The sequence below is a fragment of the Tasmannia lanceolata genome, unplaced genomic scaffold (genome assembly GCF_043159265.1).
Source record: "Tasmannia lanceolata isolate RefF3 unplaced genomic scaffold, GAP_Taslan_0.1 ptg000036l, whole genome shotgun sequence".
In the NCBI taxonomy this organism is placed as follows: Eukaryota; Viridiplantae; Streptophyta; class Magnoliopsida; order Canellales; family Winteraceae; genus Tasmannia; species Tasmannia lanceolata.
The window spans coordinates 4534578-4606666 of NW_027518713.1; the positions used below are offsets into that span (position 1 = coordinate 4534578).

At 37.7% G+C, this 72089-nt stretch overlaps 2 protein-coding genes across 5 annotated transcripts; one reads left to right on the forward strand and one right to left on the reverse strand.

The window, feature by feature from the left end:
* Nucleotides 1-3112: 3112 nt before the first annotated feature.
* LOC143859729 (transcription factor TGA2.2-like) lies at nucleotides 3113-54178 on the reverse strand. 4 transcript variants are annotated; one of them, XM_077370382.1, is made up of 13 exons: nucleotides 54103-54160; nucleotides 53583-53631; nucleotides 53343-53461; nucleotides 49445-49548; nucleotides 48810-48883; nucleotides 48491-48694; nucleotides 37778-37855; nucleotides 37604-37663; nucleotides 19254-19331; nucleotides 19072-19123; nucleotides 14033-14304; nucleotides 4124-4372; nucleotides 3113-3637 (listed from the first exon to the last, which is right to left on the reverse strand). In XM_077370382.1, exons 3-13 carry the CDS (start codon nucleotides 53438-53440, stop codon nucleotides 3491-3493), a joined length of 1416 nt encoding a protein of 471 aa, XP_077226497.1. In that variant the 5' UTR covers nucleotides 53441-53461; nucleotides 53583-53631; nucleotides 54103-54160; the 3' UTR covers nucleotides 3113-3490. The 4 variants fall into 4 exon arrangements, with proteins under 4 accessions (XP_077226497.1, XP_077226499.1, XP_077226498.1 ...); XM_077370384.1 differs by lacking the exon at nucleotides 49445-49548 and having other exon boundaries at nucleotides 54103-54163; XM_077370383.1 differs by having other exon boundaries at nucleotides 48491-48688; nucleotides 53343-54177.
* Nucleotides 27925-28670, forward strand: LOC143859733 (uncharacterized). Its single transcript, XM_077370389.1, has 2 exons — nucleotides 27925-28248; nucleotides 28334-28670. Exons 1-2 carry the CDS (start codon nucleotides 27992-27994, stop codon nucleotides 28569-28571), a joined length of 495 nt encoding a protein of 164 aa, XP_077226504.1. The 5' UTR covers nucleotides 27925-27991; the 3' UTR covers nucleotides 28572-28670.
* Nucleotides 54179-72089: the final 17911 nt, after the last annotated feature.

Here is a 72089-nt window from a genome sequence, read left to right on the forward strand (position 1 = left end):
TTTTACCCCCAATAGGGACCGAACCACTATAAATCAGGTGTGGAATCTTCTTTCTCTCACTTGGTGATTCACTCTAATCTCTCTCTTGTTTAACATTGACTTACGCTTTCATGACAACTTTATTTACAATTGATCATTTAGAATTTGCTTTACTTTGCGCATTCAAATCTTGCTAAATTGAGAGATTGTCAACTTACTCAAGTTTGGGAATCAATTAGGGTTTCGAGCATATATCATTGCCATTAGCTTTAACTAACTAAACTATCTAGATTAAGAAAACTTAAAACTAGGGTGTTATTGGAATAGTTCAAAAAGGGTAAAATTTTATAAAGACAACCAATTCAGCCCCCTCTTGCTTTCCAAATCGAGATTTCACTTAGTACCCCCATGGCCCGCACTAAGGTACGTTTCAATTCACATGCCTCAGCTCGCAAATGCATTCGCAAATTTGCTTTTGAAAACATCAAATATTTTAGAAACCATTAATCTAAACCACCTGGCCAGGTAATTTAGAAGGCCCTTGCTGTGACTTGAAACTAAAAGTGACTTTCCTCACTAAGGAGGTGGAGGATTCTATGGTGGGCATCCCTATTGATCTTGTAGGTTACCTTATGACCCAGCACTAGCTATAAGTGATCCCAATCGAGAAACACTCTAATGTAGACCAAAGCCACAAGGTGGGCCCACAAACCAATATGACCCATCACGTCTAAGGACATATAAAGGGCCATGTCTATGTAGAATAGCCTTATCTTTATTCCTTGTCCACAAGCTATTCTAGTATGACCTCGTTCAGTGTTGAACCATTCACTGCACCTATTCTGCCACTTAGGGTCCACTAGCCCGGTGGCCAAGATAAGCTACCCCAATTCATGTATGGAAGCAGGGCAGATGCTGGTTGTGTACAGGAAGAGATCTCCAGTCTCAACCCCCAACTAGAAACTTTTATGGTCAACAAAGAGCTGGAATATCATATCTCACCGCCCCTTAAGATCATTGAATCCATGGCCATGATATTCTGTAAGCCCAATGGTTCACACATTGGCAAATTTCCATCTTGTTTTGATGATTCCAAACACAAGTGATTTTATGTTTGTAATGAGTTTACTTGTTTAAGTTGTAGATTTTTTGTTTTGGATCAAACAATCAAGAAGACCTTAGATCTAAGGCAAGGAGCATGCTTTGGATGATCAATCAAGGACTAAAGTACCTTAGAAGATCCAAGATTGAAGGGAACTTGAAGTGTTGAAGTCAATAGAAGATCAAGTATTCAAGTTCAACTTAGATTATAAAAGTCCAATCTTACTTAGGATTGTAAGAGGCACACATGGCACTCAAAACACACCCTACTAGGTCCCAAATAGGTTGCAACGACTTTAGACAAATGCCTAAAGAAAATCAAATTGGAACGAATTTGGACCTCAAAATATAACTCTGTGTGGGACAAACCTTGGAGCAGACGTCTAGGTAGACGTCTACCCCATCATCTATCCCCCAACAGAATATGATTTCTGCTCTGTTGCCTGGAAGACGTCTAGGTAGATGTTTGTGCTGCAAGCTGCAAGCGGCAAATCTAGCAGTTGGAACTTACAATGGCTAGTTGCTCTTGGGCTTGAAAAACGACCAAAATGCCCTTAAATAGCTATATTTTCCTTGGGTCTATAAATACTTGTTTAAATCATCATTTTAACTCATTTCTAACACTCTTAAACATACCCGAACATCATTAGAGAGATTTGAACCCTTTTGTGCCTCCTTTTGATTCAAAAGTGAAGATTGGACATAGGCTTCGTTGTATATCTTTATCTACTCCATTGTAACCCTTTGAGAAGGGATTTATAGTTTTCATTTTTTATTCAAAATTTTTAATTGGGCGAGTGTTAGTGGAGGTGTGGAGCTAGTGTGGACGCAAAGCTTTCTCCGAATTGTAATTGGATTGATTCCCCTCCAGTAAGGGAATCGGATTAGTGAAGCCCAATTAATAAATTAATATGTAAATACGCAATAGATGTTTTAAAATAAAAGTTTTATTAATAAATTAATTTCAATAGAACAAATGTACTGTCTTTTAGGGTATGTACTCTAACAACATCTTGTCCCCCTTCTTAGCTTGGTGTCTACTTTATTGGGAATAATAATGTTACCTTCATAAAGAAAAAACCTCCATCTAATCTTTTCTTCTCTCCATCTCTTGAGATTCCTGCGACATCTAGGCATCCATTGTGTTTTTGGGATACAGAAACATGGATCTAGGGGTTATCGTCCCATTACAGACGGTTACCAATCGGAAATCGAAGCTTTGCAATTATTTTCCATTACAGCCGTTGACGGTGAAAATATACAATTTTATTTAGTGTATACTTCTAGGGCAGTGCTAAATCGACTCCCAAATAACTTTAATCGACTCCCTGTGTCTTTCTCTCTCCTCTGGGTTAGAGAGAGAAAGAGGAGAGAGACACATGGGGGTCGATTTAAGAAATATGGGAGTCGATTTATCACTCCCCTACTTCTACTCTATCCTGTCATATCCTCCAACGATTGCTTCCCAACACATCTCTCGACTTATAAAAATAAAAGTGAAATTATACAGTGTAAGGTGGTTGCTGCGGTGGCATTTTGGTCTAGCGCAGTTGATGGGTGACCAACAGACCCTCTGTCGAAATAAAATTCCACGGAAAATAGTGAGGCAACCTACATTTCGGACTACAAAAATCGAAGTTTAGCTTCTCTTGTCCTAAAGCTAAACAACGCCTAATAGATCAAGCGGTCAGTATCATCCGATCAAGGTGTGGAAACAGCAATGGTTGTACTTGTGTTAACGGATCAATGGACCTGATCACATCCACATGGCAGACATAGCCCCTAAAAGTGTTTGCCAGGAAAGGGCCTAATAGTTGCGACATACATGTCTTTATTGGGGGAAAAAAAAAAACCCCTTCACTCAAGTTTCTCAACCAAAATTCCCTCCAGCACGTTAAAAGTTAAAACTCCAATGACACTGTTAAATTTGTGATGGTTTTCGTTACCAGTCTCGTGTGTTCCAGCCAGTTGCCTGTGTAGTCACATCTGTTTTGAGAGAAAAAGTTTGACAGAAGCAGATCAACCCTGCATAAATTCGAATACATAACCTTTTATCAATGATTATATTTCACATATTCGAGAACCACAATGAACTGGGGTTGGTACAACACAGTAATAAGTTAACCATGCGATACAGATTATTGCCTCTAATTGTTTCATACCCTGTGAGATAAACATACAACAATCCATGTAAGAAGACTATTTGATGATACAAGTCAGATGGTGTCTCTGATGAGAAGATCAATGCCCACTCCTCAGCAAGTCAAACCTCCCCTTAGAACTAACAGCAGTGGCCATCAGCGTCTCAAAATCAAGCTTCCCAATTTGCTAGTGAGAAACCAAAGGTAGTTTGTGTGACTTGGGCTTGACCCACGAGGACCCAGAAGAATACTACGTGTGAATGGATCCCTCAATCCCTTGGACGAGCCAACCAAAGAGAGCTGAGAGCACGAAGACGGGAGAAGTAATCATTTATTGCAAGAAGCGCTCGAGCCGCTTGACGGGTTGTCAATATCCGGTGCATTTGTTGCAGTGTCTGCTGCCGCAGATTGTCCGCCTGATAAGAATGCAAAATAGTGATTACAATAAGCGAATTAAATTATCAGGAACGGGGAATGATCTGATGCGTCGTCCATAACAAAATTACATTACCAATCCAATAAAAAACTGGAAAGTGAGTGAAAATCTGTTGTACTAGCTTTGTTTTGGTATGCCAATGGAATGAATGCAAAATAGTGATGACAATAAGCTAATTAAATTGTCAGAAACGGGGAATGATCTGATGCGTCCATAACAAAATCGCATTACCAATCCAATAAAAAACTGGAAAGTGAGTGAAAATCTGTTGTACTTGCTTTGTTTTGGTATGCCAGTGGAATCATGTGTGGCCCACATTCCATGACATGAATGATGCATCATTCAGTCATGTCAAGCTATGTATACATCTCATGTGCACTTGTATACAAACGAGTTTTAAAAATTCCAGAATAGAATATTCAGACAGTTAAAGAGCGACAATCAAAGAAAAGAGAAGAAAAATTACCTGGCGAAGGAAGCCCTCGAGTGTTCCAAGCTTTCCCATTGCCATAGCCATCTGACCCATATAATTTGCCACATTTCCAGTTGATCCAGAGGGACCCAGAGATCCAGAGGCCAGTGTTTCTGCCAGTGACTGTTGCAATGCTTCCATCCCTTGAGAGAGAGCATCCTCCGCCTGTTGGGACGACTGTTGCAGGTTGCAGATGCCCACTAACTGCTGCTCAGCAAGAGGCTCTAGGTGACTTATAAGAAGCTGCATGATGTTCAAAACCAGTGCAATTACTTTAACATACAACCCCATCAAAGAAGCCCAAGACAAGTGCAATCCATTTGTCAAACCCATCACAAGATCACACAACAGGACATTCAAACTGAGCGCAAGTTTAATGCCGATCCATTGCAGAGACTTAATTGTTCTTGATTTAAAGGTAATGAAAGCCAAATGAAATTACAGTCGGGTGGTATTGGACCCTAGAACTTTAGAACAGCATATATCTTGGGACAACATTAACAAACATAGCTGTGTTATTATTCAGTTCAGGACTCCAGTGTCCAAACCCATCCAAAACGAAAAAGAAAACAGCACCAAAGGACATATCTAACTCATCCCAATTTCATCATAAAGCTTTCTTAAAGGCAATCAGCAACAAACTTCGAAAGTGCCAACCTAGAAGTGCATCAAAACCCCCAGCCAATAAGGGCTTCTAAGAATGTGAAGGGCCCCCTAAGATGTTGAAAACTACAGCTTCTTGTTAGTGTTTTGTGTGGTAAATAAGAAGTCGGGTAGTTTACAAACAAACCCATTTTTTTTTAAAGATGACTAAATATATTGATAGATCATACGAGAATTACATACGAGAGGGACCAGGAGTCCCTCATGAAATTACATCGTATGAGGGCCTAGGAGATAACTCCCGGTCCCTAACAGAAAGATCCAAGTCATTTCCCCCATTACTATCCACTCTAAATCACCATACAAATCAGAAACAAAAGTGTAATTTATGTTGTCTTCTTAGAAGATCTTCATAAAGAGGCCCTGTTAAAACAACCAAAACCTTTGCGATCTTCAATGAAGATCTTGAAAACCATTCCTTGAAAACGTCCTTCAAAACTTCCACGTGTGCGATCTTCTTCAAAACTCTTTAAAAAACCTGCAAAATCGGAACCGAAACCTTCTATACTTTGCATCCACAACACCTGAATAGAATCCCCCACATCAGAGACTTTTCTTCTCCTACTTTCTCAAAACACCAAAATACCCAAGCTTCAAAAAGAGACCAGATCACCAAACCTAACTATATCTACACTGACTCAAAACACTCCATATTCTATAGACACTTTCTAAGTTCCCTCAATAGAAAGTCCACCTCGTTTTCCAATTCCTTTTCCATGGAAAAGAAAACAAAGACAAATTCTGGGGTGGGAACTTCCTCCATGGGTCCTACTTAACAGCAATGAGTTCTTCTAGCTTTCTTGTAACGACCCGGATTTGGGGCAAATATTTAGACATGATTTTTTTTTTCAAAATCCAAAAATCAGAATCACTACCCCGAAAGGGAAAACAAGCGGAATAAAAAAAACCAACACAACTCACAAAGTAAAGGCACTTTGCCCGACAAGGCCACATGGCCAACCACTCTTTCCTCGATCCATTTAAACTCCCTTATTTTGTGTTAATGTCATCATGTCAACCAACAACCAAGAACTGTAATAACTGAGTCAGAACGAGCTTAACAAGAACCCTTAGTGGACTCACATAATAAAAGTGCACGGTAATAAAATTGTATTATAACAATGATCCTTATGTCAATTGATAGAATAAGCAACAATTCGAATAGAGATATGGAAATCAAAACAAGAGCATGAGTACGATCGTCAAAAGATATGAGAACAATAAAAAAGATATAAATGGATCATGGAAGAGATAAATAACGCAAGAATCAAAACCTTGTATTTGAGGAAAGGCATATATAGGTACTGTAAAAAAAATCACATCGTATACCAAAGTATACGGTCTCAAATCCGAATCTTCATATGTATATACACGGGCAACATACATCACATACCGAAGCATGTGGCTCAAAATCATATATATAATATATATGGGTTAACCATCGCAATACCGAGGTAAGGCGGCTCAAAGTCATCGTGTATATATGCATACGGTAAAAATAAAAAGATCATAAGAAATTATTTCAAACGGATAATATTGTAGTTCTAAACGAAAGATAATGAGCATTAACATAGGGAACAAAACTATAATATCAAAATCATTAAAGGAACCATTAGTATGACAGTCCACTATCACTTGCCTTAGTGTTTGACTGTGGAAGGAGATGGAAGGCTCTAAGTATCAATCGAAAAGTAACCCTGTACAATTTAGATATCAAACGTGTTACAAATTGTTCAAGTGTTCAATTCTTTTCTAGTAAATTTGTTCGTATTTATACCATATTTATTACTAAAACTCAAAGAGGCTTCAACTTGAGCCTAACTGTTGATTTCTTCGTAAACCAATTGTTGTAACATATTGTATCAATATTTATAAATCTGATTTCTTTTGAAAACCAAAATAAAATTATTATTTAACCCCTATTAGGTGCTAATTTTAATGAAAATCAGCTCTTTAAGGCTTATATAATACATATATATACCATCTCTTTCATGCAAAACCATATAGGTAAATTCTATAACAATTTTATCGAAAATGTTTATACAGAACAACCTACTTAAACACCCATACTTGTTGATTTTCTTGAAAATCAGCACTATAAGACTTAGATACATTATTTATATATCACATAAATTATATAACACTTCCATGAGTTATATAATTTATATACAATAAAATCTTTACAAAACAACCCTTAAACACACTGTTTTTGTGCTGATTTTGTTGAAAAACTACCATAAAAATCATATATAACACACTTATGTATCATATCTTTCATTCAAAAGATCTTACATAATTTATATGAGAAGTACTAGATGAAATCTTAGAAAAACAATCACTTTTAGGTGCTGATTTTTAAGGAAAACAGTGATAAATCCTTTAGAAAATCACACGTAAATGTATAAACATCCAAAAATAATTCCTACTATACTCTAAATTAATCTAAATAGGATTTTTCGTAAGTAAAATACAATACATATATTTTTAAGGCATAAAATTTTAAAAAAGAAAATTTTAAATAAGTTTCTTGATTCAAAATAAAGTAAAAAAAATCAATAAAACATTGTAAAAAACCCAAATTAGGTTGAAACAAGATCAACAAAGGCAAAAACTTTGAATTTAAACAGGAAATTACGAAAAACATAATTTTCGGGCACTTACTCGAAGACGAAAAACAAATCGATGCAAAACCGTAGCTTTTCTTCTTCCTTTCTCTTTCTTCTCCTCTCTTCCTTTCCTTCAATTATTAAGTGATTAAAAATATTCCTAGATGGGTTTATTTATAAACTTAACTTAGAGTTTTATTTCAAGAAGGATATCAATTATTAGATTCCGAATTGTAATCTAATACTAACTTAAGAGGATGGAAATATCAATATTGGATTTCCTAACTTGTTCTACTATATTATTAGTATTCAGGTTATATAAGGTTACTTTTAATTTTATTTTATTTTAAATAAAACAATCAAAAAGTTGCCTAATAAGACAAAACTCGTAATTATGCCTAACCCTATCCAAAAAATGTCATAACTTGCTTAAATCACGTTTGAATCGCTAATTCTTGGGTCCGTTGGATAGGTATTCAAAATACCCATCTACCGGGACCAATATCATATCGAACGGACAAGATTTGACGCCCCACAAATAGGTTAAACTAGAAGTGACGAAAACTTATAAATAAACCCATCTAGGGTTATTTTTAATCACTTAATAATTGAAGGAAAGGAAGAGAGGAGAAGAAAGAGAAAGGAAGAAGAAAAGCTACGATTTTGCATCGATTTGTTTTACGTCTTCGAGTAAGTGCCCAAAAACTATGTTTTTCCTAACTTCTTGTTTAAATTCAAAGTTTTTGCTTTTGTTGATCTTATTTTAACTTAATTAGGATTTTTAACAATGTTTTATTGATTTTTTTTACTTTTTTTAAATCAAGACACTTATTTTAAATTTTTTTTTATTTTATTTTATACCTTAAAAATATATGTATTGTATTTTATTCACGAAAAACCCTAATTAGAGTAATCTCTAGTATAGTAGGAATTATTTTTGGATGTTTAACCTTATATGTGTGATTTTCTAGAGGATTTATCACTGTTTTTCTTAAAAATCAGCACTTAAAAGTGATTGTTTTTCCGAGATTTCATCTAGTACTTCTCATATAAATTATGTAAGATTTTTTTAATGAAAGATATGATACATAGGTGTGTTATATATGATTTTTATGGTAGTTTTTCAACAAAAGCAGCACAAAAACAGCGTGTTTAAGAGTTGTTTTATAAAGATTTTATCGTATATAAATTATATAACTCATGTAGTGTTTTATGTAATGTATGCGATATATAAATAATGTATCTAAGTCTTATGGTGCTAATTTTCAAGAAAATCAACAAGTATATGTGTTTAAATGGGTTGTTCTGTATAAACATCTTCGATAAAATTGTTATAGAATATACCTATATGGTTTTGCATGAAAGAAATGGTATATGTATGTATTATATAAGCCTTAAAGGGCTAATTTTCATTAAAATTAGCACCTAAAAGGAGTTAAATAATAATTTTATTTTGGTTTTCAAAAGAAATCAGATTTATAAATAATGATACAATATGTTACAACAATTGGTTTACGAAGAAATCAATAGTTAGATTTTAAGTTGAAGTCTTTCCGAGTTTTAGTAATAAATTTGGTATAAATACGAACAAGTTTAGTAGAAAAGAATTGAATACTTGAACCATTTGTAACACGCTTGATATGTACATTGTACAGGGTTGCTTTTCGATTGATACTTAGAGCCTTCCATCTCCTTCCACAGTCAAACACTAAGGCAAGTGATAGTGGACTCTCATAATAATGGTTCCTTTAATGGTTTTGATATTATAGTTTTGATTACCTATGTTAATGCTCATTATCTTTCGTTTAGAACTACAATATTATTCGCTTGAAATAATTTCTTATGATCTTTTTATTTTTACCGTATGCATATATACACGATGAATTTGAGCCGTCTTACCTCGGTATTGCGATGTTTGACCCATATATATTATATATATGATGACTTTGAGCCACATGCTTCGATATGTGATGTATGTTGCCCGTGTATATACATATGAAGATTCGGATTTGAGACCGTATACTTTGGTATACGATGTGATTTTTTTTACAGTACCTATATATGCCTTTCCTCAAATACAAGATTTTAATTCTTGCGTTATTTATCTCTTCCATGATCCATTTATATCTTCTTTGTTGTTCTCATATCTTTTGACAATCGTACTCATACTCTTATTTTGATTTCCAAATCTCTATTCGAGTTGTTGCTTATTCTATCCATTGACATAAGGATCATTGTTATAATACAATTTTATTATTGTGCACTTTTATTATGTGAGCCCACTAAGGGATCTTGTTCAGCTCATTCTGACTCAGTTACCTTAGTTCTTGGTTATAGGTTGACATGATGACATTCACACAAAATATGGGAGTTTAAAGGGATCGAGCAAAGAGTGGTTGGCCATGTGGCGTTGTCGGGCAAAGTGCCTTTACTTTGTGAGTTGTGTTGGTTTTTTTATTCCACTTGTTTTCCCTTTTGAGGAAATCTCGGAAAAACAATCACTTTTAAGTGCTGATTTTTAAGAAAAACAGTGACAAATTCTCTAAAAAATCACAGGTATAGGTTTAAACATCCAAAAATAATTCCTCCTATACGCTAGATTACTTTAATTAGCGTTTTTCGTAAGTAAAATACAAAGGCATAAAATTTTGAAAAAGAAAATTTAAAATAAGTTTCTTGATTCAAAAGAATGTAAAAAAATCAATAAAACATTGTTAAAAAACCCAAATTAGGTTGAAACAAGATCAACAAAAGCAAAAACTTTGAATTTAAACAAGAAATTACGAAAAACATAGTTTTCGGGCAGTTACTCGAAGAAGAAAAACAAATCGATGCAAAACCGTAGCTTTTCTTCTTCCTTTCTCTTTCTTCTCCTCTTCCTTTCCTTCAATTATTAAGTGATTAAAAATAACCCTAGATGGGTTTATTTATAAACTTAGCTTAGAGTTTTATTTGAAGAAGGATTCCAATTATTAGATTCCTAATTGTAATCTAATACTAACTTAAGAGCTATGAAGCATGGGTACGGGTACGGGGTGCTGGTACGACACGACACGGGTACGTAGGTACGTGATTTTTCAAAAAAATGGGTGCTGGTACGTTCGGGTACACCGAATATAATAATATATTTTATTATTTTATTATATATTTATAAAAATTAAAAAACAAATTGGACAGCAATCAAATAACAATAACATCACCAAAATGAAAAATTCTAATATTACTCTTCATTTCATTAGTGATTAAATTCCATATTTCATAACATGAGGCATCAATACATCATTCATTAGAAAAAAAGTCTGAAGCCGGTGTGTTGACCAGTGTGTTGACCAGTGCCTAACAAGATGAATAATTTTTAGAGACCAAATTATAAGATTTTTTATACCGGACTTTTGGGATTTAATAATGTTTGGACATGATAGATTTTATGAATTTTTAAAATTTGAAAAATACCCCATCGTTTGGAAGTTACGAAAGTTAAAATTTTGACCTGACCATTTTTCTTCGAATTTTGTACTAGAACAGGAGAGTTGACTTTTTTTCCTTTTAGATTTGGGTCTTGAAACTATTTTTAATAAATCCAAATGGGGGGTATTCTGTTATTTACATGTAAATCTTAAGTAAATAGTTTACATGTAAATACTAAGTACAGAAGAGGAGAGTACGCGTGGGTGTGCACCTTGAACGCACCCAATAACCAAATTTGGGTTTTTTTTTCTTTCAAAATGTGGGTACGTATCCAGGGCGTACCCGCACCCAATACGTGTCGGGTATGACGTACCCAAGGCGTACCCGCACCCAAAACGTGTCGGGTACGGGAGCCTCGGAAGAGTACCTGTGCTTCCTAGCTTAACAGGATAGAAATATCAATATTGGATTTCCTAATTTATTCTAATATATTATTAGTATTTAGGTTATATAAGGTTACTTTTAATTTTATTTATTTTTAAATAAAACAATCTAAAAGTTGCCTAATAAGATAAAACTCGTAATTATGCCTAACCCTATCAGAAAAATGTCATAACTTGCTCAAATCACGTCTGAATCACTAAATCTTAGGTACATTGGATAGGTATTCGAAATACCCATCTACCGGGACCAAAATTATGTCAAACGGACAAGATTTGATGCCCCAAAAATAGGTTATACTAAAAGTGACGAAAATATGTTACGACCGTTGATTTTTAAGATCGATTAATCTAATGGGGGATAGGAAATACACAAGAATCTTATAGATTGGGGACCGATCCAATATTTAATTAACACATCCTACGGTATAAAAACTCAAAATCGAAGATCTAGCCGTTAATCTTTGATCGAAAGATCTACGGTCTAGATTTAATTAGGATTCGTATCTTGATAAGATCCTTTTGGGAGCAGGTCATTACATTTCTGATGCACAGAAGACGGTCCACCTCCCAACTGTATCACCGGTCCCTTTTCTCATCCTCCAAACGGGTCATGAAGAAGGAAAGTTTGTAAATCGGCAAACAAATTTCCTTGACATTACGAGTGCCTGTTAGTGGAAAAAGCTCCTCAATATTTTGCATATAATCTTCCTTAAATTGATGCCATTGTCTTTTGGTGATGCGTTTGACAATCTCTCTAAGAGTGGGGCTTTGGTTACTTTCATCATACCTCCAGAGTTTAATTATCTTCAGATTCTCAATCCCCAAAGAGCAAACTATAATCTCCATCCTTCTTTCGAAGGTGCGAACTTCCATGGTGGTGGATAGGCTTGGCTCCATTTTTTCAATCCTTTATGATGAGGATTCCTCTCCTTTTCCTTTGAAACCCAGGAGACTATATTGTATACACTACCGTCCATAACTGCCAATAAATGGGCCCCACGATTTATGCAACGTGTAAACCAATAATACTACCCTAGGTTTCTTCCTGATAAAGGTATACGAGAGGGTCTCATTATCGAGGAAACCGCCGCCTCCCATTTAATGTCTCCGTGCAAAAAGGTACTTAGTTTCATCCAAGAGAAACGCTTCCCCATACAAAGTCTAGATACTACTAATTTCATATAATTTCCGTCCTAAGAGCGGCATGTCTCAAAATACACGTAATACCCTAGGCTTTCAAAGAAGGAGGTGAGTTTAAAATTCTCCTACAGCCTTGTTGGCCAAATATTTGTTCCAAGAGTTTGCACAACTTGAATGCTCAACGAGTTGTAATTGGGGCCGGATTATGCCCAATAATACCCCTTCTAAGGGTGTGAAGCACCTTATCTACTTTTATGTTGGCGACTAAATTTACTCAACTCAGATGAGCCGAGGTTCGACGCCTAACATTTCTTCTGCCATATTGACCCTGCTTCCCACCAGAAACATCTATAGTAAGCGGAACGGGGTCCTTGGGTATAGTATCCACTTTCATCCAGTAAGTGACTTTCTGCGGGGATTTTAATAGTGACAGGTCAACGTCACCCGGAAAACAACCATTTTCTAATGGAATAACCTTGGAAGACCCGTTCCAAATAGACTGGGGAGTTTGAAATTTGAAATTTGAAATTTGAAAATTGCCCGTGCAAATTGCACGGGCCTAACACATCAGAGCGGGCCGGATGGATTACGGAAGGTTCCCGGGCGAGGCTCCAAGAGGGGATCCACCAAGGAAGAGAAGACCTTAGCCGGAGATTCCTTGGGATTATAAATATGCATATGCTTTTGTACTCTTCTTCTGCGATTTGAAGGCAAAGGAGCCTGGATTTCTACTCCTATCTTGAAACAGATATTATGTATCCGGATATGCACAAAAGGTTTGATTAGGTGCCAATCAGAAGTGAGAATATGCGTCGATGAAAAGGTCATACCTTGACCATGGCTTCCTTCCATTCTAACTTCCAGAACCTTCCCAAAAAGATTGCCCAAAGCCTCCACTGTCAAGGTTGCCCATGCATGAAGGGGGATCCCAATGAAGTTGACCCAGACTGCCCTTTCCCCTTGACTGTGTTCAAGGCTCCACACTAGTAGAGAATGGAGTAAGGTGCCGTGTACCTTTTCTTCCAGCTTCAAAATCCTTGATGCCATAATCTCACTTTCAGAATCTCATTAGTGCCAAGAATGCCCGGTTTAGCGTGGGAAGGATTCCATAGATTTTTAGCCCGATTCCATATATCAGCAAGGCCCCAATTTTCCCATTTTATCCTACCAACCAGGCAGGATTTTAAAAGATGTCTGCGAGCTTCCACCTCCTTCCCTGAGATGGTTAAGGTTGAAATTCCATCCTCCAACCCAGATGAAATGTCTCCGGAATCAGGCCAAACCCCCTCAATCCCCTATCCTGGTGATGTGGGGATATGATCTTCTGACGGTAGGGGCCGCCTTGATGTATCTTTTCTCCGCCCATACTTGCAACATCAACAGTTCCTCCTCCGCCATTTGAAGTTATGGTAGCCACATTTGGTGCAGAACCAATTACCCCTTCTGGTTTCCGAAAACATCTGGAACTTATTAGAATAACTCCGCAAACAAAACACATTTTAAATGAGATTGAGAAAACAAGACATTTCATTTCCTGCGGGAGACTAAGTTGCAGTTAGTTCAGTTGGTTACACTTCATCTTTCCTATGCCATTGTTTTAAACTACTTAAATATAAGTCCTCTCAAACATCGAATTTACTCACCTTGAGGAGTTCGGATGAGCGGAAGCCCCCCAACCACAGAAAGCACCTCTCTGCAGGAGTCTTCCACATGCCTGACAACATGTGGAAGACATCGGCTTTTGCAGCAATGCCTTTGAGCCTAAAAATATCATCATAATGTGCCATAATGCCATCAACAATGACGCGAAGTTCATTGTCACTTGCATGAGAGTTAACTGCTGCCCTCAGCTCATTGACTTGCCGATTTTGCTCTTCAAGCCATCGTGCATATTCTATGTCAAACGCTAAGGCACCTGTAAGGAAGGACAATTAATAAAAATAAAGAAGAAGAATACTGACAGCTAAAATTACAGCAACTTGTATGGATAGTGCAATCACCAAAAACATGTTAACCCATTCGAAATTCATAATGTGTGTGGTGACTAAAAGAGACTTATTTACGTAGCAGTGCAAAAGCTTGCGCATGAGACTGTTAGGTATTGCAGGGCAAATTTGGATAATAAGGAGAAATTTTACATATGAAAAAAATTTAATAATACAGACATATGCACACCCCTTAAATGAGTTCTTACTGTAGTTACCTGAGTGGAAAGCAATAGGGGAAATGGAAGTGGGAAAAGTGAGGAGGAGAAAGAAAAGAAAGCGGTGGCTGGTGGGGAATTGCGTAAAAAATGCATTCACGAATGTTTAGGAAGTGCTCGGGAAGCATCAAAGAAGTTTCAATTGGGATATGCTTCTAATTAAGCTGTGGCTAGCCAGATGTCACGCAAAACAAAGATTATATAGATATGATAGAGATAAATCAGACTGTTTTTTGTGAACTGCTTGGGTGTCCAATTCCCAAAAGTGACCACATGTTGTATAGGGTAAATGTATAATTTTTCTTAAGGGCTAGGATAATTTTCCTGAGATTTCCTGTCATTCCTTATCTAGGGTAAAGAACACTAAATGAATGATTTGGATCTTAGAAACAAGTGGACTCTACTATGTGGTCCATTTTATAGTAGTATTTATGATTGAAATAAATGGTCTTTTTAATCGAAATAAAAAAAAGAAGATAAAAGTTCGAAAATAGGATAAAATATTTTACAAAAATAATGTCTAAAAAATGGCCAAAATACCCTCATCTAATAGAAAATCGCCCAAATGCCCTTATCTCATAAACAATGGCCTAATACCCCGACCTCATTAAAAATGGCAAAAACATCCCTATTTAATAAAATGGCACTTTTGTTTCCTATGATAATAGGAAACAAAAGTGCTCATACCTAAAAATGACCAAAATATATGTACCAAATGAAATAGAGCTATCTTGGTAATTTTCAATCACCAAGGACTATTTTTTTCAGTTTTAAGTGGGGCATCTTGGCTATTTTCCATGAGTAACAGGTATTTTAGTCATTTTTATGAGATCGAGCTACTTTCGCTGTTTTATATTTTGTTTTTGTTTTTCTTTTTTTGAAAATTGAGAAATATATTCATAATACCAAGATGTATAAAGATTGGGGATAAGTAGTCCCACCACATTAAATACATCATGAATAGCCAGAGGAGTACTCTTAAACGGCCAAAAACAGACAAAGAAAGAGAATGTCGACAGGAAAACCTTGCTAACTTCATCCCCACATTGCACCTACGAAATGAAACACAGAGCTACAGGATCCCCCAATACCCAAACACTCAATTATCAGCAGCTTTGAAGACTTATACCATCACCAAATCATACCCTTAGATCATTAGAGTCCTCATTCCTTCAGTACAACCGTTAGCAATCTATCAACGGGCAAGAGAAATCACGAGCAACGAAGAACCAAGGTTCCTCAAGCACCTCTCGAATATCAGTACGATTCACCCCCTTTAGTAGAACAGATAAATTTCCAACAAAATTTGTATAAACCCATCTTTACACGCTTGAAGCTTCCACCGAAGCACAAAGAAAAACTTTTCTTAAGTATACCTTGTCATATGCCCTTAAACCCTATCTTAATATTAATGCCACATTCAATAATAAGGCAGCATCGTCCAAAAAACATGGCAACACTTCTCAGGACAGAACCTTCTGGTATGGTCTTCAATTCATGATTTTGAATAGATGCAAGAAGGCAAGGAGATGCCAAGATGCTTGGATCCAACGAATTCCTTGCTAATACAGGAATGGAAATAGTTGGATGAAAGGAAGGAGGCTTGCACTCAGTAAAAGAAAGCAGCTTGATCCACGTTCAAAATTATGGTTGCCTTGCTGCTTTGCTATTCTTGGAATGGCAGCCTTGTTATCCTTGGAATGGCATGTGACAGAGTATTTATATTCTCTTTTGGTCGTCCAAGACATAGCCCAAACTGTTGCCAAATGAATTTGATCTTGCTAATCCGAGAATTTCCTTAAATAAGAACTTGCTCTCCTTCCAACCTTTGACTGATCCAAATCAAAAGTGGTTTCCATTTTGAGTTCTTCTGTCCAAGCCTTGATCTCCCATTGTGATTGCCAATTATGGATCTAAGAAATTTTGACAGCCCGATCGTTCATAAGAAATTTCCGTGCATTGATCTGACGGATCCGACGAGATGCACATGCATCACAACTACGATGTAACTACCATGTGGCACTAACTACTATATAACTACTCATATGCATGTAACTAACATGTAACTATCCATGAGTTGTCATTAACTACTATGACAGCTGGCTCATGGTTGGCAAGGGTCTAGAACCTTCCACCCTCACCTATAAGTACCCCATGTGTTGTAATTTTCAATCATTCTATGATGAAGTAAACCTGTGAGCATTGTGTAAAAGCTTTGGAGCTGACGAAACCTTCCTCCATAGAAGTTTTGGAGAGGTCGTTCAACATGACTCTCTTCATCTTTTATCCCAAACCTTTGCATTGCAATATATTGCTTTAGTCACATCTCCGCATAGCATTCAATAGTTTTGGCCATATTGCCTTTAAGTGATTTCCTACTAAAGTTGTCCATATGTCCTTCAATTCTTGGAATCTTAACATGAGCTTCATATTTTTCGCTAGGACATGGATCGGAAGGTTTGGGTGGAAGGTGATTCTTCAAGCATCACCCCTTAATAATATTCCAAAGTTGGTGGCTAAAAGGATTGAGAAACTCCAAGGGGATTTTTCTGTGAAAGGGAAATGAAGTGGGTATAAAGCATTAGGTCATATGGAAGTTGGTGTCCACACCTAAGGAGGGTTATGATTGGGGGAAATGCTTACTAGAAATAAGGCTCTACAGAGAAAGTAGCTTTGGAGATTTGGGGATGAATGAGGGCCTGTGGAGAAAATTTATTGGAGAAAAATGTGCAAGGGTGGGGTGTGTGTGCGTGCGAGCAGCTTTTTGGTGGTGGTGGTGGGTGGGTGTTTTTTTTTTTTTTGGTGTGTGTGTGTGTGTGTTGGGGGTGGGGGGCGGCATAGAAATTTAAGGGACCCAATTCCTCTGGACTTCTCCGGTTGCAACATATTCTTGGGAGAATCTTTACGTCTTTAGGCGAAGAGGATATCAACAGTCTCGCCTGGTGAAGCCAGTGGAGTCTTTTCAATTTGGTTTTTCATTTTTCTTAATGGTAAAAATTTATCAATAAGAAAAAGAACCGAGATGGTCCACTACAAAACAAACTTCAATTAGGTCTTTCATTTCCAAACTTGTGGAAAAGGGAGAAAAGGAAGTGTTGTAAAGAAAGATGTTGAAGTCAGCCATCCCTTTCGGAATGTGCTTTGGGTAGATAGCGATCATTTGCAAGATCAAAATGTTAGATGTGCTACAGAAAAAGGGTTCCGATTGGCAAACATGTGTGTTACCTTTGGACAACGAAAAGAGCATGTCGAACGTCTCTTCATTGCCCACTAGCCTACAGTTCTATGCTATGTTGGTTTCAAGTGTCATGGCTATTTCCTCAACTTTGAGGGACTTATTTCAGAGCCAATGAAGAGACTCTCGTTCCTATGGAATGCGGTACCATGTGTGATTTTCTAGTTTGTGTATAAGGGAAGAAACCCGTGAACATTCGACGGGATTTGTTGGTTTCTACAACGGCTGCTATGAGATATCAAGTTCTTCACTAACTACGCTTTAGGCCAAGAGAACTTTAAGGGGCTCTCCACGTCTGATTTCTTCATCAATTGAGGAAAAAACTGAGAACTCTTTCTTCGGTCCCACTCACCTTGGATCAGCAAAACTCAAATTTGATGGATGCTCGCTAGGGAACCCATGACCTGCAGGTTTAGGTCGTGTATTCAGAGACAATAATGGAGAGACTTTGTGGGAGTTTTCGAGGCCCATCGGTAACACAGATTCCAATGAGGCTGAAGAGAGGGCCTTACCGACTAGTCGGTAAGGCTTAAAAGACCGACTAGTCTGCAGATTTTCTTACCGAGGATTGATGGCGACCTAGTGGTGGAGGGTGACTCCCAATATGGTAATTGGGGAGCCAAACAAAGTAGTGATCTTAGCACCTGGGACTGATCGGCAACGAAATAGTAAATCTGTCAAGGGGAACAGCCTTTTCTTTTCGCATGCTTAAGAAGGCCAATGATACTTCTGATACTTTGCCCAAAGATGGTGTTAGTCAGTATATATTAGTAAAAGGGCTCTCTGCTCACGTGCACTGTATCTCTACCCTTTTTCTCTTTTCCTCAATCAAATAGTATCTTTCTCGGAAAAAAAATGATTAGGATACAAAGGGTAGCCCTGCAAATGTAGAATCCATTGACGCCATTGATGAGATTAAAGATATGTATTGTCTGTTCATATTTAGGAAGGGGTCAATGAAATGGCTAATATTCTAGAAAAAGGGGAGTCATTAGGCTAACTTAGACCAATGAGCAACCCCTGCCACTTTAGCAATTTTTTTTAATAAATTCAACTTCCCAATAAAAAAAAACCTAGAGAAAAGGATGAAGTGAATTTGGTAGAATTTGAAGAAGGGCAATTGAATTTTCACAGACCTTAAATGATTAAATGTATGGATAAAACATAGCAGCAATTACCATTTCCACTCATTGAATTTTAATGATGAAATGCATGGATAAGACATAGTAGCAAACTAGCAATACCATTTCCACTCATTGAATGAGCTTGATCTCCGGAGCTCGAAATGAAGATGCCCTACAAATAGAGACGTCAATGGCGTGAGACAAGAGACACAGTACGCACGCTATAGAATTGGCATATTCAAATGACCATATTAACAGAAATGGTGACACAAAAGATGATTTAGTGGATGTAAGAATAAAACCTGTTGGCGAGCACGTTGGAGCTCCTGCTCAAGTTGGGTTAGCTTCAGCCGGCTACTTTCGAGCTGCTGGACATATGCCTTTAGAAAAGAAAGGACACCATTAATATCGATCTTCATAGCACAAAAAGTTTGTTAAGATTTATAAAGTGAAAAGTGCATGAAAATATAATCTAAATAGGCATTCTAACAAGTAAAAACATTAGAAAGGAGAACAGAATCTTGCTAAAAAACCCAAGTACATACAAGGCAATGAATGAAAAGTTGAATTGAAATCCATAAGAACAACTGTTGCATGTAAGCATGCACAAGACCGGCAGAAAAGAACTGAATAACCTGCATTTTGCGTAGATAACACTGACAGAATGAATAACAATTCTGAGGACGCTTGGAACTCAAGGGTAAGTTGAAATGCAAATGGAGCTGGAAGAGGTTTTACAGTATCTGGACAACAGAAAAGGAACTGCTTCACACAAGGTTCACAGGCAAAAGAAGGTGCCCTTTTGCAAATGAAGGACAGCTGCAAGCTGTTCCTCTTTCGCATATGGGACAAAGTACATGAGGCTCCATTTTCGAAAACTGTAACACCAAAACAGGCCCTTAAACTTGAAGTTGTAACAACAAAAATCCAAAATGAAAAGAACGGTAGTATTCATATACTACTAATGAAGATCGCTATATAATTTATAAAAATATTAATGAAGGGTAACTGATTTGTGATGCTAGTGAAGTTAGACAAGTTACATCACCATATGCCTAGTTACTAATTCCATTCCGGTGGGTATTTTGTTTGCCTACACCGGAATGGAACGTACCAGTTTCATTCGTTTCAAACAAGACACTAATACTGTTGAATTTTTTGAATTATAAAATTCAAGAAAAAAAAAGAAAAAATATTCAGAAAAATAAAAGATACTGATACATCAACCAAATGTAAAAGAAAACACACTATTCAAAAAATCTACCATATGCATGGACTTGGCTCGTGATGAGCCTAATTAATATAAAATTCAATGAAAAACAGCAATAAAACTCACCATTTATCATACCAAATGCCAACTATAAATATTACATCATAAATCAAGTTTAAAATTGTTAAAATTGTTCAAATCTCTCATATCCTACAGGCTTTCCGTAAGTTAGATCATATTCAATAGAAAGGTACCCCTCGTCATCAACGCCAACAGTTCCACTAACGCCATCATCAATAACAATGTCCTTCCTTCACTCCCTTGTCCCTAATAGCAAGAGGTTGTTCCACTTGTTGCCAACCTAAATCTTCAGCAGTGAAAACAAGAGGATCATATCTTCTATCCAAACCATTAAGACATCAAGATTGTGCAGGCTAATGATGAGGCTGTTAGCTTCCTCAGTAAATCTCCAGGACAAAATTTTAGAAATTATAATTAATTTATCTTTAAAGTGTGCCTTCATAAGCGAGAATGTTAATTAAAAGCAATATACCTTTCTCAAAACTTCAATTTGTAGTGGACAAACACAAGTATCGTCTAATCTCTGGTGCCCCAACCATGGTTTTAAATTTCGGCCGAAAAGTTTTGTTTCGGCCGAAATATTTCGGTTTCGGTGGAAAACGAAACGAAATTCACAGTGAGTCGGAAAAGTACCAAACTTCGCCGAAACGTTTCGGAAATTTCGGCCGAAACATTTCGTTTCGTCGGAAATTTCGGTGAAACGTTTCGGTGAAGTACAAAATTTTGGTGAAATTTCGGAAATTTCGGTGAAACGTTTTGGAAATTTTCGGTGAAATTTTTACAAGATTTCATCCGAAATTTCGTACCGAAACCGAAACCGAGATTTAAAACCTTGGCCCCAACATGCCCCTCTTGGTGGACTGGACTTTCTCGAAAGTCGAAAATACTTGGGACAGCCCCCTCTAGTGTAAAAGACAAGTCATAAATACACTAGAGGGGTGTCCCAAGTAAAAAAGGCAGGCGAATATATCATTTCCCAGGAATTTTCGACCAAAATGCAAAACCCAATCTAAAAAGAAACTAAAAGGGTATTTTTGGCTTAAACAAGATAAGTAAAGAAATTTACACACACACACTCACACACAAAAGGTTTCTTTGTTTTTCGTATTTTAATAAACATGGGTAGTTTCATCAAATACCAACAGACATCATCTACTCGAGTTCTATAGAAGAAAAATCGCAAAAAAACACCCTAAAACTGTTTCGGGAAGAGGCTTACCGCGTCTTGGAAGCATTCGGGGAAAGATGCTGGAGGTGCTGGACCTTCCAAATTTCCGGAAGATGGTGATGGTGGGAGATGATGAACCATGGAAGACGAAGATTTCTGGGACCAAACGGCTTCCGGGTGATTTATATTGCTGATTTTTACTGTTTCCCCGTGTGATCCGGAAATTTAACTAGAAATTTCGGTAAAATTTCACTGACAACTTGTAAAAAATGATTCCTCGTACTTTTTGTTTCAATCTTAATCAAAGCCGACATATCTCGGCCGAAATTTTAAACTACGGGCTGGTGGTTGAGCTCTGCGGTACCAAAGAAGTATTCATCGCATGCGATGTTGATAGTATTATATATCATAAATCAGATGCCTTCCAGGATATTTCAGTTAAAATCTCCACCTTATCTCCTTTGCCCTGACAGACCATTATTTGTCCATCCTTCGTGTGTCTTTAGGTGTTGTTTTATTCATGTGTTGAGCCCTTCAAGGGATAAACTGGATGCTAAAGCTGTTCGCGGTATGTTTGTGGGTTATTCTCCCACTCAAAAAAGGTATATGTATCTGTATCCTGTGTCTGGACGAAAATTTGTCACTATAAATGTTTTCTTCTTTAAATCTACCCCTTTTTCTCCGGTTCTTAGTTCTCTCTTCAAGGGGAGATGGAGAATTCCAGGTCGAGAAGAGTCCTGTTCCTGTTCGTGTCCCCTATTGAACCTCCTATTGGTGTACTACTTGTTCAAATGAGAATGGAGAGAAGGAATTATGGGTCCACTCACAACGGCACGTGACGCACGTCTAATTGTTGATCCTCAAAGTGAACTAACAACTCAATCGGGATCTGAGGACCTAGGTAATCTTAATGCTACACCAATGATTGATAATAATCTTGATATACATATTGCTCTTCGAAAATTTACACATCAGCGTACCTTGCATCCAATTTCTCATTTGTGACATATGTTGTCTTGTTTCCTTCCTATCATGCTTTTATGTCTTTTGTGTCCTCTATGTCTCTTCCCTTCAGGTTTTCTGAGGCAGTGGCGATCCTAAGTGGCAGGAAGCAACGGATACGAAATGCAGATCCTAGAAAGAAGTGGAACTGGGGAATTAGTAGACTTGCCAAAAGGAAATAAGTCTGTGGGCAGCAAGTGGGTATACACAATCAAACACAAGGCTGATGGATCAGTTGAACGGTACAAGGCACAGCTGGTTGTAAAAGAATTTACACAAAAGTATGGGATAGATTACAACGAAACCATTCCTCCTGTTGCAAAGAAGAATTCTATTAGAGTCCTTCTGTCTCTTGCTACAAATTTGTCTCAGGAGCTTCATCAACTAGATGTAGAGAAAATCTACTCTGCATGGTGATTTACAAGAAGTTGCAGTCTCTTCCTCTATGGTTGAAGTTGCGGCATGCGGAGAATAAAGGGTGAAAATTAAAGAAGTCCATATACGGGTTGAAGCAGTCTCCCCGAGCATAGTTTGAGCGATTTAGCTAGGCCGTGAAAAGATTTCATTATTCACAAAGTCATGTTGACCATACCCTGTTTATTCAAAGGGATCCTCTAACCACAGTGCTCATAGTGTATGGTGATAATACTGTGGTCGTTGGAAATAATTCCCCAGTAATTCGTCAGTTGAAGGCCTTTTTAGCAGCTGAGTTTCAGACCAAGGATCTAGGTGAAGTCAATTACTTTTTTGGAATTGAAGTAGCGAGGTCAATGAAGGGTATTTTTATTTCTCGAAGGAAATATGTATTGGACTTACTCAGGGATACTAGAACGTTGGTGTAGACACCCTCATTTTGCTACGCTTTAAAAAGCAAAAGGTTTGATTGGTCTATTAAATCTCAAGTCAGTCTCCTTGCATTAGGTCATGCATTCTTGTGTTTTAGGGTAAATTGCATATCATTTCAAGTTTTCCAGTGTTGATTCGCAATCCCGAAGGTCTCCAGGGGGTTCAATTAGGCTCTGTTCACTTGTCATCGCGAGAAAGGAAAGGATGGGAAAGTAACCCAAATTTTCTCGGGAAAACACATTTTCGCGTGTTCGCTTGCTTTCTCGAGAAAGTAGTTAAGAGGATGTGGAAAATGTATTTAACGTAAAAAAAATGAGGTGGAAACTGAAATTTTCTCGCCATTTCCTTTGCAATTTTCCGACGAAATACAAGGGAAAAAGCGAGAGATAAAGTCTCGGGAAAAAACGTCGGGCTCCCCTCCTCGAAACTGTTCTCGCTACAAACCCTCCCCGACGAAACCCACCGGCTCCATCATCATCTCCGGCGACCTCTCCCCTCCGGCAAGGCAAAAAAAGGTAAAGATCTCCTCTCCCTCTCTCTCATTTACTCCTTTTTTTCCTCTTTCTTCTTCAAATGTCGAATGCCTTCTTGTTTTTTTCATTTTTGTGGGGTTTGTGCTGAATTTTTTTTAGGTTTTATAAGCTATTTCAGTTGTTTGGGCTCCGATCTGTAACCTTTGAGGGTTTATTCCACTTTGAGGGTTCGGTTTAGGGTATTTTTTTTCATTTTAGGGTTTCGATTCTAACGGGTTTAAATCGATGGTGGTTTAAACCATTCTCATTTTTACAGAACAAATCTGGTTTCATGTTATTGCCTGATTTTTTGTATTTGTGGAACAAATTCGGCTTTGATAGTCATCCCGACGAAACCCACCGGCTCCATCATCATCTCCGGCGACCTCTCCCCTCCGGCAAGGCAAAAAAAGGTAAGATCTCCTCTCCCTCTCTCTCATTTCCTCCTTTTTTTCCTCTTTCTTCTTCAAATGTCGAATGCCTTCTTGTTTTTTTCATTTTTGTGGGGTTTGTGCTGAATTTTTGTTAGGTTTTATAAGCTATTTCAGTTGTTTGGGCTCCGATCTGTAACCTTCTTGTTTTTTTTCATTTTTCTTTCTGTTTGTTGTTTTTTCTTAAAACTAGAAATGAAACCCTAGCCGCTCGTCTTCATCTTCCTCGGGCACTCCGGTCACGGTAAATACTTTGGCGAGTACACAAATACCGATGAAGCACATCTTTCTCCTCTGTCGAAGAAGGTATTGTTTCGTTCCTTCTTCACCATGCGAGAGCTTCATCTTTTTTATTTTTTTCTTGATGAGAGTTTCTGATTTATAGAGGTGATGTGGGTTGGGGATGCATTTTTTGTGGTGGATTTGAGGTGCTAATGTGGGTTGGGGATGTATTTTTTTGGTGGTGGATCTGAGGTGCTGATCAGGTTAGGGGATATATTTTTGTGGATGATGTTGTTTGGTGTTACGGTGGTTGTGGTTGCTTGTGGGTGCTTTGGTGGTTGGTGGTGGCTGTAGGAGTTTTGTTTCGATGGTTGTGACTGTGGTTATGGTGTCTTTGCCGGTTGTGTTATTATCCTAAATGTTATTTGTTTTAGTATTTGGTAGGGTTACCATCATGCCTCGTCAACCAGCAGATAGGCGGATGTTGATCCTTCGAGCTGCAGCTATAGTAATCTCTGCGGCGGCCGCAGTTACGCTTAGGGTTCGACTATACCTTGAGCAGAATATTACAAGAGCCCCTTACGAAAGCGGGTACTTAACCCGTAGGACCTTTGTTAGACGTATCACGCACGCAGAGAACCATTGTGTTGCTCTTCTTCGAATGGATGTTTGGTGCTTCCGCTCCTTCGTGGGCCTTTTCAGAAGCACAACATTGTTGAAAGACACAATTCACTGCACTGTTGAGGAACAGGTGGCTATTTTCTTAAGTGTGATTGCACACAATGAAAGGAATCGTACTGTTAGGGCAACCACAAGAAGGTCAGGGGCTACTGTTTCAAAGTATTTTAATAAGGTTCTCGACGCTGTTCTCATCCTACAAGACATGTTCATAGTACGTCCATCAAGGGAGACACCACGGGCAATCCTTGATAATCCTAATTTTATGCCTTACTTTAAGGTACGTTTACGATAGCTACGCATTTCGACTGAAGGTTGTTAGTAATTGAGGGCAGTATGTTAATACTTACGGTTGACATCTGAATGTCCTTATTATAGGATTGTATTGGTGCAATTGACGGGACCCACATTCATGCAAAAGTATGAGGATATTCAAAAAAGATATATTTGTCGTAAGCACTTCCCATCCCAAAATGTGTTAGCCTGTTGCGACTTTGACCTAAAGTTTACCTACGTCCTTTGTGGGTGGGAGGGGTCGGCATCGGACTCACGGGTGTTAGCATCTGCTATATCAAAGCCGAACGGGATTCCCATTTTGCCAGGTAATAATTAGCTTATTAGATTGTTTGTATTGATGCGGTTTCTGTAGTACTTAGCTAATTTAATTGTAATCCTTTGTTTGATTGTAGGAAAGTTTTACCTTGGTGATGCCGGGTATCCGTGTCTGTCCTATTTTATAACTCCAATCCGAGGTATTGGTTACCATCTCAATCAGATTAGAGGGCGCAGACCTAGGAAAGCCGAGGAGTTGTATAATCAAAGGCATTCTTCAGCCAGGAATGTAATCGAGCGAACTTTTGGTGTCTTGAAGAAGCGATTCAGCATATTAAATTCAGCACCCATGTATTCATATTCCAAGCAGATCGACATAGTGTTGGCCTGTTGCTGCATCCACAAACACATTAGGAGGGAGATGCCTGACGACTCCTACATTCAGGATGTTGACGATGAGCTGGCATCGCTTGTAGCTGAGGAGGAAGAGGAGGAAGAAGGACCTGTTCCTCCTCCTCCTATGACCAGGGCCGAGGATGTAAGGGAAGGTCGTAACATTCGAACCGCAATCATGAATCAAATGTGGAATGATTTCGAAGCACGTCGTCGTTAGGAAATGACATGGTCGCAATAGTTGTACACCACCTGTGTTTGGATGTGGATTTCACAATTTCGATGTGTAGTTTGCTGGAACCGTAGCTTATATTCCTTGCTTTCTTGAGATTTATGTAATTTCTATGTTTGCATTAGTATTGGTTCATGGGTTAATGTTACTTCTATGTTTGCATTAGTACTGGTTATCTATACTTCTTTGAGTGAATATTTTTTATATGAATGCTTTTGGAAAGTTGCAGGCGAGATGGCAACAACTGCAGGTACGACGGAAAAGAAGGCGAATGTCGCGTGGAATGGAGCTATGGATGGGGTTCTTTTAGCAGCCCTTAAGAATCAAATAGCTGAAGGGCAAAAGACTGGTGCCGGGTTCAAGAAGTGCGCTTACAATGCTGTTGCGCATGAAGTGTCTGATGTCCTGAAGAAGACCTTGACTAAAGATAATGTCAAGAATCGGTTAAAGACACTCAAGGCAACCTACAGGACTCTGAACTCCATTATTAATCTCAAGATATCGGTTGACGAAGAAGTTAAGAATGATTACTTGAAGGTAATAAATTTTTATCGTATATCACTGCGAGTCATTTATAAGTTACGTGTTTAAATCATCTCTTCATGACAATGACAATTATTGTTTGCAGATGCATCCAGAAAACCAGAGGTTCTTTTCGAAACGATATCCACTCTACGAAGAGATAAAAGCTGTATGCGATGATGATTACGCACGTGGAGAGGAGGTGAGAGATAGGAGAGCGGTCCCCACTCAGGCGACGCAGGAAACACCGGCTGCTTCTTCATCGACCCTACCGGTTGGGGTCGATGATATGGACGACAGCTTTCTCCGCACTCCGCCACGTGCTAGACCTTCTTCATCTACACCTGCCGTAGATGCATCCATGGGCTATAGTGACTCCTCTCCTATCAGGGGCCTAACTTCTGCTACTGGTGGGAAGAAGTCAAGGAAGCGTCCTAATGCTGCACTTCTATCGGAGTTGCAAGTTGTGTCTTCCAGCATTAATAGGGTTGCTGATGCCATAATTTCTACTGGTGAGGTCCACGTGCTAGACCTTCTTCATCTACACCTGCCGTAGATGCATCCATGGGCTATAGTGACTCCTCTCCTATCAGGGGCCCAACTTCTGCTACTGGTGGGAAGAAGTCAAGGAAGCGTCCTAATGCTGCACTTCTATCGGAGTTGCAAGTTGTGTCTTCCAGCATTAATAGGGTTGCTGATGCCATAATTTCTACTGGTGAGGTGCACAGCCTCCCTGACTTGAAAGATGCGGTGCTGAACATTGGTGGTTTCCCCAGAGATGACCTCCTTGATGCTTATGTGTACCTACACGGGCGTCACAAGGAAGCTGAGGCATTCCTTTCTTTGGACAATATGGACTGCGTTTCGATGTTGGGGCGCATAATGCGGCGCTTGCCTATGCAGTTATGAGTTCCTTTTTTCGGTCGATGTTTTTTGGTGGTTGGGTCTTTTTGTTGAACCGTTTATATTTGAACTAACCATGTGATGGGTTTGATGGACTAACTTATGTATGGGTTTGATGGGTTTGTTGGTATGGGTTGGATGGACTAAATTAGTATGGGTTTGATGGACTAAATTATGTATCGGAGTTGCAAGTTATCTTATAAAGCTTCTGAATGAAAAACAGAAGCTTGAGATCTAAGTAAATGTTGTTTATCTATCATTTGTTATTGCAACTATTATGTGTTGTTTATGTGGTACCAGGTAATGGCGAAGGATAAGTTTTATGTCGTTTCCAAGGGACGGCAGGTGGGCATATTCGACAGTTGGGCAGATTGTCACCTTCAAGTGAACAGGTATAGTGGAGCATCTTATCGCTCCTATGCCACAAGGAAGGAGGCAGAAGCAGCCTTAAATGCATATGATAAGCGCCATGAGGATTTGCAAGACAAGCTTGAAGAGGACATCCACAGTGTTCCTTGGTTTTTGGGGTTTGCCATTGGTGTGGGGTTAGTACCTATGATAGTAGTATTTTAGACTTTTTTCCCACTTGTTTATGAGGTATGTTTACTCACATTATGGTTTTATATGCAGACTGGGCATTAAAATGGTTGCTGATGCCAAAAGTTCTACTAGTGAGGTACACAGCCTCCCTGGCCTCAAAGATGCAGTGCTGAACATTGATGGTTTCGTTAGAGGTGACCTTATTGAAGCTTATGTGTACCTTCACGGGCATCACAAGGAAGCTAGGGCCTTCCTTTCTCTCGACGAGATGGACCGAGTGGAAATGTTGAGGCGCATTCTGCGCCGTATGCGCCGTTTGGCTATGTGAAATTTATCTATTTTTGGTTGAACCGTTTATATATGAACTATATTTTGGATGTATGAGTTAGGTGGAAATGTTATAACTAATGTTTAATTTCTTTTTGGATGATTTGATTCTTATAATTGGTTAGTTTTAGTTTATGATAATTTTGTTGTTTCTGATTCAACTTAAATGTGATTTAAGATTATAGGTTTAATTTTTAAGATTATGGGTTCAACTAATGTTTAATTTTTTTTTTAAAGATGATTTTGGCCTGTAACAGGAAAAGGTTTTGCTGTGATTCTTTTCCGGGACATGTTTGAGGTTGTGACTAGAGATATATTTGAGGGACGGTTTTCCAGGTGAAGCATTTTCCTGTGATTCTCTATTTATGTATGTTATATGTTACTATTCTAATGCACTAAACTCTTTTTTTTTTCTCGAGCAGCCCATTTGATTGAAGCCATGGTGTGGACTATGGAAGGCCTGAGGGGATGGCACCTCTTCATCAACAGTATATGTGATTTATCTATGCATGTTTGCACACTTGGGATTTTCTTATAATATATCTGAAGGTTCCAATTGTTGATTTCCAAATGCAAGGTCTTGATGGACTGGATGCATGAGGAGATGGTTGATGTTTACAGCAGGTTCTGCATATCCAGCTCTGTTGTTTGGGTATGTAAAGAGAAAAACTGAATTAGTGATGCTGATAGAGTTTATAGAGAAATTGAGTTAGCTGGTTTGAATCCTGATCTAGCATGTTGTCGAAGTCTTCTGAGAGGTTATATGGACTATGGACATGTTGATATGGGTATCTCTTTCTTTGAACAGATTCATGGGCGTCTAGTACCAGATAGGTTTATTCTTAGTGCAGCTGTTCATCTTTACGAGTCTGTGGGCAAGGAATTCGAAGCTTTGGTAATGATAGACATGGCCCAGATCTGGCGTCTCTTTACACCCCATTATGATGTGGTTGTTAAAAAAAGTTGAAGTTTCCAGGACTGTGATGATATTATACGATGATGCCGAGAAGACATCACTGCGACATCTAATAATGCAGGCACCTGGAGACCTAGCTGCAATGTCTGATGGTTGATTAGAATGATAACTTGTGTACTGTAAGCTTCCCTGAGACTTCTTGAAAAAAGGCTTTTGGCTGTTGAGAGAACCCTTTGTTGCAGAGGGGTTTAGCCCCACAAGGGCCAGTGATGGCTGAAGTGGTGGTGAGCAACAGCAAGATGGCTTCAGCAATGGAAGGGTGGGGAAAAAGGAGAAGAATAAAAGCAAGGTTGTTTGGGTAAAAGAAGAATTGGGAATTGTAAATATTAGGATTCCCTTTTTATCGTTATCTGGTTGAATTACTAAAACCCTCTTAGTTTCTAGAATGATTAAAATGCCTCAATGAGTAGAACAGAATGCTTGAAGATGATTGAACTACCTGTATGAATTTCCAAAGGTCAGAGATGAATGGAAGGATTTTAAGTGCTCTTTTCAACCACCAAAGTACCCTTGACATCCAGCAGGCCACCCTCACTCTGTTCTAGCAAGACCCACTAGTTCGCAATCAGGATTTATTCTTTGAATAATGGATTGTATGGGTGAATCATGCCCAAAAGTTCTGCATCAATTCCTCTAACAATGACAAAAAGGGATATAGAATGTATACTTTTTTCTTTCGAATATTTTTTATTTGCAAGATATTCATTAATGATATTGTCCAGTTTAATGGTCCTTTGGGTATGGCCCATTTGTTTAGGTTTCAGATATACCATCACAGTCCTCCATTAAGGTTGAAGTATGCATGGACTGGTTGATTTTTTTGGTTCTGAATCTTGATCATCGGATTTATTCTTGGAGATGAAATATTAAAACATTCCACTAAGATTAAAGAATCGACTGATTTACCTTGTTTTGTTCTTAATGTCTATCATTGGTTTTATTTTTTTATATCCACTAAATACTTCATTGGAGTTCTCTAATCAAAGTACTTATTTACTGATGGTAGTCCTGTATCAAACTGTGTACACCCTACATTTCTTACTTACACCCTTTTACGAAAATCTCTTGTTGAACCTCTTGATAGTTGATAAAGGCACTCCTTCTCTACACTTCCTCTCCCTCCTATTACAAAATCCACCCTTCTAGAGAGACCTTGAGCATACAGGAACAGTTTTCAGAGAAGAATAAACCATACATAATGAAGGTTGAAGATCGAGAGCGACAAAATAACAATGATCACCTATCCTGAAGCATTAATAGCAATTTTTCAAAAGTAGTCATGATTAAACTTGCATTAATCTTCTTCTTGTAATATTCTTCCATTTACTCGATATAAATTACAATTTCTCCTCATCTTCTCCTTTTTATTTTTCACTGGGCTTTGTTTCTTTGTACGTAAAGTGGGCTTAATACAAAGTTTATGCCCATTTTTTAGTGGAAAAATGGGTTTTACGGTCACCCATTTGAGCGAGCATAGTATTGGCAGACACTATACTTTTGCTCGTACAAATGGTTCTCAAGGATCTGACTTGGTGTAGAAAAAATTACAGATTTTCAAAAGAGTATGCCACCCGTATTTCCACGTGAATGAACCTCCAATGGCAAAAAGAGCAAAAGCTGGCACCTTATCTACAATGCAGACATGAATTAAGACCTAAACTCGTGCAATTTCTTGACTCTGTTCCCCCTTGGCCCACATTTGAAATCCCACTCCATTTCTTCCCTCTTTCCAGAGAGAAACCCATTTCCCAAATCCCTCAAAACCCTCGAAACCATATTTTCCCTTGCTTTCTGGGCAAGTGAACAGCAAGAAAATAACTTTCCTGCATATTTTCCCTCCCTTTCTGGGCAAGTGAACAGCGAGAAAGCGTGGGAAAATCACAGTTTCTTTTCCTTTCCTTTCCATTTTGCCACGTCAGATTCCTTTCCTTTCCTTTCCTTTCTTTTCCCGGGAAAACAAGTGAACAGAGCCTTAGTCTCCAGATGATGATATCTTGTGTTTCCAATCAAGTGTGAAAATCTGCTATTTTTGGAATTTCTCAGGATTTTCCCCGGTTTTATCATTTTCTGCATCTTAGGGGTAGCTTGGTCATTTCTTATGTCTCCCAAATTATCCCGAAAGTTTGTCTGAGAGATCATGAATGATTTCAAGTATTTTGGAAAACCTGTTATTTTTAGAATTTTTCAGGGTTTCTATCTTTTTTGGAAATTTTGTGTCTGAAGGGTATTTTGAGTATTTCCAGGGAGTTCCAAATGATCTTGTTTGATGTCGTCCATCATTTTAAGTTAGTTTCAATACTTTCTATTTTTGAAAATTCCCATCACTTACTTGCCATTTCATTTTTAACTTTACCCATGAGGGGCATTCCGGTTTGAGGGCATTTTGGCCACTTTTTTATGTGTGTTGATCAAACAAGGTCATTTTGGTCAAAAATGATTTTTCTTAAGGGGGAGAGTGGTTTGGCCATGTATATGGGACCCACCATGTGGTCTGGCCCCCTCTCATTTCTTTAATTCGACCACAATGGTTGGGAGACCACTATTTTTATGTTTAAAGTGAATTACCTCACTTATAAAGAAAGACTTAACAGGCTCAGCTCACTAAAATGACCATAACTTTTTAGCCACTCGTCCAAAAAATTCGTACTTGTACTTGTTGGAAACATCTCGATAAGGGCCGTAACTTTCTAGTTTACAACTTTTCGTGATTCTTCAGCAAAATAAGTCAAAAAACGACCTTTAAAATCAGGCAGTGCCATTTGGACGGAAATTTCAGCCCACTAAAATTGTCATAACTCTTTAACTGATTGGCCAAATTTGAAGTGTAAATATGCATTGGAAAGATCTCTCAAAGGGCTATAACTTTATAGTTTACAACTTTTCGTGATTCTTCCACTAAATAGGTCAAAAACGAACTTTAAAGTTGGCCAGTGCTTTTTCAACGGGAATCATCATGATATCTTGCATTGTTTTTTTTTTTTTTTGGAAACTACAATATTTAGAAATGCAAAACAGAATGCCTTGGTCATTAAGATAGCCTTTCGTATGGGATTTGGAAACAATTACAATTGGAAAACAAAAGGAAAAGCAAGCCAATAGAGAGAATTAGAAAAAAAAAAAAAAAAAGTTAAAATGGCAACTCTCACATGGGAAATTGTTATTCTTACTTTTTTGCCCAAGCTTTCTCTACAAATATGGATCAAGCCAACCTTTGTGGCTCTCTTTGAAATTCATCCAGCCCATTCCCTCTCCTAAAGAAATTCATCTACCCTTCTTTGTGAAGGAATTGGCTATATCTCTTTGAATTTTAGTGAAAGAAACATATCTTCTTCATCTTATCTTGGCTATTATTCGAAGCAACTCATCTTTTCGGCAATATGGGTTTTCTCTTTGCGTATCAAAAGGCATGTCAAAGCGAATATCTCGTATTACAAGCCTTAGAGACCTCGGATTAGCGATCAAAGGTTAGTACTCAAACCCTTTTTAGAGTAGAACTAGTAACATGTTTACGGGTGTCTTTTTCTTGTTTTTCCATGATTTTTTGTAGAGAATTCATGAGATATTGTCTTGCATGAACATAATATGATTTATGATGGGCCAATTCATATTATTACTGATTTTGGTGGAAGAAAAATTGTTTTACATGTAGAAAATAGGATGTTAAACGAATTAGGGTTTCAATTGGTCTTTCAGTCAATTTTCAAAGCAACTAGTTCAAAACCAAGGATTTTTTCTAAGGTTATATTTTCTGAGTTTTAATTGAGTTAAAAGAACATTAGAAATCCAAAAATTTCAGTAGGATTCTTTCATCTTGATGATTTAAAAATCCGTTAAAAAAATACCTAGAAAAAGGATATTTGGCGAATAAAAATTTGTTTACATGTCAAAATAATTCAAAATTTGACAAAATTTTGTTCTCAGTAGCCTTTTGATATTTGAAGATCATACAAAAATTTGGAAAGGATTTATTGTTTATTTATTATTTTTCTTGGATTTTTTAATGAAAAACAAATATTTTCCACATGTATAAAGGAGATGTTATCAAATGAACTCCTTGGAAGCTAAAATTCTATAATAAGATGGATTGGCCCAGAAAAATCATATTATGAATTTTTTGGAATTTTTGTGCATGTTTTGATATTTTTAGTGATTTTTATTTGAATCTGTCGGAACATAAATAAATCTATTAAAAATAATAAATTTCAGAAATAATGTGTGAAATTTCTACTATGATTTGATATTATTATGAACATGTTCCAGTGTTAATTTGGATTGATTTGGATGATTTTTGCTATAAGTTACTTTAGAACTCCAATAAATTGCTTAAATTTGTAAAAATCATTAAAAATCACATAAAATTCTTAAAATAAATAAAAATTCCAGAAACATCATAATCCTCATGTTGCTTAGATAAAAATTGTTAAAACTCACTAAAAGTCTTCACAACTTGCTAAATTGGTCAAAATCCTAGTCTTGGTGAAGTTACCCTTAGAGCCTTAGAAAACCTTGATTTCTAGGTGATAGGAACCCTTTAAAAGATGAGAATTACCAACTTAATAACTTGGGTTGGGCAAACCCAAACTCAGATCAAATCTGGAACCGTTGGATCACGGTCCCCACCTCGTAGGAGCCTTTAAAGACCCATTTAGGAACGCTTACGTTACGTTAAGTTCTAGGTCTTAGGGAGTCCTAGAGTTGAGAGTCCAGCTAGCCTCATCACGGCCGGTTGCTATTATTAGTAACTGAGCTATAGATTAGGATTCACTAGTTAACCCCTTTTTCCCTATAAGACAAGCCTAGTTAACCTAGGATGTAGGGCCTACCTGCATTAGTTTAGGGAGTGTCTTGCATTTAGATAGGATCATATAGCATCTTAGATGGAGTCCTAGGATAATAAAACATAATCAACTTGAACTAATTAATCTCTCTCAAAACTGTCGAAACAGTCTGTCCAATCTAGATCGGTGTCTTAGATGAGTTAGGCATGTAGCTTAGTTTAGGCCACCGAACTACGTCGACTTTGATCCCAGTGAGGCTTGGGTACGTAGGCAACTTTGATGGCATTCCTAGCTCAAGTTGACCCTACACACACTCTAGTAGGGTTTTAGGATTTTATTTTATTTTTTCTTTTATCATTTTTCGAACCCTTAATTGAATTGATTAAAACACTTAGGATTTTCTCAAAATTAGATTTTAGGAAAACTCTCACATAGATTGAACCAAACTGAATCAAGAGAATCAAAAGATGCATCTAGGAATCACATTGAAATTAGATCATCTAGGATGTATGTCCCGTAGCTTGCACATCAAAAGAATTTAAATGAGCTTTTTAAAAGAAATCTAAGAGAGTTAACTTTTGGAATTGAAGACCGGATTACCGGGCGAGAATGGTGCATATGGTGGTAATCCATCATACCTTCCATTCACGTAATCAGGTAACGGACCTAGACTTCTGGGATCGCAGATCATTGCAGTGTCACTTGTGGGTCCTAGGTCCCTTTACCTAGGTGGCGACTCTGGTATTCTCTTTTGCGTGAAATTCGGATTGCTTTAGTGATCCCAAGTTCACGGAAAAGATGATTCATATCAATAATCAAAAGCACACGCCATTCGCGTGGGTACGAAAGACCAAAAGAGAGGCGGGTCGCGCCCCTCTCGCAGGATCAGGTCCCACAGTTGGGGTCACAGCCAGCAGAGACACTTAGGCTCTGTTTGGTTGCCACACGCTTGGCATCCTCAAGGATGTCCCAAGTAGAAAAAATATTGTTTTGGTAACTTTTATGATGTTTGGTAGCCAATTTAGCACCACAATCCCTAGAGATTACCTTTTTTTAAAGTTGACAAAATGTATATATTTATACTATGAGAATTGCATTGGGGACCAGAGGTCCCAACTTGCATTTACATAGCATAATTGGTCAACAGCATACTCTTGATCCTAGAGATGAAACAAAATAGAAAGTACTCTTAATTACAACATGATAAGGAGCACTAATTCATCCAGCCAGATCTAACACAGCAACTTTGAACACACGGGTTTAAAACCTAGCCAACTTCCTAATCCACCAATAGAGTTTCTTCACTCCCAACTTCCTGAGGACAAGTACAGGCTCTAAGGAAGGATATCACCAGAAGCGAATGACCAAACAGTCTATCAAGCTAAAGGGAATCAACTTCCAAGCGTATGCTTCACAGCTTCCAAGGAAAGATCAGTACCCAAAAATGCCAAAGATATTGAAGCATGGTGAAGATCTTCATCGTCTCATTCGCTCACGTACTTCCTCTAGAGTAATGAAATCCATCCTCTTAAGAAAAGAAACACCCTGTAAATTAAGCAACCACCCTCACAACGACCACAATCATCACGCCCTCCATACAGAAACACCCTGAAGATACCACCACCTATCGAACCTCCTTCGTACAAAAAGATCGCATTTCAAAACTACAACCCCCTTAATATGAGAACGAACTTCTAATCACCGGTAGTAATAAAGTCTTAACACCACGGCCTCAGCCACTTCGCTAACTATCTGTCTCCGAGCATGCCAAAACCCACCTATTCTGAAGAACACAAAACAAGAAAAACCTAACCCAAACACAACAAACCTAAAAACTAACTATTTACAAGAGCGGGGCCGGACAACAGTTACTTCAGGGTCGTCGACCCCCCCCCTCCCCCCTCCTCAATCCTCTTCCTGGTATCCTTATCATTCTGTTTCTCCCTTTTTTTCCTTCAAATCCCTCATCGCCATAGCCACAAACATCTTTTTTGTCGCCTCGAAGTCATTGTCATAGCTTATCCAAAATATGTCTCCTATTGCCATCATTTCGTCAAATTCATCAGAGAAATAACCGCTTTCCTCTGCACCCCCTGAACTTTCCTTGATAATTTTTCCATCATCTTTAACTTCTTCTCCCTTTTCTAAGTGCTTTCGAACCTCCTGGCTAACTTCCATATCCAACGAGTCACGAGACTCCTTATTCCACTACCGGACTTACCAACATTTTTTTCCAGCCTTTCTATCTCGGCCGCCCTCTCCTCCTCCCAGCGCTGACGACAGAGATTCCTTTCCTCATCCAAGGCGTCCTTGAAATGAGGGAGCTTATAGACGGGAATGCACGCATTCTTGACATTTCTTTTCCCAGTTAAACTAAAAATTCTTCCATGTTATCCCTTGCATCTTTTCTGAATTGTTTCCACCACCTTTTCAAAATCCCATTGATATTTCCCTCGGAGTGCCATTTGCTCTTCATACTCCAACTCCTTTAGCAGCTCAAGATCCCCAACTTCGAAAGAACATTCCTGGTTACCCTTTCTTTTCCTGGTATGGGGTCCTTCATATTCAGACATGGTGGGAGAGGATGGTTTGTCAAAGTCTTTCAAGAAATGGTTTACTTCAGAGAGAAAACCTTTCTTGATATTGTCTTCTTTTTTAAGAAGGCCTTGAAGCTTTCTTTTAAAGAGACAGAGAGAGACCGCCTTTAGTGGCTAATAGATGTGCCTCGACGCACGTGACCATCCTTTCCAACATGGGGACGCTTCCTTATCCGAGAAAGATTGACACAGAACCCATGATCTTGACATTTATATAAGTAATTCCTATTTGATTTCAACTAAACTGAAAACAACAGGAGTAAAAAATTCTAAGAAGTTGGGAGGTCAACTATATGAGGAGAATTACAAAACCTTATTAAATCAACTCATCAGTTTATTCTGCTTAGATAATCTGTTATTTATTGAATATTTAATTAATTGCACAATAATGTCCTAACTTATGAATCATAATGGGAAAATATGAACTATAAATATAATAATAAACATAAAACGGTATGCCCAATAACATATGTGAATGATTGTTTGAGATATTCAATATTGGTAGTTCTCATTCAATGATTTATTGCCAATACGACATTTTCTAATTATAGTCAATTCTATGCATTTTTTTCACTAATTGCAATTAGTAAGAGTAATACTTGAAAATTTATGCCAAAAACATTATAATTGGTGCAAACAGACATTAGCAGGAAGGACCAATATCAATAGTAAAACAACCCACTTTCTTCCTCAATCGACTTTTTCTCGCAGCTTCACGATTTTGAGCAAGCCTACGAAGTGTCTGCAAAAAATATAAATAAATATCTTTTTTTAATGGTTTAATAAATAAATATCTTAAATTGTCATTCAGAAAAAAGATAGCTAGAAGTAGTTAGAGTTATAGCTGAACCATAACCTTCTGATCCCCTGTCTTATCCTTTGATCTGTCACTGGAATCAGAAGCGACCACCATAGCAGACTGACCTGCTTCAAACTGAGCATGGGGAAGGATAACAATTAGATATCAATTATTTCATCTCAATACCAAAAATCCAATTTATCAGTAACAAAAAATTAACTAATACGCCATTCAGGAAAAACCATTTTAACTATTAGTTCAGAATGATTCGAAAAAGATCGGCATGGAACAATTAATCCAACTGCTAGTGCACGGCTGCATATAGTGACATGGAATCAATCAATCATCTTCAAACAAATATACACGTACATATGAGCATGTACACACAGTTTTCAGAGGCGAAGGCATACAATTAGACATTTTTCCTCTTGAGGCGTGAGCTTCATTCCTAACAAATTTTCTAAATATTTAAATAAACAATTAGATAAAAATAAATAATATCAAAAATATACTTAAATATTTAAAATAACATAAGCATCATTTCCAGCCAAATATCATCCAACCATCATGTATGGTTTTGAATTTCCACCGAAACCGACACGAAACAACCGAAACAGAAACCAAAACGAACAAAATGCATAAATTAAAATCATAAGTGTAATAGTGGTATAGTATGTAGTACTAAATAATTATATTTATAGGAATTACATGCAAAATATGGTCCAAATATTATGTATAAATATTTTTATGAATTACATGTAAAATTTGGTATATACAAACTTATCAGACATGCATTGGTGCATGTCACTAGGTGTTCAATGTTTTTAAACCATTATGGATAGTTGTCTTGCTTATGTGATTGTTTTAAGTGTGTATTTGTGATCATTCTCGTATTTCAAAAAGTTTCAACTTTAAATTCTATATTTGCATATATTTCCTTGACTTTATAGGATTTCCAACGAAATTTCCAACCGGAACCAAAACATTTCCATTTCTGCGAGAACCAAAACTGAAACCAAAACCGATACTTAAAACCTTGGCATCAGAACACTAAAAAAAAGAAAGAATTAAACTATTATTAACAAATTATCAACCAAATAATACGAAGTACAAATAGACTGGAGAGATTAACAAGTTTACATTGCAATCTCAATTTCCCACATCAAAAACATAAATACGCGAAGTCAAAACATAACCCATAAACTTAAGGCAAAAATATGAAAAAAGGGACTTGGACTCATCACTGGCAATAATGTCTTCCCCCAAAATGTCAAGTGAAGGAGTACACAATCATATATGAATCCACGACCAACAGTTTTTTTTTTTTTTTGGTAGAATGGTCGAATAGCTTGTTTGAATGATAGAAATCGACTGAAGTGATGGATTTTGATTTCGTTGAACAGTTGGGTAGAAGTCAGCAAAATAAGCTATAGGTAAAGCCCCGTTGTACCCTCAATAGTCTCATAAATCATCAAATAAATGATTTTAGATTGTGAAATAAGTTTTAATAATACCCCCAAAACTAAACTTAAGAATCAAAGTGTTTAACTTAAGAAAAAACATAAAAAAGAATTATGTATCTCGGATCGCAAAAATGACGCCCTAGGTACATTTGCCTATGAGGCTCATGCTTAAGTGAAAGGCACACGACTCCGGGCTCCTTTTTGTGCCATAGCCCCAGAGACTTAACACCTTTTCAGTGGGGCATATTTTGCCTTGCGGGATTTGAGGCATGCACTTGAAGCACCTTTGAAAACATTGCATGTAAACATAATAACAACAGCATAAAAAAATCCATATAAATACATTATAGAGGATTGAATTTGCTCCAGCTGCATTAGTCAAGCATTTTTTCCATGTGGGGGTCCTTGTACCCATGCTTTAAATTTCCACCGAAACCGACACAAAACAACCAAAATGTTTTCATTTACATCTCCACCGAAACAAAATCTCAATGGATTTCTTCCAATCCATTATTACCTCCGCATTTTTAAAATTACGATCGAAATTAAGACTGAAAGTTTAAGCTAAAACTTGCCGCCGTCGTTCAAGTCTCACCACGTGCCCACACGTGCCAGACTAATTGCTCGATGGTAGTACTGAAAAGTACTTCAATTTGAAGTCGAAGCGAAACACGCATCGGATTTGACCACCTCGATCGATACTAATTCTTGATCTAAACTCGTCATCGAGTTTTTTTCAAGAAGGGGTATGACGTAGGTGCATCTATGCCATTAGAAGGCCAAGAAGTCGAGTCATGATCGGACCATTTCAAACCATCAGATTAGGAAACATAAGACGCGGATCGACGATCGAGCCTGAGAGAATGCCAGATCATATTACCTGAAGGCTGATCATCCACAAATCGCCTAGGAATAAGACAGGAACGGCACTATAATCAATGGTCCTTGTTTCACAATTATGTAAATTTATTTGCTTTAGTTTTTATTTTATTAAGAATTTTTCTAATGGTAAAATTACTTTAAATTATTAATATTTTAATTGCTCCATGCTGGACGATTTTTAATGGAGAATTTTTTCGAATTTTAGGGATAATTTAGTAGTTTTCTTTTCTTTTTTATTTTCTAATTCTAGTAGAATTAGGAAAACTTAGTTTGAGTAGAATTCATCCAAGAAAACTCTATAAAAGCACAAGCATGTACAGAATTTTAGAGGAAATAAAATTTTAAGTTTAGGAAATTTGTTCCTATTTTTTTCCTTCATCTTCATCCTCGGAACAAAGAAGCAAAACACAAACTCTTCATTGTTTTCTTCTTCTTCCCCATCAAAGATTTGACTCAACGGGTTTCCAACGGCAACACCACCATCGAAGCAGCCTTTCCTGCTTCATGACCTCATCCACCAGCTTCTTTGCTTCACCAAGTTTTAGCCCAGGCTTGCACGCCCAAAACCCCATCACGCCTTACGGTTTTCACACCATAAACCAGCCAGCGACCTTGCCTTTCCTTCTAGATCGAAAATCCCTAGCAACCAGCCTTGCAACATTTCCTCTCACCCCGCAAACAGTCTGTACACCCTGTTGTTAACCATGTCCAGTATTCCTTAAAAACCTGGAGATTTACACCCTTGCGTTCCATGCAAATGCCAGTTTCTTCACAGCCATAAATCTCCTAACTAAAGAATTTTAGAGGGCTGAGCTTTTTATGGAATAGAATTTTACGTTTCGGAAATTTGCTCCAATTTTTTTCTTCATCTTCAACCATTGAACAAAGAAGCAAAACACAAACTCTTTGTTATTTTCATCTTCCTCCTCATCAAAGATTCGACTCGACTAGTTTACAACGACAACACCACTATCAAAGCAGCCTTTCCTGCCTCATCACCTCATCCACCACCAAGTCTTAGCCCAGGTATGCACGCCCAAAACCCCATCACACCTTAAGGTTTTCACACCAAAAACCAGCCAGCAACTTTGCCTTTCATTCTTCTAGATCGAAAACCCCTTGCAACCTTTCTTCTCACCCCGCAAACAGTCCCCACACCCTGCTGTTAACCACGTTCAATATTCCCCAAAAACCAGGCAATTTACACCCTTGTATTCCATGTAAAACCCAGTTTCTTCATAGGCCATAAATCTCCTAACATTCTTTTTTAAAATTGACAAATATATTCATACTAGCAAATTTTACAATGGGGACCAGTAGTCCCACAAGATTTACATAGTATGAATTGCCCAGGAGCATTCTCCTTGGCCCAAAAGAAAAGCCCATTACCCCTCATACTCCCCTTACATTACCCAGTAGCCTCCATTGTAACGAATACAACAAAAAATGCCATATTGTTGGGCCCACCAAGTCAAGATCGTGACCTGCCACGTCACACAGACTTCTCCACCACATTCCGAATTCAATTTTCAAAAATTCCGCTCGAAGGCCAAGGACTATTGTGCGCCCCTAACCATGCACGATAGCCGACCACCAACAACACCGTCGAATCTTCGGCGGCCTCCACCTCATACCACCACCAAAATCCAGCGGGTCATCCTCCAATCTCTTCTACCGTTCTACGTTTCCTCCACAAAAATCAACTCCGTCGGGGGAGTCTCAGCCATCACCATCGTCATCAAGCTATAGCTGATCTTACACGGCTCCAGGTCCAGCACCCCACGGCCTTTCACGGCCTCCGGCAACTTCCACGGTTTTCCTCAGCTCCAGATCTAGCTTCACAGCCACCATGGCTTCAGATCCGGCCTCCACGGCTCCCAATCCAACCTTCACGGTCCCAGATCCTGCCTCCACAGCCCCAGATCTAGCCACCAAGGAAGAGCCATGCTCCAGATCTGGCCTCCACGGTTCCCGAGCCAGCCTCCACTGACCATCGCACCCGTCCTCATGCCACCCACGATCTTGATTCTAAAGACCACAACCTCCTACGGTCAAACCCATCAACCCCATTGCTAAGTCCGTCAATCCACAGCCTCACAGCCTCCCAGATCCCCCATGGCCTCCGACTCCGATAATCCACGACCTCTACGGCCTCGCACCGCCTATAGCTGGCCTTCCATGGCTCCAGGTCCAGCACCCCACGGCCTTTTACGGCCTCCGACAACCTTCACGATTTTCCCCCGGCTCCAGATCCAGCTTCACGGCCTCCATGGCTTCAGATCTGGCCTCCACGGCTCCCAATCCAGCCTCCACAGCCCTAGATCTAGCCACCACAGAAGAGCCATGCTCCAGATATGGCCTCCACAATTCCCGATTCAGCCTCCACGGCTCATCTTTTGCCAACAATGGAAGAGATGAGAAAAAGAGGGCGAGACTCCAAAAAGCAGCAATGGAGAGAGACGAGAGGGCGAGATTCCAAATAGAGAGAGAGGACAACGAGCGAGAGAGAGGGGGATGAGAGAAAGGGAGACGAGAGGGAGAAACAGCCTCCCTCCCTAGGGTTCCACCTAGGGAGGGAGTTTTTTTTCCCTCCTTTTTTTTCGCCTGAAGCCCTCGTGACTCCCTCCAACTCATGCAGTTTTCTCCTAACATAGCTTGACGTTTCACGCCATGCACCCCCTTTTATTCCTTAACCCTGAGTCCATTAATCGTCCTCACCTACCTATTGTCTTGACTCGCAAGCCCACCTCCTCGACAAAAAGCCCCAAGCCCAGTCCTTTATGCTTGTATAACCAAGCCAATAGCCATCACCTTATCTAGAGTCCTTTCCACAATGTCTTCTAACCAATTCCCATCCAACCTGAGAAGACACCAGTGCAAACAGCCCCATTGATCTCTCTTTTCATCCCACCATATTGCCCTCTATCTTCTTGAAGTCTTTACTATTTACTTCCCTAACAAACTAATTCTCAGTCCCTTTTCCTTAACCAATTAACAACTTTCACTTGATCTTTAACCAATCTCCCAACCGTGAGCCCCACCTCCATGCTGCCTTAACCCAAAACACCCCACCTACAGCAACCCAAAACCCTCTGTAATGCTCGACCCCACCAAAGGTCCGTGAAATTGGTAAAAATATAATTTAATCTTGGTCGTAGATTCCTCGATAGAAGATCAACGGTTTAGATCTACGATTTGAGCCATTCAATCCGTTGGATCCACAATTAGACCCCTAGGATCGTCGATCGAACTCGAGTAGACATCAGATCATGTCACTCGAGCATCGATCTCCTTTGATTTTATAAGATCGGAAGAGTTAATAAATCTATGGACCATATCCAATTATCTTAAAAATAATCACTCAATTTAATCTTGAGATTTTCCATGGAATTGACTTTTCATGGAAACTATCTTTTCAAATCCACATAGGTTGGACAAATTTCCAAAGTGTGCTCAATCATGGGATTTGCCTAAATGGTAAATCTCCCATGGTTGACTTTCTTTCCCGCTTTTTGGTAATCATAGATAGCACATAAAACATTAGGAAAGATATTCAACTTTCAAAATCTAAATTAAAGGAGGGAGATATTCTTTTTAATTTTTTTTTGTCATTTTTCTTGTAGCTCAAATTTGAGACATCAAATATTGTCCATTTGACTTGATTTTGGTCTCATAAGATAGGTTTTTCGATTCCCTATCCAACGGGCCCAAGATCAAGCAATTTGGACATGATTTGATGAAGCTATGGCCCACTTACCATTATGGTATGTGTCAAATACGGGATTTGTGTTTTAGGAATCTTTTCAAGCAAGTTTAAAGTTGTTTTATGTCATTTAAATTAGAAAATAAAGTAGTAAGATTGTGTATATCTTCCAAATCTTAAAGAGTTGACTTTGCTTTTCTCATTTTAGTAAGCCATGCTAGCACATCATATTTTAGGCTCTTTTTTTTTAAACTTAAAAGGTTAAAATTCTTGGAGGAAAAACCAAAAGGGAAAGCTAGCTTAATAAATGAGAAATCACTTAAATCACGTATGGGAATTAAGTATCAAAAAGAAAGAAAGAAATCTTGGATTTGAAAGAGAAAAGGAGAAAGGGAAAAGAAAAATAGAAAGACGTTGTAAATAACTGAACTTAAGCTCTCCCCTTAGGTTGGAAAATAGAGAGAGGGATAGAAAGAAAAGAGAAAAAGAGAAAAGAAAGAGAGGATGAGTAGAGGAGGAAAAGTGGAGGTTTGGGCATGAGGCTTGACCTTTTGTGGCTTGAACTTCTTCAACATTTAACTCATCTACTAAGTACCCTTGATCTTGTATGATTTCTTTCCAACAGCACTACGCACATAGGTTTATACCCGAGAGTTTTATTGTATGGCTTCTCCAACAAGACTATGCATATAGGTTTATACACTAAAGATTTTGTGTATGCCTTTGCCAACAAGCACTATTCATATGGGTTTATACACCAAAGTTTTCATGCATGTCTTTTCAACAACACAATGTATATAGGTTCATATACCCAAGTTTTCATGTATGTCTTTTCCAACAACACAATGTATATTAACCCCCTTCTATTACAATATTAATCAAGGGCGGTGATAAATTCACCCCCTTCTATTACAATATTAACCCCCTAATTTTCAAAATGGACTGTACAACCTCTACAGATCGGATGGCTAGGATCATCCTATGGAAACGATTTTTGGGGAAAAACCTTATTTACATTGTGGCCCATCAAATGGGCTGTTTGGATCATCTTATGGTTTGGGTTGTACAGTCCATTTTGAAAAATATGGCGTGAATATTGTAATAGAATGGGGTGAATGTATCACCGCTCTAAATCGAATGTCTTCTCTTTCTTGCTTCAACATGCTTGTTAATTTAGCATTATGCATTATCAAATATTTACCATGTGATGTGATATTGGTGGAGAGTACACTAGACATGCCTTTTGGCCATAGTTTTTAAACTACCCCATGTCCTCGTGAAGGCTCATGAGTCGACTCCCTTTTCCCTTGGTTGCATTCTACGTTTTGCCTCGGCCTTCCACATCAAACCCTGTAGAGTCAATAAAAACACCTTTGACTCTCCCGAGTTAGGACCACGCCAACTGAGTACTTAGCCGCATCAACCGCGTTCTTGGCCGCGTCCGTGCCGAGTCAACAAGGATTTTTTTGGCTACATTTTGATCCTCATCTCCGTTTTTAAACACTGTTTTGGGATAAATGTTTCTCTCGTGCTACACAACATAAATTTTCGTTCCCTCAATCTCCATCTCAAAATGGAGTTTAAGAGAAAAAACATTGCTACATTAGAGAAGCTGGTTTGTTGATGCTCTTTCATTATGGAGCACTTCTGCAATGTAAATGTTGCCTTTGTGCACGCTTAGGTGTCTTCATTTCAGCTTTTTACTGGTGTTGTATCTGATTATTCTCTACTTGGATCATGGGGTTCTATATAATAGTGTCATTGCCACTATTTGTAAACACTAGCTTCGTTTGGTTGCCTAAAAGCTCAGCAGCCATCGGAATTTGGCTTGGATTTGGCATGCTATTCCACGTTTGGTTGCCAAAATAGCATTGGATTCCCTTTAACTTCCTTGGATGTTTCTCATGTAATAATTGCTTGTCTGGTGACATTGATTCCTGGTCCCCTCATGACTTTTAAACCAAATTCTTCCAAAAGTAAAGAATTTTGGTTGAATTTTCTAGGGAATGATGCTCTCTCTCTTCCATCTCTCTCTCTCTCTCGCCTTTTTCTGTCCTTATATTGGTAATGACACCCCTACTCTCTTGCTCTTGGAGTATATGCCGCGCAACCAAACACTACTTACACAATTCTCCGTGGTAATTCCAGGCAAATCAAAATGCTTGTCTCCTCCCTTGGACTTCGTATTCCACTACTTCACTACTCCTCGAGCCACCACCGCGCAACCAAACATAGCCTAAGGATATCATTGTTATGTTAGATTGGTTGTAAAACCCCGAGCAAAATCACTACACGTTGCGGAAGAATAGACTGTCTAGAACAAATTTTTTGCTCTAATCGAGCATTCCTAGGGACTAATTGATTTTAATGTGATTTAATAAACGTAAATATAAATACCTTATTTTGCTGATGAGAAGAAAAACGTCTGCGTGATCTACTCCTCGAAAATCCGCCAACGATCTAATCGATGCGAAACCATAAGTTTAATCGATGGATTCCTTTCTTTGCACAAAGGATCTTGTAAACAACTCTTTGTTTAGTTTATAACCTGATCTAAATCAGATTATAATGTGGGAATATGTATTTAGATCAATGGAGCTTTGTTGGATGTTTGTCTTTGACTTAGAAAAGACAAAACTAGCTGATAGAATTGAAGAAGAAGAAGAAGAGAAAGACTTTGGGATGTCTCTACCAATTTCCAACACATGGAATTATTAAAGAGCTTTCTCAAACTCTATTCCTTTGTCTTGTATTTATAGACTTTGGGATGTCTTGATTAATATTGTAATAGAAGGGGGTTAATATAGGCATAACGAGAAAATAAATCCACAAAGATTACATGAAAACAAGAGCCAGAAATGAGAAACAACTAGGGTATGGCCCCAAATATCAAAGAGTAAGTTAAAAAAGGAAATAAGGATTTAATTTTATTATTCAATTGAAATGAAATTGGTAAGTGCTTCCGACGTTGATAGTCATAGCAGTTTGAACTATGATGCATTATTACTTTTTTTCAATGGTACCATGAAGCATTATTACATGACGATAAAATAAATGACACGGAGACTAAATTGTGCAAAACACTGGCATTAGCGTGGGACAAGGGGTAATGCCATGCAGACAAAGGAGAAACAAATGTTGAAAGGGCATAGACATTGAATGCACAATGTGAAGGGGAAATCAAAGGAGTTTAATAAGATATATATAGGCTGCCTTGAACTATGAATCCAGTGATGAGCTTCCTTGTATGCAGATCCTTCACAAGAATAAAATTTCGAGTACAAAAAAATAATAATAACAACCAAATTGAGAAATAAACTAAGAGAAAAACAATAGTTCCCGCTGAATACTAATCAAAAGTAAAAGGAATAATGCAAAACTTATTGGGTTATGGTAACTGAAGATTCATCGCATTACAATATGTGGACGATAATAGGGCCATGAGTCATTGGTGATGACGATGTGACAAGCAGCACTTGTATCACTCATTCACGAAGCTTTGGCGAGGTAGAAATGGAGTGATCACCCATATGATGTGCGAGAATCAGAGGAGAAACTGCTTGGTACAGCGAGCTACACTGATGGACCATGATGGCCACAGATCTGGTAGTTGGTGGCACTTCGAGCGTCGAGGCTGACGCAATAAGAAATAATTGATCATGGGCCAAGAGTAAGTGTTTTGCAAAGTCGTAAAGTTGGGATGTGCTACCATGGGAAGCAAGGTAGAGGACCTCAAATGTGTCTCGAGAGGAGGCTTGTGAAGTGGGACGTTTGGTAGAGGTCTTAGAAGTAAACATGTGGCATCATGTCGAAACAGCAGTAGAAGCTAAAAAAATGAGAGTAGATGATGTAGAGCAGGCAACGAAGGTCGAGTTCGGTTCCGGGTTGGTATGGGGCTTTGCTCTGATTGGATTGACTAGCTCTGTTCAGTGACTATTGAAAGAGTAAAGGAAAAAAAGTATAATTGGTAGGAGACAAAAGGGAAAGATTGAGACGGAATTGAAGAAAGCTAAGAAAACAATTGAGAAAGAGAAAAAGGTGTCCAGCAGAGAATATTAAAGTAGAAAAGAAATAGTAAAGATGAAAATCCATGTTTTGGAAAAATGTGAGATTGTTTGTACTTTCTAGGATTTCTGTTTTGAATTGTTTGAACCTTCTTGGATTTCTAAAACAGCTTCTATAGGACGATATTAGAAATGTTTTGAAGTTAGGAACTGAGTAAGAAAGGTTGAGGATTTTTGTTTAGAGGAAGGAAAGTGTTATAACTTATAAGTCAATTTAAGTTTGAAACTTGTGATTGCTATTTTATTTCTACTGCATAATATATAAATGTCATGTTTTCACTATTTCACCCAAGGGAAACACAATCTTTCCGATGACTCTACTTTCTTTTGAAGTTCACAAGAATCATTGTCTAAATCGTAATTGTACAAGTTTTAGGAATGTTAACATTTACAAGAAATTGCTTATATGGCAGTTAGTATATGTATAAAGCATAAAAGAGGGACGAGGAGTCACATTTAACAATTTCCGAAAAACAAGAACTGACAAATATGATACACCCGTATGATTCAAATAACAATAGTGGATTAACTGCTAATAAGGTTCAGTTTTAAAAATAAAAAAAAACAATGCCACAGACATGAGCACAAGAAGAAGAAAAATGCCTTCTTCAAAAAAGTTCAGCACCAAACATATCAAAGGGAAAAATAGATGTATCACCCTTTGATTTTTATCGTCTGTGTCCACATCCGTTGACGTATCTGTTCTAGGACTGGTTTCCGCCATCGTAGACTCTCCCCAGTTCTCAAACTGTACACTAGCTAGGGAAACAAGATTAGGCTGTTGACCCTTTTGTGGAGTTAATCTTTGTGGCCCAACTATCTTCGCGGAATGAGCTATGTCAGGGGAAGCGAGTGACTGTTTCTTGAGAAAAGACCATTGAGAATAAACAAGCTTCTTAAGTAGCAAGAAGGGCACTCATTGTAACTTACCAATCTCAAGACTGTACAGTTACGTTTAGGAAAAGACCAGAACATACCTTCTTAAAATTGCTGAATTGGAGAGGATCAGAAGTAACAACCTGGCCACTTGACTTTGAGTTGAACACAGGATCTTCAGTGCACGACACAGAGAAAGATGAAATCACAATCTACTCCAGCATGTCTATATCAAAAACCAAGGTTTTAAATTTCAAATTCGGTTTCGGCCTTGGCCGAAACCGAAATTGCAGCTGAAAGACTTACATTATTATGCCGAAATTGCTGAAATTTCTGAAATTTCGGAAAAACAGTTAATTTTTGAAAAAACAAAAATCATTTTGCCGAATGAATATCACACAATAATTTTATTCAAAACCAGTCAACTGAATATGACAAGCTAAAATCATCCAGATGGTGTCATAGCACCAGAATGAATATCACACAATAATTTTATTCAAAAGCACCAACTAAGAGGAACTTGAAAATATAATTTCACTGGAGAAAGATATAGGATTAAATGTCCTGGCTTAATTGGGCACAAGCACAATATAGTTAATACAACTAAAACTGGTTAGACATCGATAAAGGCATAAAATATTATTGACAAAACTGGGAGAAGATGAAATTTACAATATTACAAGTCAGTTATATTCAAGTTGACCTCTCATGAAGCAACAAGGCATCAAATACATACTTCTACTAAAGTCAACAGTATCCTCTAGGCGAAATCCAATAGATTGTTCAAGCGACCCAAAGTCAGAAACACGAGAAGCATGGATGTGGTTGCCCTCGGCGCTACTGAAAAAATCAAGTGGAAGTATTGGAAAGCTTGCAAACAATAAAAAGTACGAAAATTCAAACCCAGAAACCAAATAAAATTTTAATCAGCCACCAAAACTCAGAGACAGACCTGCAGTAGAGAAGTTAGGAAATAATCATTGAGATCATCACAAATCATGTTCAGAAGAAAGGTCATAAAAAATATGAACTGCTATTCTGCACAGAACAGTAAAAGATCTCTCCCTAAAATGCGGGATCTGAGAACTATCCAAAAAAAAATCAGGATTTTAAATTTGCTCTTACTCTGAATTTCTAACACGGAAAATGCTGTTTCCTAATAGGTCGTTTGTGATTTCATCTGATATAGATTGTAGCTGAAATAAATTCACAGTGAAGTCGATTTACATTGTTTGGAAGACATCCAAAGTTTTCCACAGAAATCAATTGACACTGTTTGGATGGCATCCAGAGTTTTATGAGAAAATCCAATTTTAATAAAAAATTGTGATGCCTAGAAACAAAGAAGCTAACTTTCTAAGCAATAGCTAGAAAACTGTACTGAGATCTTTCATTACCAGAAGACATCCAAAGTTTTCCACTGAAATCAATTTACACTGTTTGGATGGCATGCAATTTTAATAGAAATTGTGTGATGCCTAGAAACAAAGAAGCTAACATTTCTAAGCAATAGCAAGGAAACTGTACTGAGATCTCTCATTACCATTACTATCATATTGTATATGTACTCCAGTTTTGGGACTTCTCTATGCAACACCCATAAACTAGATTTTTCTGCTGATGTTCTAACCCATTGTTGCGATTTGAGAAAGCAACAATGTCAATCTGTGCAAACTTCAACATAAATTCTATTGGCTGTTCCTCTATTTATTTTGTTGTTGTAAACTTGTGCTCGCTGTTTCTGTATTTTACCTTGAATTATCATAGTCTAACAAGCATGTATTTTTTCTTGGCCTTTCATTTTGGTTTTTATGTCAGCAACTTCTATTTCAATCTCACCGTTTTTATAGTGTGCTGTTGTTTATCCAATTCATGTTTCTCAAGATAAGTAGAGTTTAATATCCAATTCCGTTTTATCAAGAATAGAGTTTAAAGAAAACTGAAAAAGTGTATTTAAGGCATTAAGTGGAGAACGAACTGGTTAACAACTAAACAGGAAAGTAAGGTGTTCAACCCAACCCGTTCACTTGTGTAGATTTCAGATAAAATGATTATGTCAAAATGGGAGTAAGAATGAAGTGTGGAGAGATCACATCTTACAAATTCACAATAGGATTTCAATGCATCTTTTAAATAAATTTGACTTTTTTAAAAATTTAATGGTAAGGATGTATGCAGACTGGAAGTTATGTTTGTGTCAACCCTGTGGCCATTAACGTTAGGGAATGGTGCCAAATCTCATGACCCATTGCCCTTGTCTCACCTACAATACACAAACTCTCTCTCCAATTCTATCGTGGGAAGAAAAAAAGATATAACGAATGGATTGTGCACCTATCTAAATTCATATTCTTACATCACCTCCATGCCTAGGTACATAATTTGCCTCTTAACTAACGAAGCCCTCTGAACTCCTTGACGCAGGACCAAAGGGAGCCATTACCTATCTCCTCTTGAAAAACTTGCTAATCCACTCCCAACCTATCTGTGGCATTTGATGAGATACTGGTGCTAAAGGTGAATCATCACACCTCACCTTATCCTATGATGTAAATCACTCACCATTACTGACAGACTGAACTGCTTGAGATATTGGTGGTTGAGGCTTTTGTATACCTTTAAGCAGTACTTTTCCACCATTCTGTATCGCCTTAACCAGCAGTAGTCAAAATACTCTTGGGTAGGGAAGTGGGGAGTAAATCTATGGTAATTTTTCATTAAAAAAAGAAAAAAATTATAGCATACAGAACTTCAAGAATTTTAAAGTTCTCTGAATTGGCGGCTCAAGAAAAGGTCTGATTTGTCAAACTCTGAAACAGGTTCTCATGGAGGAAAGAAAAGCATGGAAGGCACAAATTTCAAAAGCTGTCAACTTCATTTTCATGAAATCAAACTACAAATTTCTATGAACAGAAGACTACAAAATATCTGGAAAAAAAAAAAAACAACCATGAATCCAAGGATCTCAAAAGCTCCAAATCTACTGAAATAGATTTCAGACAAGGATGTTCCAACCCAAAAATGAGTGGAGATTTTGGCCCTGTCAGAACACCTTAATACTACTGGTCTCTGCCACTAACTCCTATTACGACTGGTTTCTGCAAATCAAAATTGCAAAAAAAAAAAAAAAGAGAAAAAAGGAAAAACAATAGAGAAATGAAGATTGGATTGTTGTCCATGAAGAAACTCTCAACAGAGCGAGAAAAGGAAAGTCCTTGGTTGGTATCGACAACTGCAAGGAGCGAGAAGCAGAGGTTGCTAGGTGGGCAAGAGATCCAGGGGTGGTTAGGGATTTTCATAGGAGAGCGATCTGAGCAACTAAGCGATTTAACAAGAAAAAAAAATTCTGAGGGGGGAGAGGGAAGAAATGATAATGGCTGAAAGAGTTTTATTGGGATACCGTTCTCCATATATATTCTCTCTCTCTCTCTCTCTCTCTCTCTCTCTCTCTCTCTCTCTCTCTCTCTCTCTATGTGTGTGTGTGTATATATATATATATATATAGAGAGAGAGAGAGAGAACCTCTTTAATTGACTTTTAAGTAAGCCTCTTGTCAACAGGGGTGGGATTCAACGCATCCAAACTGTGCAAAACAGATTTCCATGGAAATTTATTTGCCCTGTAAGATTTTTACTTTCATCCAAACGAACTCTAAATGTATATTGGATAAAATATAACTAGTTGGTTAGAAAGTAAAACCCTATCAATTTATAATGTATTAGATACAGAGAATCGTGAAGAGGTGAGAAATTTACAGACAAAAGTTATCTTAATTCACTAAAGGGAGATAGACAACTGGAAGGTGAAAAATTTACAGACAAACACTGTCTTTCTTCTCTAGAGAGACAGAAAACTGGCATTTGAAAGAAGTGTTCGTTTTACTCAGCAATCATTTTTGTTTTATATTTTTTTCTTTTTTAATGATATCTTTTTTTATAGTACTGTTCTTATTTCAAACTATGCTCATGGCACTAACTATGCAAAGAATTGTTAACTCAGAATTCTTTATTGTACGTAAATTCGTTGATTTCTCCAAAAACATCATATTAAATTTTAAATCACCCAAATCAAAGCATTGTGTCAGTTCAAGACACTGATGGACTTGCTTGAGTCACATTTCTGGCTGATGATATAAAAAACAGAAATTGTGTGACATGGTGAACAAAACATGACACTGTTAATCACTGATTAAAAGAAGTAATTTGGGGTTTCGACTTTAAAGATGATATTCTATAAGTGATAAATTTTTATCTTATGTTGATACAAGGAAAGCACAACTCTAATTTCTTCATGAATATATCAAGCCAATACATGGAATGGCAAGAAATCCAATGGTTCAACAAGCTAATAACATCACATTAACATAACCAAAATCTCTTCCAATTGAGAGCAACAAATAGAGAAAATAATTCCAAGTTGAATTAAGTGGGTTAAAATTCCTAGACTATTGAAACAAACAACAGAATGAAATCCTCCAAAACTTCTCAATAGAAAACAAAATTATAAAAGAAATCACAAAACAAGCAACCCGAAAAAAGGAAAATTAAAAAACATAAAATTGCTGAATGAATAATTCACAAGTACAAAAAACAAACACTAATTGAAACATAATGAAATAAATAAGTAGTCATTACAGTGAATAAGGTGCTGATGATGGAGGAACGAAACTCGGCATGACGGCCTCTGCTTCTTTAACATCTTCTGCTCCAACCCTGCCTCTTTTACTCCCCATCCATCATCACCACCACCACCACTTTTATCATCAAACAGGCAAAAAATCAAACCCCTAAACCCAAAACCCTAATCCTAAAAACCTAAAGCTTCCACAACCAAAAAGGCTGAGAAACCAAAACACTCAAACCCGAAAAAAATACCTAATCCAAACCTGCAACTCTCCCAGCTTTAGATCACAAGAACAAGACCCTAATCCAAGAAAAAACCAATCTTGATCATATCATCATCACAAGCATAATAACAAATGGCACAGGACCCAAAACCCACACACAAAAACCCTAAAACCAAAGAAACCCTACAACCAGAAAAAAAACATCACCTCATCATCATCACCACTAACCGTACAATTAATGGAAAAAGTACCAAGATCCTGAAAAACCCTAAAACCAAAGAAACCCTAATCATCACTGAAAACCAAAAGTCTCGACCAATAGAAATTCAAGAACTTGCCGGATAGCCGAAATCCAGGTACCTAGAACCCTGATTTCCCGGAGCTTTTTTTACTAGAGAGCAAAATCGCTACCTTTGACTTGTTTTCAAGCGATTTTTCCCGAAATTTCAACGAAGGCCCCTTGGATTTCAATATTTTAATGGAATAAATAGTATCCTACGATTAGATCATCCCAATCTCAAAATGTCGTTTTCTATTGAAATCTCTACCTTTCGAAATGAACGGATAATTTCTACAGATTGAGTTGCTTTTGTGCAGACCGTGTCAGATACTGAAAGAGATTCATCTCTCTCACGAGTGAGAGAAAAGGTGAGTAAAAGAGGAGTCTCTACTCTCTAGGCAAACACCCCTAACTCTTATCAAAATTATAGACATGCCACTAGATTCCGAGTAACCGCATGCCCTTATTTTGTTAAGGACACTACTCACTTTGTTTGACAATTTTGATTAGAAGTTGGCCGCCTCTAGAATACTGTGACAGACTGACAGCTGTTAAAAGCATATAAAAGGTCAAAAAACAAAGTGGGTAGTGCCATTATCAATATATGTTAGTAGTAATATCATCATTCCCATTATAGACAATTTTTATAGGTAAATAATATCAGATTTTGATTTTTCCCTAACCTATCTTGTCATTTAGTGCTAGAGAGTTGTCAAGAGGTTATTATATTTCCCAAAAAACTCTTATCCACCAATTAAAGGAGAAAAGACAGCTGGGTTTGTGTAAATATCAAAATAAGGTTGTGCTGATAACATTCCACATTTTCATATGAATATAATATCTGCACTCCCATATTTTAACAAAGGGCACTCTTCTACCTACCAAAAAACATAAAGGGCACTCTTTTTATGAGTTTTTTTAAGTATAATTTCTTGAGTTTTTATATGGTATGGTGTAAGCCTTATAGCCTGTTATTTTACAAAAAGTACTGTAGAGACCACATCATAGGTGATGGGGCCAAAATCCGGGCTTGCGATCGCACGGCAGGTAGAGTGCCTCTGTTAGCATCTGCAATCAAACAAAGGGGTCAGGGAGGTCCGGGATGGGTGCCGAACGACCACTTCGACACCCAAGTCAGATTCTGGACCAAACCGTATGATGAACAGCAAAAGTGACAGGAGGACGATCAAGCTTACCAGAACTAATACGCGGGCTTTTTCTCTATACGTTGGGCGGATGGGTTGAAAGTGGAGAGTAGGAAGGAGGGAGCGGGTGTCCAGCACCTTTTTTCCCTCTCTCTGCTTGGAATTGAATGGTCTTAATGGTGGTTAAAGCTCCCCTTTAATAGCGCTTGGTTTTGGAATTTAATTTCCCTCCGTCCCCCTTTTGTTGGATCCCCCTTTCTTCGGAGTTTAACGCTTATTTATCCTTCTTACCTGCATGCAAACTTCCTTCATGGGACGCCACGTGGACATCTGAAATACAGGTGTGACAATCCAAGATTGGGGTGAATTGGTCAATTAGAAATTTTAGGCTTAATTAAGGGAGATTAAAAGTTAATCCATTTAATTAAGCACTAATTAGTCTAACCCTTGTTCAAATAGATTTATCAATAGAAGCTAAGGTTTAGACTTTCTAATCATGCACATTTAGCTAACCCTTGTTCAAATAGATATTATAATGCAATTTAAGGTTTAGACATTTATCTTAAGTGCATTCACTAACCCTTGTTCAATTAAAGTATAAACATAAGTAAGGTTAGAGATTACCAATCACCACACGTGCAAGAGAAAGAAAGTAAGAGAGAGAGAGAGAAACAATGCACACACAACGAGGACACCAAGATTTATAGTGGTTCGGTCACAACTTGACCTGCTCCACTCTTCTAAGTTTGGCTCATTGGGTACTCCACTATGGTGAGATTTCAAGCCTAATCTCGAAGCTCTTACAATAAGTTTTTCCATTCTCAAGGGCCAAAGCGAAGCCCATCTGCACGAAACATTCGGCAAAGGAACAAACCCTCATATGCCGTCTTCACCTTTCTTGGGCCGAAGAGGAGACCCTTGTCTTCACCTTTATTAACGGGCCGAAGATAAGACCCTCTTCTTCACAATTCTTTCCGGGCAGAAGAGAAGACCCTCTCATGAAGAACAAAGAAAAAGTAAAACTCTCAATGCCTCTTAATAGGCGGATTACAACTTTGTATAGCTCATAATCACTCCAAGAAATAAACAAGTAAAAGCCCTATGTAGTGCCTCTTGATAATGTGTAGAAATGGAAGATCAAAGAGGTTTTTAGCTTTTGAAATAAAATATTGAAGCTCAAAGAGAAATGAGATTTGATCTTTCTCAAAATGTTCAAAAGCTTGTAGAGATAGGTTTTAATCATGTATATATAGAGTATTTGAAAATGTGACCGTTTGGGGTAAAACTATAAATTATTGGCTTAAAAAAGTCAAGCAGAAAATGCCCCAACGGCTAGATTGCTGGACCGCGGCGGTCGCCCGCCCCTATCGGGCGCCCTATTCTATTTTCAATTTTTTTACCGCCACGGTCGACCGGCCCAATGGCGGTCGCCTAGCGAGGGCTAACTGTTTGCTCAAAAATTTGGCTCATAAAACCTATCCCAGTCGACCGACCCACGGCGGTCGCCCGCCTTAGACCAAATTGGATTGTTCTGTTTGAAACAGAAGCGCATCCGCGGTCACTCGGCTTGACCCGATTGACCGGCCCGATAAAATTCGAGATGGCCTGGATTTCCAGGTTCCATCCCGCGGTTGCCCGGCATAGCCTGGTCGACCGGCCCTGAGTGAAATTCCATTTTAACTTTAAAATCCAGGGGCTTTTGGGCTATGGTCTTTGGGCTTAAGTCCTAGGTTTTCAAACACATTTTATGGTGTGTGTATGGTTTTCAAAGATGTAAAAAGTTAAGTATGAAAACCTTTTGAAAGTGCATTTTACATAAAATCAAGAGGACTCCAAATACATTTAAAAATAAGAACCTTGAGTCTTCTTGGAATGTCTTGGCTCCTTTGCACTTTCTTGGACTTCTTCGGCTTGTGAGTGAACTTCTTGACCTTGTTTGGCTCTTGTGACTTGTCCTCCAATCTTCAATGCATGTTGAGGTACATGAGGTGTCACTGTTTGAGAAATTAAATAACCGCAAGTGCACGGATCGTGTAAATACGGGTCGAACTCAAGGAAGAGAAATCTAGTTGTCAATCCTATTCTTTTACCGATTAGAATACTAGCTATGATATAATGTTGCCTGGAATTGACTCAGGATTTCCGTGGACTTAGACCTCGGAGCCAACACTATATATAAGCGTATATTCTATTCAATCTAAGAATCAAATTTAACTAAGATCTTTTTGATTTAAAATCCTAATTTAGGCAAAGTGTACCAAATTTTAATGGTCTCTATTAACTACTTATCTAATTTAATTAGAAAACTAAATTCTAAGGGCTTAAGTAAATTGGAAAATTGCAAAAGTAATTTGGAATAGTATAAAAACCTTAATTCAATATAAAAGATTACTTAGGGTTAGAATCCACCATGGGTTTGGAATTATATTATTAATCAAACCAATTTCTGTATTGGATAGTGTATTTGATAAATTTAGTCTATGGGGAATAAGATCTATTGATGTCATTGCCCATGAGTGTTTTATCAAATATACTACTCAATTTAAAGATATTATATAAGAAATTATATTTATTTATCGGAAATCACTTATACGATTGGGGAAAGCCAGTGGCATACGTGATTGGGATCCAACAAATACAAATCCTTACATAAGTTGTTATATAAGCCACTGGTTTTAATTAATCATCTTTCTCCTTCCCCATGGCTTCATCTAAACCCCAAGTAGATGGATTTAGTTATTCATGGAGAAGGGGAAAGAAACAAAGAAAATAGAGAGAATAGAGAAGAGAATTGCCATTAAGAACTTGAAAAAAAAATCAAACACAAAGTACTCTCTTTAATATTAAACTTCAAAACAAAAGTACATCGAATGATAACTTGGAATTGAACTTGAAAATAAAGAACAAAAGTAAAGTAAACTTAGTCTTTTTCTCCTCCGAACAATGGTTGAATCCTTGATCGCCTTCCTTCAAACCTTGGTGTCGCCTTGGATTAGGATCTCGGACGGTTGGATCGTTCCTTGATTGAGAGAAAGAAAAGAAAAAGAGCTTGAAAAGAGAGCAAGAAAAAATAAGAGATAGTAGAAAGAAAGAACAAGCAAAAGCATAGAGAGAGAGAGAGTATGGGAGAATGAGAATTAGAGAATCCTCTTTTTTCGCCGGTTGGAAGAAAGAGAGATATATAGAGAAGACAAATGAGAAATTACAGAAAGTAGAGAGTGAAGAAAGAAAGAAAGCTTGCTAATCATGAGATTGCCCAATAGGTAGGATTGCCAAAATCAAGAGAGACCTTACAAAAAAATTGGCCGAAACTATATTTTCTTCAAGAATAGCTGAATTCTTCTTTAGCAAGTAATTAACAACCCTTGCGTTCTTTCTCCCAACAATCCAATTTAGTGGGCCCTACATATAACTTTCCAAATCATGAGAAGTAATGGAACCGAAATATCACTGGATGTTACCCACTGAATATGGTTTGTTGCTAAAAAAAAATCAAAATAACCTTGCTGAATCTTCATGCAAATGAGCATGATCTTGGTGGGTCCCACGGTTATAGGCAAGATGCTAAAACCGAGCCTACTAAAAAAAAAACAGAAGTTACTTTGCTTCTCTCACTTTCCACGTTTTTAAAAGAAAAGTAGCAAGTGGGACCCATTTCCAAATACAAACCATGGCTGAATCTTTTTGTGCCAAAATACCCAAACAATCACAAACGTCCATTTCATATGCATGCCTAGAATACACAAATTGCTATCTAAAATGGACGTTGCATGGATTTCTCATGAGATAAAAAGAAACAGCAGCTTCTATATTGAAATTGCATGATGTCACGCCCACCTATATCTTATTGACTTTCCAATACTATTTCCATGCATGCTGCCAACCATTGGTAATATTTCCAACCTTAAACCTTTGCATGGTATCCTATTATTATAAAGCTTTCCAAATTGGAGATGCACATGCAACGTCCACCATATTCCACTAACTTTATATTTTCATACTTTTCATTTCTACCCCCCTCCAATTTCATACCTAACTCCATCAATTTCCAATTGCCAACAATCGTGGCCCCCACATGAATTCAAAAGAACTCTTTTTTTTTTTCTTCTAATAAATATAGACTCACTTTCTAAACCCAAAGTGGGCTGACCGAATATGGATGAATTGGTGTTGCACAATAGTGGGCCCCTACTTATGGAGAAATGATATATTCGAACCCTTCTATATTCCCAAGCCAACCCCTTCTACTATGGGTAATGAGAGTACTTAGTGGTCCATTCCATGGGATGATCTAAACCATCCATTTGGCGAGCCGTCAAATGGATGATTCGAAGCATTCGTCTTGTGGGCATTTAAATTAGTTGCACTCCTAAAATGACTTCCCAAGGCTATTTTGAACCAACCAATTGGTGGATCGTAAAATAATCCGAACCCTTCAAATGATGATCCACAATGGTGTTGATCCAATAGTTGTTTCCACTTTTGAATCTTTCTTTGGAATTTCATCGTTTTAGCTCCATTTTTCACGATAATCCATAAATAACCCTGAAACACCAAAAACAAGAAAAATACATTAGTAGCACCGCTTTAAATGAGAGAATTATATGATTTTTCTACCTACAATTCACACATAAATGTGCTCATCAGATTCCCCCATACTTAAGCTTTGCTTGTCCTCAAGCAAACAAAAAGAAAAACTAAAACAAACACAAAAACTAAATAAAAATAATATCCTAACTCACTTTCGTAGGAATCACGATTGCACTTAGCACGTGCAACAAGCCTTTAAACCCCTAGGTTACCCTAGTGGACGAGTTGTGTCTCGTGAGTGTTTGCAGTGAATATGCACACAAAATTCTGAAAACAAACTTTTCTTTTCAAATCCCACTATAGAGTAAAGCCAAAAATTTCTAATCCTTTTTATTTGTTTGATAAATTACTCAAAATAGAAGAACAAGAATACCTATATACTTAAACTTTGCATCCTATCCCAAGTCGGAAAAATTTGAAAAATATTTTAATCAAGGAATCCTCTTTTGAATTTGTCCTACTTTGCTCCCTTAAACTTGCCTCTGATGTAATCGTACCATAAAAGAAATTTGATTCGGAAACTTCGTAGAAAACTTACAAATTTATATGGTCCACCATACTTTCAACTTTTCCCATAGTTTCTAAGAATAGAACTCATTTTTTTTTTTTTTTTTTTTTTTTTGTAATCCTCTACTGCTTTTGGCGTGAATGACATGCAGGGCATGCACCAGACACCCAGGCTACTAAGCAGTGTCCGACTAATCTTTGATTTGCATATGTCATAGACATTGATGCATATGAGTCCAAACTTTACCTTTGATTACGTGCAATGCTTTGATTTATTAAGCTTTCTAATTGACCCATGTATGTAGTTTTCAGTCAGTTGCTCTCAAGCCAGTTGGCTTTAAGGAACTAGGCATAAAAACCCTTCAGACTTAATAGCTCAAGTCAAAAAGGCTACAAATCAAAACTATAATCAAGAAGCAAACTTTCTAAAAATCATTCTTCCTTTCTTTTGTTTCAACCTCTCTTTCCTTTTTATCCATACCATATAAAAAGCAAGTTTCTATTTCTATTTCTTATTCAAATCCTTTTAAAAGAAAGATTCCAAAAGAAAACAAAACTAAGAAAGGAAAGTATTCTTTCTAATTTTTTAAATTCCAAAATTAAAATATCCACAAACTTTCTTTCTTAAAATAGGAAAACAACTTTTTTTTTTTTAAGAATACCAAGTTCTTTCTAATTTGAAAAATTACCAAAAACAAAAGGAAAAGAAAATTTCTAACTTTAACTATAGAAAAGATTAGAAAAGAAAGTTTCCAAAAACTACTCCCCCATACTTGATTTATGCATTGTCCTCAAGGCATTAAAATTAGAAACAAAAATATGAGGACTAAAAATAGAAATGAGGGTACGTACCGTATTTTCTTAAGTAGAATTGGAATAGGAAGGTTCATGGAGATCCATGACTTCTTCCATATTCAGCTGTGACAACTCAATGAACGGCTTTAAACGTTGACCATTAACTTTAAAAATCTCACCATTGCTGGGATTTAGAACCTCGACCGCACCATGGGAGAAAACTTTGTTAACCACATATGGTCCATCCCAACGGGATCTTAACTTACCTGGAAAGATATGCAATCTTGAATTGTAGAGAAGCACTTTTTCGCCCTCTTGAAACGATTTTCTCAAAATATGTTTGTCATGAAAAGCTTTTGTCTTCTCTTTATAGATCTTTGCATTCTCGTACGCTTCATTGCGCAACTCCTCCAATTCAGAAAGTTGTAATCGCCTTTGAACACCTGCAGAAGACACATCAAAGTTTAGTTTCTTAATAGCCCAAAAAGCTTTATGTTCCAATTCAACCGGGAGGTGACAAGCTTTGCCATACACAAGGCGGTAAGGAGACTGACCAAGATCAGTCTTGAATGCCGTCCTATGAGCCCACAAGGCATCCACTAATCTAATGGACCAATCTTTGCGGTTTGGATTCACTGTCTTCTCCAAAATTTGCTTAATTTGCCTATTTGAAACCTCCACTTGGCCACTCGTTTGTGGGTGATAAGGTGTAGACAACTTATGAGTAATACCATATTTCTTCATAAGAGCTTCAAAAGGTCTATTACAAAAGTGTTTACCCCTATCACTAATGATCGCACGAGGAGTACCAAAGCGCGAGAGGATGTTTTCTTTCAAAAACTTGACCACCACCTTGTGGTCATTGGATTTGCAAGCAATGGCTTCAATCCATTTTGACACATAATCTACTCCTAACAAAATATACAAGTTGCCAAAAGAATTGGGAAACGGACCCATAAAATCAATACCCCACACATCGAAGATTTCTACCACTAAGATCGGGTTGAGGGGCATCATATTTCGCTTAGTAACTCTTCCTAAGGATTGACATGACCTACAAGCTTTACAAAAATCAAAAGAATCCCTAAAAAGACTAGGCCAATAGAAACCACATTGTAAAACTTTGTGCGCAGTTTTCTTTGCACTAAAGTGGCCACCACAGGCTTGATCATGGCAAAAAGATAGAATCGATTGGTGCTCATGATCGGACACACATCGTCGGACAATTTGATCCGAACAAGTTTTGAACAAATAGGGATCATCCCAAAAGAAATACTTTACCTGTGAGTGAAACCGGTATTTGTCTTGGTTGGACCAATGATCCGGTGTAGCACCTGTAACCAAGTAATTCACAATATCTGCATACCATGGCTCACTAGAAATAGCAAACAATTGCTCATCAGGGAAGTTTTCATTAATTGGACCTTCGTCATTCTTTGCATTAGGAAGTCTAGACAAGTGATCGGCAACCAAGTTTTCCGTACCCTTTTTATCTCTAATCTCCAAATCAAACTCCTGAAGAAGTAAAACCCACCGAATGAGGCGAGCTTTAGCATCCTTCTTTCCAACGAGATACTTGATTGCCGAATGGTCGGTATAAATTATCACATGCGATCCAATCAAGTAGGACCTAAATTTTTCTAATGCAAACACAACCGCTAGAAATTCTTTTTCCGTAGTGGTGTAGTTGAGTTGTGCATCATTGAGAGTCCTACTTGCATAATAGATGACATGCGGTAATTTATTGAATCTTTGGCCCAAAACGGCTCCTATGGCAAAGTCAGAAGCATCACACATAATTTCAAACGGTTCGGCCCAATTTGGTGCTTGAATGATGGGAGCCGTAGTTAACTCATTTTTTAAACACTCAAAAGAATCGAAGCATTCTTTGGAAAACTCAAATTTTTGATCTTTTGCTAACAAGTTGGTTAGAGGCCTAGCATTTTTAGAAAAATCTTTTATAAAACGCCGGTAAAAGCCCGCATGGCCTAAAAATGATCGAATATCCTTCACACTTTTGGGCGGTGGAAGATGGACAATGAGATCCACCTTGGCTCTATCAACCTTAATTCCCTCTTTAGAAATCACATGTCCTAGAACGATGCCCTCTTTTACCATAAAATGACACTTTTCCCAATTGAGGACAAGGTTCTTTTCTCTACTCCTTTCTAAGACCAATTTTAAGTGATGTAAACATTCGGCATAGGTGGAGCCATGAATAGAAAAATCATCCATAAAAACCTCTAAGAAGGTCTCCACCATGTCAGAAAAGATACTCATCATGCATCTTTGGAAAGTTGCTGGAGCATTGCATAACCCAAAAGGCATGCGTCTATAAGCAAACGTTCCAAAGGGGCATGTGAATGTCGTTTTCTCTTGATCTTCAGGAGCTATGGGAATTTGGTTATAACCGGAATATCCATCAAGAAAGCAATAATACTCACGACCCGCTAACCTTTCTAACATTTGATCAATAAAAGGCAAAGGAAAGTGATCCTTCCAAGTAGCGGCATTAAGCTTTCGGTAGTCAATACAAACCCGCCACCCCGTTTGAATACGAGTAGGAATGAGTTCATTGGTGGCGGATTGTATAACTGTGACTCCCGACTTCTTAGGCACTACTTGAACGGGACTCACCCATTGGCTATCCGATATGGGATATATGATCCCGTTATCTAACCATTTTAAAATTTCTTTTTGGATGGCTTCCTTCATCACAGGATTAGCCCTTCTTTGAGGTTCCCTTGAAGGTTTGGAACCCTCAATGAGGTTGATGTGGTGTTGCACAATCGAAGGGCTAATTCCTTTGATGTCGGCCATTGTCCATCCTATGGCTTCCTTGTTATCTTTTAGCAATTTAATGAGTTCCTCCTCTTGAGTGGAGGTTAGATCCGCAGCAATTATTACAGGCAAAGTACAATTATCACCAAGAAAAGCATAACGTAAAGTAGAAGGAAGCGGCTTCAAGTCTAGCTGTGGGGCCTCTTCAATGGAAGGCTTTGGAAGCGATGTGGCTAATGGTCCCACGGGCTCTACGTCTTGAATAGCAAAAGCTTTGGAAAAGAAATCATATCCTTCATCATCTCCTAGTGCATCCAAGCATTCTTGAAAACCTGTATCAAAATTGATGTCAAAATTAGTCATAACATCTTCAGGAAAGGCATGCAACATATTAATATCTTCATGAAAATTGGGTTGCTTACCTAAGCGAAACACATTGAAATCTACTGAAGTATTACCAAAGGAGAGTTTCATTAGGCCATTTCTACAGTTAATGAGAGCATTGCTAGTAGCAAGGAAAGGCCTCCCAAGAATGATAGGGATTTGATCCTTGATATTAGCAACAGGTTCCGTATCTAACACGATAAAATCGACGGGAAAAAGAAAATCTCCTACTTTAATTAAAACATCCTCAACCATCCCTTTAGGTGTCTTTATGGATCTATCCGCCAATTGGAGAGTGACGGTGGTTGGTTTGAGGTCTCCTAGTCCTAATTGCATATATACAGAGAATGGCAAGAGGTTCACACTAGCACCCAAATCTAAAAGAGCATGCTCAATTTTAGTGTTACCAATAGTGCAAGATATAGTGGGACATCCCGGATCCTTATACTTAGCCACCATCTGTTGAGATAAAATGGAACTTATATTTGCGGCCAAGAAAGCCTTCTTGGGCACATTAGTTGTGCGCTTTTGTGTGCACAAATCTTTCAACACTTTGGCATAAGTAGGGACTTGGGAAATCGCATCTAATAAAGGAATGTTAATTTGCACTTGCTTAAACACATTTAATATTTTATCCATGGCATCCACCTTTTTATTATTAGCAAGTCTCCTTGGAAAAGGAGCTTTAGGCACATACTCCTTTGCAGGTGGAGAAACTGCCTGCTCTTCACTTACCTGTTTTGGTTCCACAATCGACCCTGTTGCAGGGGAGTCTTTTCCTACCTCTTTGGATGTATCTTGTGGATCTATAGAAGGTTCAGATCTGACCTCCTCATTGTGGTAATCTTTACCACTCCTTAAAGCATATACGACATTACATTCATTGGAGGGCTCTTGCAGCGGCAGAATTGGTTGAATGACATTCAACTGATTTTGCGGTACCTGTTGATTCACATTCATATTCACGTTCCTTGGATTAGGAATGGGTTGACTTGGCATCTTCCCCTTTTCCCTTTCATGCAAAGCCATGGCAAGTTGGGAGATTTGCTTCTCCATATTGTGTTGGCTTGTCATGAAAGTGCTAGTGAGAAGTTCTATGCTCTTTTCTAAGGAAGCTATGCGTGCCGACTCCCCTTGTTTTTGAAAACCCGGTGGTTGCTGATTTGAAACATTATTTAAAATTGGGTTTTGAAAAGGTGGAGGTGTGGTTAGGGGTGGTCGAACATGCATAGAAGGGAAGGTGGGCCTAGGTTGGACAAATTGGCCTTGACCTTGGAAATTTGATGGCCCTCCTTGATAATTCCCTTGATTCCAAGAAAAGTTAGGATGATTCCTCCATCCCGGATTATAAGTGCTACTGTATGGATTATTTAAAAACATGGCACTTGCATTTTCATTAGAATTACCAAATTTAGCAAGAGTTGGGCACTCTTCCATGACATGGTCCGTGGCTTGACACCAATTGCACATAGGAACACTATGTTCAATTTGATGGACCTGTGAAGGTCCTTTGACAACTATTGCTTCTAGCCTTTTGATTAGGCTATCAAGATGGGCCTCTTTTGCCACGGCACCCTCTATTAGAAATCCCTTACTTGAAGTGGCTCTCTCACCGTCTTGAGTGGATTCCCACTCTCTTGTTTTTTCTGCCAAATCAAGTAAGAAGTTCCATGCAGCGGCCTCATCCGTGAAAGATGTAAAACCGTTAGGACACATGGATTCAAGAAGTTGCTTTGTTTGGTAATCTATGCCCTCATAAACAATTTGGCATAAGTGCCACAAATCAATTCCATGGTGAGGACACTCTTGGAGTAGGTCTTTCAACCTCTCCATAAACTTAGAAAATGACTCTAATGGCTTTTGTTTGAATTGTAAAATATCGTTCCTAAGCTTATTAGTTTTATGTAATGGAAAAAACTTTTTTAGGAAAGCGACGGCGAACTCCTCCCAAGTGGTGATGGAGTTCGTTGGTAAGCCATAGAGCCACTTTTTGGCTCCATCCTTGAGTGAAAACGTAATAAACCGCAACTTTACCGCATCATCGGTAAGTTGTTGCAACTTAATCAAAGCACATACATCTTCAAACTCACGCAAAAATAAATAAGCATCCTCCGAAGGGAGGCCATGAAAACGAGGAAGCAAAGAAATAAATTGCGATTTTAGCTCAAAATTATTGCCCTGTGCAACCGGCAATCTAATGCAAGAAGGTTGCGCGGTTCGGGCCGGATAGAAGCGATCCCGCAAACTCTTGGGCGGCTCTTGTTCTTCCGCCATGACTACTTGATTTGGATTTGGTGCGATGTCTTCCGCCGTCTCTAACCGGTTTGCTCTTTCTAGTCGATTGGCCGAGTTCCGCACCCAACCTTCACTCATAAACACAGGAAAACCAAGTAAGAGAGATGGATAGCCAAGAAACCAAAAAAAAATATAACTAAACTAAAAAACAACTACTAATCTAACACTTCGAATAATTAAGATTCTAATGCAACTCTCTTCCCCGGCAGCGGCGCCAAAAACTTGTTTGAGAAATTAAATAACCGCAAGTGCACGGATCGTGTAAATACGGGTCGAACTCAAGGAAGAGAAATCTAGTTGTCAATCCTATTCTTTTACCGATTAGAATACTAGCTATGATATAATGTTGCCTGGAATTGACTCAGGATTTCCGTGGACTTAGACCTCGGAGCCAACACTATATATAAGCGTATATTCTATTCAATCTAAGAATCAAATTTAACTAAGATCTTTTTGATTTAAAATCCTAATTTAGGCAAAGTGTACCAAATTTTAATGGTCTCTATTAACTACTTATCTAATTTAATTAGAAAACTAAATTCTAAGGGCTTAAGTAAATTGGAAAATTGCAAAAGTAATTTGGAATAGTATAAAAACCTTAATTCAATATAAAAGATTACTTAGGGTTAGAATCCACCATGGGTTTGGAATTATATTATTAATCAAACCAATTTCTGTATTGGATAGTGTATTTGATAAATTTAGTCTATGGGGAATAAGATCTATTGATGTCATTGCCCATGAGTGTTTTATCAAATATACTACTCAATTTAAAGATATTATATAAGAAATTATATTTATTTATCGGAAATCACTTATACGATTGGGGAAAGCCAGTGGCATACGTGATTGGGATCCAACAAATACAAATCCTTACATAAGTTGTTATATAAGCCACTGGTTTTAATTAATCATCTTTCTCCTTCCCCATGGCTTCATCTAAACCCCAAGTAGATGGATTTAGTTATTCATGGAGAAGGGGAAAGAAACAAAGAAAATAGAGAGAATAGAGAAGAGAATTGCCATTAAGAACTTGAAAAAAAAATCAAACACAAAGTACTCTCTTTAATATTAAACTTCAAAACAAAAGTACATCGAATGATAACTTGGAATTGAACTTGAAAATAAAGAACAAAAGTAAAGTAAACTTAGTCTTTTTCTCCTCCGAACAATGGTTGAATCCTTGATCGCCTTCCTTCAAACCTTGGTGTCGCCTTGGATTAGGATCTCGGACGGTTGGATCGTTCCTTGATTGAGAGAAAGAAAAGAAAAAGAGCTTGAAAAGAGAGCAAGAAAAAATAAGAGATAGTAGAAAGAAAGAACAAGCAAAAGCATAGAGAGAGAGAGAGTATGGGAGAATGAGAATTAGAGAATCCTCTTTTTTCGCCGGTTGGAAGAAAGAGAGATATATAGAGAAGACAAATGAGAAATTACAGAAAGTAGAGAGTGAAGAAAGAAAGAAAGCTTGCTAATCATGAGATTGCCCAATAGGTAGGATTGCCAAAATCAAGAGAGACCTTACAAAAAAATTGGCCGAAACTATATTTTCTTCAAGAATAGCTGAATTCTTCTTTAGCAAGTAATTAACAACCCTTGCGTTCTTTCTCCCAACAATCCAATTTAGTGGGCCCTACATATAACTTTCCAAATCATGAGAAGTAATGGAACCGAAATATCACTGGATGTTACCCACTGAATATGGTTTGTTGCTAAAAAAAAATCAAAATAACCTTGCTGAATCTTCATGCAAATGAGCATGATCTTGGTGGGTCCCACGGTTATAGGCAAGATGCTAAAACCGAGCCTACTAAAAAAAAAACAGAAGTTACTTTGCTTCTCTCACTTTCCACGTTTTTAAAAGAAAAGTAGCAAGTGGGACCCATTTCCAAATACAAACCATGGCTGAATCTTTTTGTGCCAAAATACCCAAACAATCACAAACGTCCATTTCATATGCATGCCTAGAATACACAAATTGCTATCTAAAATGGACGTTGCATGGATTTCTCATGAGATAAAAAGAAACAGCAGCTTCTATATTGAAATTGCATGATGTCACGCCCACCTATATCTTATTGACTTTCCAATACTATTTCCATGCATGCTGCCAACCATTGGTAATATTTCCAACCTTAAACCTTTGCATGGTATCCTATTATTATAAAGCTTTCCAAATTGGAGATGCACATGCAACGTCCACCATATTCCACTAACTTTATATTTTCATACTTTTCATTTCTACCCCCCTCCAATTTCATACCTAACTCCATCAATTTCCAATTGCCAACAATCGTGGCCCCCACATGAATTCAAAAGAACTCTTTTTTTTTTCTTCTAATAAATATAGACTCACTTTCTAAACCCAAAGTGGGCTGACCGAATATGGATGAATTGGTGTTGCACAATAGTGGGCCCCTACTTATGGAGAAATGATATATTCGAACCCTTCTATATTCCCAAGCCAACCCCTTCTACTATGGGTAATGAGAGTACTTAGTGGTCCATTCCATGGGATGATCTAAACCATCCATTTGGCGAGCCGTCAAATGGATGATTCGAAGCATTCGTCTTGTGGGCATTTAAATTAGTTGCACTCCTAAAATGACTTCCCAAGGCTATTTTGAACCAACCAATTGGTGGATCGTAAAATAATCCGAACCCTTCAAATGATGATCCACAATGGTGTTGATCCAATAGTTGTTTCCACTTTTGAATCTTTCTTTGGAATTTCATCGTTTTAGCTCCATTTTTCACGATAATCCATAAATAACCCTGAAACACCAAAAACAAGAAAAATACATTAGTAGCACCGCTTTAAATGAGAGAATTATATGATTTTTCTACCTACAATTCACACATAAATGTGCTCATCAGTCACCAATGGCATGTTCAACTACAAGCTCCTTCTTGACACTTGCTTAGGAACTTGTGGGATCTTCATGATGAGCTTCTTGATTCGAACATCTTCAAATGAGGATGTCTTCACTGTAGGTGCAAGCTCTTGATTCCTTTGATTCTTGATACACAAGCCATGTGTTGTGAAGAGTTGTGTAATGACGATTATGACATGAAATTTCTGTATACAACACAACACCTTAAAGCAACACATCAGTCCATAAATGCTAATCAATTTGGTTTTCTAGTATCAAAACAAGAAGGTAAGGTGAATGATTAACCTATGGAAACCCTTGGGCTTACATTCTCCCCCTTTTTTATGATGGCAAACAAATTGATTAGGGAGGCTGAAGATATTAAACAAAATATGAATGTGCATTTAAACAAAATAAATAATTAAGCAATGCTCCCCCTCACTATATGCACAAGTGTAATATATGAATGTAAAGCATATGGTGGATATACAATTGGACTACCTAATCAATTCCCAAAGTTCTCCCCTTTTGACAACATAAAAAAGGTAGGGATATGCAAGTGAAAGTGCAAGTGGGGTGTCAAGATGAAGAAAAACTCATAAGAGTTATTCAAAGTGTATATGATTTGACAATAAAGCTCATAGAATGCTTATCAGAGTATAAAACAAAGTAAAATGCATGCTAACTAGATTTTTTTTGTTTCAAAAGATATGTAAGTTAAGCACAATTATGGGGGCACTAGACTATGTGAGCATATCACAATGGTCTATATAAATATGAAAAAGTAACCATTTGGCTCTCCCTCCTTTATTTGTCATTGGCCTTAGGTGAAACTTATGTGATAGGGCATGACCAGGCAAAATGGTTTAAAAGGTGAGTGATTTAAACACTTGGGCTTCATTTGCAACTTGTAAGAGGACGAGTCTCTACCTGAGCAAGAATATGCTTAGATTGATGACATGACCATTTAGGTTCACAAGTTGCTTCGAATTGGGATTTTCTTATTATAGGGCAGAGAAGTTTCTTCCTGAGCATGAACATGCTCAGAGCTATAAAATAACTTTTGAGTTCCAGTCGCTCACCCTTAGAGGATTGTACATTTGCAAGTGAAAGCTCCCCCTGACTATGTGCATCTAATTTAAATGTAATAGTTCAAGACACATAGAACCCATGATTTAATTAATCACCTTTAACCATTCGGATTGCTCAATTCATTAACCAATCATACTTTGAATATGAATGGATGATTATTAGACCGAGGATATGAGTTTAAGAAGATGCTCTAATAAACACATGGATAAGAGAATGAAATCAATGAGATACATATCCATGGCAATCAAAAGATCATGTATACATATATAGGAACTATAAAGCTCAATATACATGATCAAAATGGAAGATTAATACCACATTTCTTTTATCACTTCAAGAAATGATAAAAGTGGTATTTGAAAATCTCTCGGAAGAAGTCAAACTGAACTTCTTTTCTTTCCGGCACTCTTCTATTGATGAATGTTTAGAAGAGTTTAGATCAATGCTTGACCATTTCTTCCATGTAAGGGAGCATCTTTTGACAAATCATTCCGGATGAGAGATTGGGTACTTGTTTTAACTCTTCTCCTTCATCAAAGGGTTATCCTTGAGAGGATGATTATGACGTACACATGCCAGCCTTTAGACAGAATCTTCAATTTCCTTAGTCTCTGTCCATCCTTCACTGTGGAAGAATATAGAGATGGACATAGAAAAATTGAGTACATCTATCATCTTACTACATCTGGCACGACGGAAGGAGACAAGTACCTTAGACTAGCTACAAAGGACATGATCTGAGTGGGGTCCTCCGAGGCTAAAATCTTAGAAGAGATGATGGGACATTACAAATTCAAAAATATTTTTAAATCGGGATCTTCCAAGAGATTGTCATTGGCCTTTGATAATTCTTATAATGCAAGGCCTAACAATACACAATGGCTATAGATAAGAATGTAAAAGCACAGCCATTGGAACTTATCATGATTAAAGATGTTCTTATCTTTAAAAGCACATGATAAGAGATTACTTCATAGGAGATAGGATGATCATCTCAATCACTATTCTATGAACATGAGTTCTAGAGATTTTTCAAACTCTAAAACAATATACTTATCATTGGCAGAGATAAAAACATATAAGTCTATCCAAGATTAGTATAATGCCTGAGAAGATATGACACTGAAGCACAGGCAAAGGGATCTTGTCAAAAGATGAGAGATGATTTCAAATTTAAATAATAGGACAAGACCCAACTACAACACACATGGAGCAATGTTGCTTTACATGAGTGTACTTATCATATGTGATGCACATCACATATCATATGATAAGGTGGATGGACAGACATTGAGCATGTATAGCTCTCCCTTTGCAAGTGACTCATACAATGTATGAATCCAAAGGGCTATCTAACCACATAGACAACAAGGGATTTAAAGGTGAATGATTTTCAAACCACCCTTGGGCCACTAAAGCATGATTGCTATAGGTAGTCATATGATACCAAAAGAGGTGACAACCTAGCAAACCATGCTCCCCTTAAATATGTGCAAATAATATATATGTATATATAACACACAAGGCACATATGGCTTATTATGGTTAAGATACTAGCTAAAAGCCAAAGTAATTAGATGTTTTAATTAAATATGAGTGTACACTCTCCAACTTACTAGGTAAGAGGACTAAGAGCACCAATTGAGTAGCTTTTAAATTTAAGTTTACCATCTTTACCATGTACCTAGTAACATACAAGGGAAAAACTATAGAATATAAATATAATATCAATTAAGCACAATTCTATAGAACTTAGACATTATAAGAGGGATCAATAAAATCCCATGTCTAAGAGA

What these genes read in the sequence shown, in the direction of transcription:
- LOC143859733 (XM_077370389.1), top strand. Translation starts at nt 27,992, where the DNA reads ATGTGGTACCAGGTAATGGCGAAGGATAAGTTTTATGTCGTTTCCAAG. An exon ending in GGGTTTGCCATTGGTGTGGG is followed by an intron (nt 28,249 to 28,333) that starts GTTAGTACCTAT and finishes TTTTATATGCAG; the next exon opens with ACTGGGCATTAAAATGGTTG.
- LOC143859729 (XM_077370382.1), bottom strand. Translation starts at nt 53,440, where the DNA reads ATGGGGAGTAAAAGAGGCAGGGTTGGAGCAGAAGATGTTAAAGAAGCA. An exon ending in AAAGTCGATTGAGGAAGAAA is followed by an intron (nt 19,332 to 37,603) that starts GTGGGTTGTTTT and finishes TCTTTTCTAAAG; the next exon opens with GCATATGTCCAGCAGCTCGA. An exon ending in TCGAGGGCTTCCTTCGCCAG is followed by an intron (nt 3,638 to 4,123) that starts GTAATTTTTCTT and finishes CATTCTTATCAG; the next exon opens with GCGGACAATCTGCGGCAGCA.